Source organism: Lolium perenne, chromosome 2 (genome assembly GCF_019359855.2).
Source record: "Lolium perenne isolate Kyuss_39 chromosome 2, Kyuss_2.0, whole genome shotgun sequence".
In the NCBI taxonomy this organism is placed as follows: Eukaryota; Viridiplantae; Streptophyta; class Magnoliopsida; order Poales; family Poaceae; genus Lolium; species Lolium perenne.
The window spans coordinates 41,911,695-41,983,550 of NC_067245.2; the positions used below are offsets into that span (position 1 = coordinate 41,911,695).

Below are 71,856 nucleotides of genomic sequence, written 5' to 3' on the forward strand. Positions count from 1 at the left end.
GAAAGGTTTAAGGATGCTCGAAGTATCCATGATTTTGTCAGAGCTCAACTAGTAGCTGGCGCCAGATTTGCTCTTATCATGCTCCAGATCTGCCACTCGAAACTTGACCTTACCCAGGTTGTCGAGAAGGTTCACCAAAAGGTAAAACGTCGGAGAGTTGGTGTTGACAGGATTAACACGAAGGTTACGCCCATAGCCGAAGAAATGATTGAGGACCTGCTTCGGATGGATGCCGACTTTTTGCCGATGGCCATTATGCCGATTTTCTTGGTGCTGCTCACGAGGAAAACGAGTTACTCTTGATGACATCTTGAATCAAGACTAGTTATTTTCTTCTTGTAGATATTTCTTCTTTGTAATCCATGACTATATTGTAAAGCAATCATTATATTTCTCTGTTTGTCTAGCCCCCGAGTGTTTCGGTGACTCTTTATTATATTTGTATATTTGCGAGGTTTTAAACCAAGGCATATATATACTTAAGGTGAATATGAGCCCCCGAGCTTTTTACTGAGTACTATTTTGTATTTTTATTGACTCACGAGGTATTTGAATACCAAGGCAAGGTTTTTCTTTTGTCGATGAACTATATTGAAATTCGTCGGAGCAAAGATTTTGGTCATGTCGATAAAGAAGAAAAGTTATATTGTCACTATCTTTATTATATTGCAGCACCGCGAGCCCGCCTCATTAAAAACCTTCTCCGGCCCCACTCGGTGCCCCGAAAAAGGAAAAGAGTGCGTACGAAAACTCGCGGGCGTTTCGGTACATTGAAGTTTTACAAGGACTATATTTCGACTCTAGGCGTAGAACCGCCTAAGTTGCGCCACGTTCCGGGGTTTGGCTCCTCCACCCCTTTGTCTTCTTGTCCTTTATCCTATATGCTCCTCCTCCGATTACTTCCGTGACGATGTAAGGGCCAAGCCATGGTGACTCGAGTTTTTCATGACTTTTTTGCGTGAGCCGAAGAACTAGGTCGCCCACCTGAAAAGATCTTGGCCGCAAACGTCGACTGTGGTAATTCTTCAAGTCCTGTTGATATTTGGTTACCGAGATAATACTTCATCTCGAGCTTCATCAAGTGCGTCGACGTCGTCCTCTAGCGCTCTTCTCGATGTTTCTTCATCATATTCAGCGACACGTGGAGAGTTGTGCTCTATCTCGATTGGTAGTACCGCTTGCTCCATGAACCGAAAAACGGAGTTTCTGCGTTCTTGTGTTTGGTGTTGTTCGGATGCTCCACAACACGCTTGGTAGTTCTTACGGCCAGGGTATGTCGAGCTTTTTCCAGTGGTCCTAACAAGCGCTTCTTGATGCCATTGCAGATGATACCATTGGCTTTCTCGACTTGCCCATTGGTTTGAGGATGTGCAAGCGACGCAAAGTTCAGCTTGATACCCACCTCTTCGCAATAATCTTTGAATTCATGGGATGTGAAGTTCTGCCGTTATGCGTGACGATGCTATGGGGCACTCCAAATCTGAAGACGAGGCCTTTTACGAATTTTCTTGCGGATGCTCCATCTGGTGAATTTATCGGCTTCGCTTCTATCCATTTTGTAAACTTGTCTGACTACTAGCATGTACTCCTTTCCTCCTGGCCAGGATTTGTGTAACTTACCCACCATATCAAGTCCCCATTGAGCAAAGGGCCATGACAATGGTATTGGTGCTAGCTCTGCTTCTTTGGAGAGTGAGGTTTTGCGGCAAACCTTTGACACGCGTCGCAAGTTCTTACTATGTCCTTGGCGTCCTCGATTGCTTTGTCAACCGGTAGAATCCTGCTCGAAAAACTTTGGCTGCGATAGCTCGACTACTTGCGTGGTGGCCACATATTCCCTCGTGTACATCCTTCGAATTATTCTTCCTTCCTCTGGTGTGACGCACCTTTGCAAGACGCCTGAAATACTTCGCTTATACAATTCTCCCTTGACCACCGTGAAAGCTTTGGAGCGTCGAATTACTCGCCTTGCCTCAAGCTGGATCGTCGGGTATTTCTTTCCTCGGGATATATGATATGTACGGCTGCATCCACGGTATACGTATTACCATGACCAGGTCCTGATCTTCTTCTTCGTCCTCTTGCTTTTCCTTGATAGCCCCCGAGGGTTTCTTCTCCTTCTTTTTTGATTTTGTCGACTTAGTGGATCTCTCTGTTATTTCTTCCCAGAATACACCTGGCGGGACTGCAAGGCATTGCGACCCGATGTTTGCAAGAACATCGGCTTCGTCCTTGCTCAAGCTGCTAATATGGTGTACGTCGCATCCATCGAACAGGTTCTCGAGGTCGGTGTATACCTCCTTGTATGCCATCATGCTATCATTGATTGCATCACATTGGTTCATAACTTGCTTTGTGCCACCAGCTGTGAGTCGCCAAAGATTTTTAGTCGAGTTGCTCCATGTGCTTTCGCCATCTTCATTCCATGTATGAGAGCCTCGTATTCTGCTTCATTGTTAGATGCGTTAGGGAACGTCATCAGGAGGATGTACTTCAACTTGTCGCCTTCGGGTGATATGAGTACTACTCTGCGCCAGCTCCTTCCGATCTTTTCGACCCGTCGAAGTTCATGGTCCAAGTTCTCGATAAATGCGGAGGTCCTGTATTTTGCAACTCCATCCACTCTGCGATGAAGTCCGGCGGTATTTGCGATTTTATTGCTTTTCTTTTTCATACGTGATGTCCCGAGGGGAAAGTTCTATTCCCCAAAGGGAGACACGACCCGTGCTTCCGGGGTTGTTCGGTATATTTGACAAGGGAGCTTCATTGACCACTATGATCGGATGTGCCGAAAAATAGTGGCGCAATTTTTAAATCTTTGTCGTGAATACTCCATATGCTATCTTTTGGTACTGCGGATACCTTTGTTTAGTTGGTGATAGAACTTCGCTGACGAAGTATACTGGCCTCTGCTCTCCGTGGAGTTTTCCTTCTTCTTCCCTTTCGACAACTAGCACCGTTCTCACCACTTGGGGTGTGGCTGCGATATATAGCAGGAGGGGTTCCCTTTCTTTTGGTGCCACGAGAATTGGCGGTGTCGAAATTGTGCGCTTCAAATCCTCGAAAGCTCTGTCGGCTTCTTCGTTCCACTGAAATTTATCTCCTTGTTTTATCAAAGCGTAGAACGGCAGTGCCTTTTCTCCCGACCTAGCGACGAATCTACTCAAAGCTGCGACTCGCCCGTTAGCTGTTGTATCTCCTTCAACTTTGTTGGCTTCCTCATTGTTACGATAGCTTTGTATTTTGTCGGGATTTGCTTCAATCCCTCTTGCGATACTAGAAACCCCAAAAGTTCTCTGTTTGGGACGCCAAAGGAACACTTCGTCGGGTTCGGTTTGAGGCGAGAACTTATCAAGGTTGTCGAAGGTTTCCTTGAGATCCTCGATCAGCGTTGCCCCCTTTTTTGATGTTATGACGACATCATCAATGTATACTTGCACGTTCTTCCCAATGCATGTCGCCAAACACTACGCATCATCCTTTGATATGTTGCTCCCGCATTTTTTAGACCAAAGGGCATTGTTACGTAGCAAAACACGCCGTAAGGTGTAATAAACGCGGTCTTTACTTCATCATCTTCTTTCAATCTGATCTGGTTATAACCAGAATATGCATCCAGGAAGGAAAGACGTTCACATCCAGCCGTGGAGTCGATAATTTGATCGATCCTCGGGAGGAAAGTGATCCTTTGGACAATGTTTATTGACACACGTAAAGTCGACGCACATGCGAAGGACCTTAGTGTTTTTCTTCGGCACCAAGACAGGATTTGCTACCCATGTGGCTTCTGTGAATATCTCTTTGATAAAACCAGCTTCTTGTAGTCGATTAATTTACGACGGCATGGCTTTGCGGTTTGGTTCGAAAAAACGTCTCAAAGGTTGTTTGATTGGTCTCGCTAGTGGATCCAAGTTTAGGTGGTGCTCGGCAAGTTCCACAGGTACTCTGGCATGTCAGCTGGACACCATGCGAAGATTTTCCGGTGCTCACGGAGGAACTCGACGAGCGCGCTTTCCTATGCGATATCCATGTCGTTTGCGATAGATGTCGTCTTTTTTGGGTCTGTCGGGTGAATCTGCACCTCTTTTGAATTTTTCTCGATGCTGAAAGTTGATTCTTTGTTTGGCCTTCCAACGTACGCGATCACGTCGTAATCGGTCATGCTTTTTGACGCCAAGTACTCAGCTTGCATCCCGAAGGTTTCGACAACCGGTGGAAATCCTTGTCGCACTTATCGGCTAAGGCAAAGCTTCCTTTAATCGTGATTGGTCCCTTTGGTCCAGGCAACCTCCACAACAAGTATGTGTAGTGTGGCTTTGCCATAAATCTAGCATATGCTTTGGTCGTCCCAACGAGCGTGATATTGCGACGGAAAATCCACGACTTCAAACTCGAGCCTCTCGATTCTATAATTTTCTCGGGTCCCAAAGCGAACGTCGAGATTGATCTTTCCCAATGGATAACTTGGTTTCTCCGGTGTGATGCCGTGGAACCTTGTGTGCATTGGTTTCAAGTTTGCTAAGGATATGTTCATCTTCCTCAATGTATCTGCATACATAAGGTTTAAGCTGCTGCCGCCGTCTATGAACACTCGAGAGACATCAAATCCCGCGATAGCTATTTGGCGAGAATAAGTCTTGACTGCCCTGGTCGAGGAACTTGCTGCGGATGATCTGCTATGGTGAAGCCGATATCTTGTCTGACCAATTAAGGTACTCAAGCTTGTTGGTGGAGGCATTTTCTCTGCCATAAACACTGTCGTGAGATTACTTTACGAGCTCTATTGGACGGCCTTCCCTTGAATCATCAACAACTGCTCCATTGGAATTAGGATCAACATAAGGTGGTGGTGAAGGTGCTGCCGCTATTACGAGCTGATGCCGATTGTCGTCTGTAATCGCGGGAGGAGGCGGCAAGTGAATCTCGCACGGGTTCTCGAGGATTTCTCTGTCTTGCCCGCGCATTAGCGTTCTCGCATACCGCAACATTGCTTGAAAATTTCGACAATCCTTACGCAAGTGCCCCGACTGTCTTTTTCCGTTGCGTCGAGGAAAAATGCATGCATCTGGCACGGTCCGTTCATCATCTCTTCGGGGACACGAAAGGTCTTGGGAACCTAGGCCCGCTATTTTACTGTTGCGTGAATCATCCACTGTTATCACCTCGCTGCTCACTTGCTTCTCTGGTAATCATCTCTGTTGCTTCCTCTGTGTTTGTCCGAAAACCTGCCGAAATTTGTCTGGAGCGTCGTAGTTACGAGTACGTCCGAGGAAATCTTCGCCTCGGTTGATAGTTTCGACCGCGGTCCTCCTACGCGACCTGTGTCGTTTGTTGTGGACGGCGTCTTCTCCGTCTGCCCATTTATTTGCTATCTCCATTAACGCGGATCTTGTCTTTGGATTGGTCCTTCCCAAGTCTTCGACGAAATCTCCACGCTTTGACTCCTGCGACAAACGCATCTATTGCTCTCTCGTCGGATATATTTTCTGCTGAGTTTTTAATGATATTCCACCTCTGGATGTACTTCCTCATTGGCTCATCGGCACGTCGACACGCTCTCAACTCCTCTAACGACGCGGGTTTTTTGCACGTGGATCTAAAGTTCTTGACGAACACATCCTCGAAACTTTCCCGGTGTCGATGGATCTGGAGCGAGTTTCTTTATCCAAGATCGTGCGGCTCCACTCAAATGCACCTGGATACTTTGCATGGCTGTTGCCCTAGTTCCTCTGTGAGCTTCACCGTCTCCAGGATAGTCGACTAGCCAATCCTCTGGATCTTGAAGGCCGTCGAACTTCTTGAAATTATCGGGTAACTTGAATCCACGAGGGGACTCGAGTTTCCGGACTCTCCTCGTAAAGCATGGCAAGCCACACATATCTTCGTCGGTTAATTCCGGAGATTGCCGATGATCCCTTACGCTTTGCCGCGCTACGTCGACTCTTGCTGTGCTTTGTGTCTCTTGCTCCACTTGGCCCTTCGAGTCTTGCCGGCTGTTGCTGCTTTGCAGGTCGTGGACTATTTTGCCTTGCCACTCCTTCGGGAGGCGTTGATACAAACGCTGTCCCCATAGCTCCAACTCCTGCTACCGCCATATTGTACAATGTTTCCCTTGGATCACCTGGAGGTGGTTTAGACGCAAGGATAAAAGCATGTGTCGCCATATACCCAGCCTCTGGTGTCTTAGGGATGATGTTTCCTCTTGTATCTATCGACATTAAGGACATGTCGAGGTTCTGGACCAAGTGCTCTCTTTACGCTTCGGGTATGTGTTGCAGCCTTGATCTTGCTCTGTTCCGCGCCTCCCGGTGGCTATCACCCGTAGTTCTAGATTGTCGACTTAGATCTGCCCTTCTCCTGCCGGATGCGAAGCTGCCTCCTTTCTCTGTTCAACTCGGTCTGTTTTTCCAATTCCCTGGCAGCTCGTGCGAGCCTATATTGATATGCTTGCAATTCTTCTGGTGTGGCTGTGGTAGCCATTGGTTCTGTGCCGTTCATAGCTCTCGCGGCTCTGTCCCACGCTGCTTGTGAAAGTTGAACTCTATCTCGCGGCTGCGGCCCGACGTATTTGTTGCCCAGGCCTTGTCGCAGATTGGAGGGATCGACGTATGGATTTCCCAAGCGTCGAAAGCCTCGGATGTCTCCTCTTGATCTTCAATGGCGTAAATACTGATGATACTTTGTACTCAGATCTACGTTGGGTTTGGTGACATCATCGTTGAGATTGATGAAGACCTTGCCCACTTTGTGAGAGATTTGTCGATGAAATCGTAGCGTCGACATCGCTTGAGCCATCGCTTATATATGAGTCCGCGAGATGACTCAAACGACATGTCGTTGAAGATCTTGGCGAGTTTCTCTCTTGCTCTGGTGCTGACGTAGCGTGTCGCCGAGGTTTCTTCTTCTCCTGACTCGGTTGACGATGCATAGTTTGAAAAATCGGAATCGACCACCGACGATCCCGACGAAATCGGAATCTCGACACGATACGATCCTTCCTTCTCGACGCGAAAGTGAAACCTTCCGAACGTCATCTCCATGGGCTCCGCCAGATACGCATATGCATCCAAACGGGAGGGTGGGTGAGGAACAAAATCGACAAGACCAGCAGCGATCTGTTTACCTCGATCCATTGTGTTGCTTGCGGTTGACGATGTCGAAGATCTTGAGCGTGCCATCGAGATCAGCTCCTTACGCCTCTAGTTCCCACAGACGGCGCCAATTGACAAGGTATCAACTTGTCAATGCCTATGGATTGTAGGCTAGGGTTTAGTTGGAAGTAGAGGGTAAGTAGATCTCGAAGGTTTCAGCCGGAAAGTACTCGACGAATATGAAAACTAGGGTTTGCAGACAATGATTCGATCCTCTTTTCGTCCCTCGCCTCCCCCTTTATATAGGAGGTGGAGCCGAGAGATTCGTGCTATACAAGTTCTGAGTCGGGACGGTTTCTAACTCATCCCTTGATTACAAATAACACTTCCTATTACAACTCTTGACTTTCCTTGATATATCTTGGGCTCCCGAATCTTCTTATTCTTCGGGTAGTGGGCCTTCAGTAAACCCCGGGTACTATCTTCGGCAGGCCCATTTGGGATGCCTATGTCACCCAGCATTGAGATTATTCTAAACTAGCACATCTGAGATGCCTGTAATCTTGGAGTGGGCAAAATTAACACATCAATTAGGTTTAATTACTTAGACCAAGAATTGTATAGTGCAGCAGAACCAGAATTTTCGGTCATGGACCATTTATTTTTTAGATTTTCTGACAGATATAAAAGTACCGCCATATCGAACCCCATTTAGCAACAAAAGTTATCACACCTTGACGTACTTGTGGACATAATTATCTACCACTCCACAGTACATGCACCTAAAATACCATACATCAAGGATAGTATATTTGATGTAAGCACCCCAGCCATTTTATTAGAACTTGGATCTCTTTATACCTTAGCTGAATTCTCCCCATTAGATGCTCCTTTTCCCAAGTGGACCTCCAGAAAGAAAGGGTAGACAAAATGGGGAAGCAATTTGCTTAAGCAGATAGTGGGTGGTGAAAGCAATGTCATTATCTCCCTTAATTATTCTCCCACTGATTGTTAAAAAAGAAGGAGATGGTCCTGTTTGTTTGGCTTATCTGGGATTTGGCGAATGTGAAGGTCACAGTGCCCCATGCCACCATGACTACAATGTACAATTACTAGGCAACATGCACAAACTTTTCAGTCAGTTCAGTTACCTATGAAAGCTTCTTGGATTCCTTGTGCTTGATCTGACTGCATTAGTTGTACTGTAAATCATAGCAAGTACATTGCTCCTGCTTGTTAAGAAACATCAGGAGAATGGCAAGCAGTATGATGCATGTACTATGCAGTAGTAGTATGAGTGTTTGCATAATTAATCAGGACTGATGATGTTGGATGGTGGGCCAAACCTGAAAATTAAGCAGGTGACAACCCTAGTCCCAACATGTCTATAATACTGATTCCAACATTTTCTTTTTCTTTTATGTGAGTGTGCAGCAGAGAGGACAACAGAATTAGACAGTTTCGTTGAAGCTGCCTGTTCCTTCTTTTTGTTTGGAGGTGAGGTGAAGCAAGCAGCATCAATCATCCCAATGTGGAGGCACACTGCTCCAATCAAGGGGGTGCAGAGAATATAGTGGCAGGCAGAACACTTGTAGAAAGATTTGTGTGTGCAAGTCTGTAGCCTGTACAAACAAAGGAATTATTCCACGGAATTTTGTACAAATTAAAGTCTAAGAATCTTAAGCAAAATTTGTTAAACTTAGCTGAGAGCAAATAATTACTAACATAGAGAATCAATGAAACTGGTCATTACATATATATTTTCTAGGTTGATTCAAATTACCTAGGACCCATTATTTTTTCTCGAGGACATGCATCTATCACCTAATATTGATTACTTCGCTTTAAGATTATAGACTGTTCATGGCAAAAAGTAAACCTCATTTCTGGAAGGAATCTACCGGAGCTAAAAAAGACTTGATTTAGAGCATGCGGGGGGATAATTCTTCTCAATGGAAAATTTCAGTTAATGGATTTTTGTCTGCTTTTCCCACTAGAAGATAATGATTGATTAAAGACATCTGACCAATCAGAATCGACTCTTTTTGCAGGAAACCAACTGCGTTGGTTGCTTCCTGTGGGTGTCTCATCAGATGCTTATACTTTGTTACCCATCTTAATCCCAAAGTTTCAAATTTCTAATCAGAAAGTTCTAAAGAGGGATCCATGGAACTTGACATTTCCGACTCCACCGCAGAGAGTGCGAAACATTGACCATATCATTCACATAAACTTTCTTTTCTAGGCTGACACACTTTTCTCGTACAAAATTTCTATGATCCTGTCTAGACTCTAGAGCATGGCAATTAAGTCTCGCGAGAAGTTTGCAGGAATTGATTCATTTCTTGGAGGAACCGAAAATATTTTCCACGTTTGAAATGGGGCCTGACCGTTCGAGACAAATGGTTCACAAGTTTATGGCGACCGAAAGGTTGCATGACTGAAAGTGACATTACCTGCAAACTTATGGCTGAAGCAGTGAGGTTTTCTGCTTAATTTACACCGGTTTGCAATTTACTTGTATCCACAAAAGCATGTGGATAAATTTCCGGTAAATAATGAAAACAAAGGCTGATGCAAGCCTGATTACAGCGAGGCAGTGACAGGAAACAGGTAAGCAGATCTGAATTCTAGGAAGTATATAATCCAGAGAAACGCTCAAGTCAACATTGCTTAGGTAAGGGGATGAATCAGAGCAGAGGAGAAGGAGTAGTATCAAGCAAGCAGCATTGATGCCTCCATTACTCCCCAGTTTAATACCTTGGGAGGTTGGAGCTTACAAGGACAGCCTGTGCTGCTGTGCCTTTTTTTTTGTCTTTGGAGAGAAGGGGTGATTTTCAAATTCAGAGTGAGAACCTCAGAAAGAAAAGAGAAGAGTTGTATTTGTTTGAAATAACCAAAGGACCTTATCGCTTCTTGGTCTCTGCATCAATCCAAGGAAAAAAATATATCTAACTATTATATTGCTATATTGGGCCGGAAACCGATCAAACTGGTAACATTTGTGCATTTGATTTTTTTTGTTGAGGCTTCAGAATTTGAAATTTGAATCCTTCTAGTATTTTAAGATATGTTTATTCTAGGAAGAATAGATTCTTGAGCTCCAAGGAGCTTCCAATCAGGAGATAAGTTGAAACACATATATTGCGTTGCAGTTTTGTCAGTACAGTTGTTCTGTTGCCCTGATGACCAACACGAAACAAGTAGATGGCAACAGAAACAGGGGGAGAAAAGAAATGGCCATCCCATGTTGTGTGTGCTTCTCTCCCTCCCTCCCTCCCCAGGTCCCCATTTGCCTAGCACATCACACAAACGCACATACATGGTGTGGAGATGAGATGAAGGGCTACAAAAGAAAAGAAGAAAAAGAGAGAGGAAGAAGTTGAAAAGGAAAAGAGCTTCTCAAAAAGAAAGCAACCGAGCAGGCAGGCAGCAGGAGGGCTCCCCTTCCCTTTTCTTTCCCCCTTCCCAATTCAACAACACAGGCAGGATTCACTCACCAGCTGTTGGTGGTTTCTTTTCTTTTCTAGTGCCCCCCATCCATTTCCATTGCTCTGATCCAAGCCTTTCGCTCAAAGCTTCCAGCTTTTGCCGATTGTTTGGTCACTTCAAGAATCCGGAATATGTTCTTGCTGCTGCTCTTGGGGCTCTGATCCAGGCCCTTCTCTTTCTTTCTCCAGCATTTTGCTACGGCTGGGTTCTCTCCGAGGAAAGGATTTTTCCTGTTTTTGGGATCCAAATTTTGGGGCAAGTTCGTCGTCGCCGTCTCTTGAATTCGGCGAGGCAAGAATTTGCGAAGCCGGCCGGCCATGGGGGTCCCTTGAATTCGGCATGATTTCTCGGGGTTCTTGAAGGCAAGATGCCTCTTTGACCCGCCGTTTCCGGGATAATTCTGCGCAATTTCGACAAATTTGCTGAGCTCGAGCGCGCCCCTCTTCTTGATCCGCTCCATGGGTCTCTGCCATGGGAAACCCGCGCAAATCCCGGAGGCCGACGTGGAGGAGGAGCCTCGCGTAGCCTCCGGCGCCGGCGACGCCGCCGGCGGTGTCGCCGCTTCGCCGGCGCCGGCGGCGAAGCCGGGCACGCCGAAGCAGCCCAAGTTCCCGTTCTACCTGCCGAGCCCGCTCCCGGCGTCGAGCTACAAGGGCTCGCCGGCCAACTCGAGCGTGGCGTCCACGCCGGCGCGCGGCGGGTTCAAGCGGCCGTTCCCGCCGCCGTCGCCGGCCAAGCACATCCGCGCGCTCCTGGCGCGGCGGCACGGCTCGGTCAAGCCCAACGAGGCGTCCATCCCCGAGGGCGGCGAGCCGGAGCTGGGCCTCGACAAGAGCTTCGGCTTCTCCAAGCACTTCTTCGCCAAGTACGACCTCGGCGAGGAGGTCGGCCGCGGGCACTTCGGATACACCTGCGCCGCCAAGGCCAAGAAGGGCGAGCACAAGGGCCAGGACGTCGCCGTCAAGGTCATCCCCAAGGCAAAGGTCCGAATCCGATCGATACTCACTCTCTCCATTGCCATGCCCGGTTTCATTGCGTGCGTCTGCTTCATTGCAGAAATCTCTTCTGCTGCCTATGTTCAGTTGCATTCTCTGCATTTTTACCAGTTTTTCTTTATGCGTGATTGGATATCAGCATGTCCGAATAATGCCTTCTCTGCTCATGTTTGGATCCAGTCTTTTGCTACGTTAGATTCATCTCCAGTTCTCTATGTGTTGACCACTTGCATTTCGATTATGTTTTTTTTTTGGCTTATAATTTCGGATACATTGAGCTCGTTTTGCATATGCGCTAGTCATATCGACTTCGGTACGGCGTCGCTTGATTCAAGTCACAACTTGGCGGAAAGCAGCCCCCATTTCTTTTCTGCTCCCGGGGCGCTCGTGATTGTTGGTGGGAGGGAGAGTGACCTCGCCCTTGCCGGGACGGCAGAGCTCGCCGCCACCCTGCGGCATTCATGGCGATGGAGCCTGGTGGTGCTCATCTATCCAGAGTTCCAGACGTGGACACGCCCCTGTGCATTCATTGAGTCGCTCAATATCATGGTCATGGTGGTGGCGATGGTCACCGAACTGCCCGATGCCGATGTCTTCTTCTCTCCTCACCTTTCATGGCATGCTCATGGCAGAACAACATGATCCTCTTCTCTTGGCTAGATCTGTTTGCCAAAAGCAAAAGTGATACTTCAATTCTGTTGAAGACCTTGCTCATTATGTGCCTCCCTGCAATCGTAGGAGGCGCCATTTAATTTGGACCCTGTAGACCTCGGCCCTGCCCAGTCCCAGTGCTTTTATGAGCAAAGCTGGCAATCCTCCTGTTGTACACCCAAGGCCGGCCACAGCTACTTACATTCCATGTGCTTCTGCTCTGCCAAATCGTAGCATGGCAGTAATGCTGGTTTTTTTCTTCTTGATCCATTCTTTCTAGAGAAGATACGCTCAAGATGCATTGTTTTTCTTCCTTTTTGGATTAAACTGCAGTTTCAGACATAGTTCATTTCATCATGATTTGCGCCGACGCCAACAAGAGCCATTTTATCCCTGGTGCCTATAATTGATCACTTATTGCTTATCTAGCGCACTGCTGTACAACATTGGGATGCACAGTAGCTGGTTGTTGGATAGGCCACAAAGGTGTTATAATTTGTGTCTCGAGATCTACGTATGTTGCCATTACATGATAAGTGTAAGTTGGGCAAAGGAACTATTTTTGGTTGAGTTTGTGTCATTGTTTCTGTATACTAATATAATCTTATCGAACGTTGTTATGACTGTATTTCCATGTTCTTCGTGTGAGTTTTTACTTATTATGGCAGTCAAATATTTTTAACTGTTTAGTGGAAATTCAGATTTAAGTTCAAGCTGTTTTCCTGTCTTACCGTATAACATTTGTGGGCAGATGACAACAGCGATAGCCATCGAGGATGTCCGAAGAGAAGTGAGGATACTGAGCTCTCTGACAGGCCACAGCAACCTAGTGCAGTTTTATGACGCTTTTGAAGATGAGGATAATGTGTACATAGTCATGGAGTAAGTGTGTACTTATTTCTTACAGTACGTCTTGTAAAGTCCTGCCTCGTGTTGTTTCGATGCATGATATTCTTGTTCTTGGTTGGTCAATAGTATTTTCTCTTAAACTTTGATCAATTGTTTGCTATTTGAGAAATGCATATAAAATGTGTAGCTTACCATTATTGTTGCTTTCCAGATTGTGTAAAGGAGGTGAACTACTTGATAAGATATTGGCGAGGTACTTACAGGGCCATCATCATTGTTTGGAAGTTGTAATACTTCTAACGATTAATTCTGCTTGTGATTCTAATGATAACTGATTTTTTGGTTTGCAGAGGTGGGAAGTATTCTGAAGAAGATGCGAAGGTTGTTATGCTGCAAATTTTGAGTGTTGTATCGTTTTGCCATCTTCAAGGTGTTGTCCATCGGGATCTGAAACCCGAGGTATGTCTGTTGTCACATATAGCAGCTGATTTTGTATTTAGTTACTATTAGCAACTGGGAACTTATTAATGACAATACCTACTCAAAGTCGCAAACTTAAACAAGGCATTCACAGTACACCACATTTCTCTCGGAGTGCTGTTTCTGTATATTTATGGACATGCAAAACACTAAGTGTCCAGTCAGCAGATGTAATACAAATGGTTTGAATGATTAATTGTGTGTTTCTTTACCAGAATTTCCTCTTCACATCGAAGGAAGAAAACTCTCCCTTGAAGGTCATAGACTTTGGCTTGTCTGACTTCGTAAAGCCAGGTTAGGCAAACATAGTTTGAATCAGATCTTTGTTGAATATCTCGTTCTTGCTAGATTAATTGTGACTGTACTGAGACGCCACACCGTTGCTACATCCACAGATGAAAGACTTAATGACATTGTTGGAAGCGCGTATTATGTTGCTCCTGAGGTGCTTCATCGATCTTATGGCACTGAGGGAGATATGTGGAGCATTGGAGTAATTGCCTACATTTTGCTGTGTGGGAGCCGACCTTTCTGGGCGCGCACAGAATCAGGAATATTCCGAGCTGTCCTGAAGGCAGAGCCAAGTTTTGATGAGGCCCCATGGCCTACTCTCAGTTCTGAAGCTAAAGACTTTGTCAAAAGGCTGCTTAATAAGGATTACCGCAAGAGGATGACTGCTGCACAAGCTCTCAGTAAGAACCATATTTGTTTGGCAGTGTCGTACAGTATTCTCCTCCCGACGAAGACTATTCTTTTGTAGAATAATGTTTAACTGTTACTTGTGCAATGACACCTGCAGGTCATCCATGGATCCGTGATGCTCAGCAAGTGAAGATTCCATTAGATATGATAATCTACAAGCTTATCAGAGCCTATATCAGTTCATCTTCATTGCGGAAGTCTGCTTTGAGGGTACACACACTTAAACAGACTCAAGAAAACAAAACTTATATGATTCTGTGCATATATCATTGATTGCAAATTTGGTCATCATCATGTAATCCATAGTTATTTTGCTTCCCATGGAAATGATTAATGTGCTTTTGCATTTTTTCATTGCACTGAGATATCTCAATTTCCTTTCTCTGCTATGTAGTACACTAATTTACACAGTTAAGTAGGTTCATACAATTTTGTTGTGAGTTTAATTGTATTGCCAATCAGCCATTTCTAAGGGATGCCCATATACTTTGCAGGCCCTAGCTAAGACATTGACAGCAAACCAACTCTTCTACCTAAAAGAGCAGTTTGAATTGTTGGGTCCAAACAAGGGTGGCTATATCTCCTTGCAAAATTTGAAATCGGTTAGTAATCATACCTTGGTTATTTAGTCTCATTTACGGCATGCAATTACTGAAAAAGGTGAATGAAACTTGCAGGCCTTGGTGAAAAATTCTACGGACGCGATGAAGGACTCTAGGGTTATTGAATTTGTCAACACGGTACGCCTTCTTCATAGCATCTTCCATTGTATTTTGTATTGGACAATTGAGATAAACACTTACATTTCCAAATCATGGTACTAGGTATGCACCCTTCAGTACAGAAAATTAGATTTCGAAGAGTTCGCTGCTTCTGCCATCAGCGTGTATCAGATGGAAGCTCTGGAGACCTGGGAACAGCATGCGCGCCGTGCGTACGAGCTATTCGATAAGGAGGGTAACCGGCCTATCGTCATCGAAGAACTCGCATCGGTACCTATGAGTCGCGCTGTACTTTGAACAGGTTATTCACAATCACTTGGCATCCCTAATCCTGATCTGTTTCATCTGTCAGGAACTTGGCCTCGGCCCATCTGTCCCTCTCCATGTTGTTCTCCAAGACTGGATCAGGCACGCCGACGGGAAGCTCAGCTTCCTCGGATTCATAAAGCTCTTGCACGGAGTTTCCTCCCGATCGATCCCAAAAGCATAAGATAAAAAAAACTATTATTGCGTCAACCAAAGAGAGCTGACTGATGGCTAAGCCACCACCAATCTCTTGCTGATGTTTGTGTGTGTGTGACTGGTTGAGGTGGCTAGAGGAGGATGGCTCGGAACTGAAATGGAGAAAAAGTTAGCAAACAGTCTCGTGTAAGAGGTCAAAAAGAGAGAAAAAAAAGTTGCTTATTATGCCTAGTAGCTACTAGTACTGCTTGTACCCCCTCCCCCTGCCACGTGGATTGGTGATGATGTTGTACTAAGCTGTGTAGACGAATGTATGTACAGATGAGGATAGGAAAAAAAGGAATATGAATTGAAAGCGCTGTTGTTAAGGCTTAAGACTGCTGTTTGTCAATGTCTGTCTGAAAAGTAGTTGCAGTGCTTTCTCCGTTGCCTCAAATAAGGCAATTTTTGTATGTGTCGTCCACTCTTCTGCCTGTTTAAACCGTGTACTGTTCATTTCTTTGTTACTTCTTGTAATAATAGGTTTAATACATGCTTTAATACCCTGCAAAGTCCGCGATATTAACAGAAAGGTGGTTCCTCGAAGAAGAGGCAGTAAATTACTGCTCAGATTATGCTTGAGTGATATGAACAGAAAGGTCATAAAAAGAATAGGAAGAAAAACAGGAAGGGGTTGCCTCAAAAGACATGGAAGAGGTACTAGTGTCAAAGGTTGCAAGTTAACGATGCAGAAGAAATGGCTCAGGTTTCAGGGTTCTCAAGAACTTCCGATGTGAGTGCCGACTGAAAGTTTTCTTGAAAGACTAGAGGTGGTGCAGTACACTAAAAGTTCTGATCATGGCCAATGATGGAGACTTTGCTCAAAGAAATTACATGAGCTTTTATTTATTTTATTTTCTTACCGAGCTGTATCGCATCCCGTGCTCTATTTGAAAACTGAACTGTCTCAAAAGACACCAACGGTTATCTATATTGGATCAGAACGTTGCCTGGGAAAGGTGTATGATTGAAAGCTCATTCAAACCATGAAACAGCCAATTTGCAATTCAGGCGTTAGAGGGAGAAAAGGGAGCCAAAGATGAGCAAGGATATATGTTCTGTTAAGAGCATCTCCAGTCGCGTCTCCCGAAGCGTCCCCCAAAGGGATTTGGGGGACGCCGGACAGAAAATGCGTTCCAGCCGCGTCCCCCAAAGTCCATTTTTGTCCGGCGCGCCCCCATTCGGTGTCCGGCGCCCCGAGCCCGTCCCCGTCCCACAGGGGACGCACCGGGGACGCCGGACACAACGAAATGAGAGACGGGGAGTGGCGGGGCCGACCCGTCAGCGGCACAGGGAAAATTCGCTCACACTCCCGCCAAATCCCGCCGCTCCCGCCAAATCGCGCCTATACCGCCGCGCATTTCAGGCCTCCCAAAACATATCCCGCCGTCGATTCATTTCTCCTATCCAGCCGTCCACCCGCCGGCGCTACCCTCTCCACATGGCGCCGCCGACAGCCCCCAAAAAGATGGCGAAGAAAGCGGCCAAGAAGCCGCCGGGCAATGGGACGAAAGGGGCGACAGCGCCGTTCGCGAGGCCGCGGAAGGCGCGGGCTTTGAAGAAGAAGCCTGAAGGATGGACGGACGATGAATGGCAGCAAGATTGCCTGCGCCGGAAGCTATCGACGGCGGAGCGGAAAGGACGGAGGGCGGTGGAGCTGGAAAAGAAGGCTCTGGCGGCGCGCCAGCACCAGCACATACTGGCCGGGTGTATCGCCGCAACCAACGCGAGCCCATATAGTACGAACGTGCCGGTGTACGTTCCGGGAGTCTTCTCGCCGTCGTCATCCGCCTTCTACAACGACGGCCCCTCCGGCACTCCCGGGTGCGTGACGCCTAACTTGTCGCCGCACTACCAGGATGCGCTGCCGCACGGCGGCTTCAACCCCAACAACCTCTACTCCCCGGCGTACGAGAAGCGCGAGCCAGGACCCGGTTCGGACGGCGTCCCTTTCACCGGCCGCAGGGGTCCGCTCGAATACGATGGCGCCGGTGCTGAGGAGGACGGCGGGGTTTAGGAGGAGGACGACGAGGAAGAGGACGGGGTGGAGGACGACGATGAGGACGAAGAGGGCGGCGAGGAAGAGGACGACGAGGGTGCCGGTGACGATGATCTCGTGGAGGTAGACGCGGACGGCGTGAGGACGAAGAAGAAGAAGAAGGCGTCGGGCACACGGGACCCGAAGTGGACGCCTCTGGAAGATCTTTGTCTGTGCGAGTCGTGGGCGACGGTGAGCCATGACTCCATCATCGGCGCCAACCAAAAAGGCGGGAAGTATTGGGCGAGGATCAAGGCCGAGTTCGATGAGCGCAAGCTCATCAACAGCGACTACAACAAAGTGACAATGAAGAGGAGCCAGAAGGCAATGTCGACGTGATGGGCCATCATCCAGGCGTCGGTGAACTCCTTCCATGGGTACCATCAGGACTTAGAGACCAGAGGCGACAGCGGCGCCGACGTCGCCCAACTGGTACGACTCTTTCTTCCATAATCCGTAGCGCCTACATTGTGTTCGATGAAATGACTATGCTTCCTTTGGTTAGTTTGATAGGGCCATGGAGGTTCACGCGAGGAATTCAGATGGGCATAAGCCGTTCGCGCTGATGCATTGCTATAGCAAGCTCAAAGTGAATGAGAAATGGCGGTTGACGCGCCTGTCGCTGTCCAAGGGGAAGGACGCCATTGATCTGGACGCGCCGCTGGCAACTTCGACAGGGCGTCCTACTGGCAACAAGGCTGCCAAGGCCGCCTTGGCCGACGCTGCGTCGTCTGAGAAGACGCAGGCGTAGCTTAGTTCTGCTCGTCCCGAGCAGGTAAAACGATAACACAGATAATTTCTGGAGTGACATGCCATCATAATCTTGATCATACTATTTGTAAAGCATATGTAGTGAATGCAGCAATCAAAACAATGTATATGACATGAGTAAACAAGTGAATCATAAAGCAAAGACTTTTCATGAATAGCACTTCAAGACAAGCATTAATAAGTCTTGCATAAGAGTTAACTCATAAAGCAATAATTCATAGTAAAGGCATTGAAGCAACACAAAAGAAGATTAAGTTTCAGCGGTTGCTTTCAACTTGTAACATGTATATCTCATGGATATTGTCAACATAGAGTAATATAATAAGTGCAATAAGCAAGTATGTAGGAATCAATGCACAGTTCACACAAGTGTTTGCTTCTTGAGGTGGAGAGAAATAGGTGAACTGACTCAACATTGAAAGTAAAAGAATGGTCCTCCATAGAGGAAAAGCATCGATTGCTATATTTGTGCTAGAGCTTTGATTTTGAAAACATGAAACAATTTTGTCAACGGTAGTAATAAAACATATGTATCATGTAAATTATATCTTACAAGTTGCAAGCCTCATGCATAGTGACTAATAGTGCCCGCACCTTGTCCTAATTAGCTTGGACTACCGGATCATCACAATGCACATGTTTTTACCAAGTGTCACAAAGGGGTACCTCTATGCCGCATGTACAAAGGTCTAAGGAGAAAGCTCGCATTGGATTTCTCGCTATTGATTATTCTTCAACTTAGACATCCATACCGGGACAACATAGACAACAGATAATGGACTCCTCTTTTATGCATAAGCATGTAACAACAATTAATAATTTTCTCATTTGAGACTGAGGATATTTGTCCAAAACTGAAACTTCCACCATGGATCATGGCTTTAGTTAGCGGCCCAATGCTCTTCTCTAACAATATGCATGCTTAACCATAAGGTGGTAGATCTCTCTTACTTCAGACAAGACGGACATGCATAGCAACTCACATGAAATTCAACAATGAATAGTTGATGGCGTCCCCAGTGAACATGGTTATCGCACAACAAGCAACTTAATAAGAGATAAAGTGCATAATTACATATTCAATACCACAATAGTTTTTAAGCTATTTGTCCCATGAGCTATATATTGCAAAGGTGAATGATGGAATTTTAAAGGTAGCACTCAAGCAATTTACTTTGGAATGGCGGAAAATACCATGTAGTAGGTAGGTATGGTGGACACAAATGGCATAGTGGTTGGCTCAAATATTTTGGATGCATGAGAAGTATTCCCTCTCGATACAAGGTTTAGGCTAGCAAGGCTTATTTGAAACAAACACAAGGATGAACCGGTGCAGCAAAACTCACATAAAAGACATATTGAAAACATTATAAGACTCTACACCGTCTTTCTTGTTGTTCAAACTCAATACTAGAAATTATCTAGACCTTAGAGAAACCAAATATGCAAACCAAATTTTAGCATGCTCTATGTATTTCTTCATTAATGAGTGCAAAGCATATGATGCAAGAGCTTAAACATGAGCACAACAATTGCCAAGTATCACATTACCCAAGACATTTATAGCAATTACTACATGTATCATTTTCCAATTCCAACCATATAACAATTTAACGAAGGAGAAACTTCGCCATGAATACTATGAGTAGAAACCAAGGACATACTTGTCCATATGCTACAGCGGAGCGTGTCTCTCTCCCATAAAGTGAATGCTAGGATCCATTTTATTCAAACAAAACAAAAAACAAAAACAAACCGACGCTCCAAGCAAAGCACATAAGATGTGATGGAATAAAAATATAGTTTCAGGGGAGGACCCTGATAATGTTGTCGATGAAGAAGGGGATGCCTTGGGCATCCCCAAGCTTAGACGCTTGAGTCTTCTTGATATATGCAGGGGTGAACCACCGGGGCATCCCCAAGCTTAGAGCTTTCACTCTCCTTGATCATGTTGCATCATACTCCTCTCTTGATCCTTGAAAACTTCCTCCACACCAAACTCGAAACAACTCATTAGAGGGTTAGTGCACAATAAAAATTAACATATTCAGAGGTGACACAATCATTCTTAACACCTCTGGACATTGCATAATGCTACTGGACATTAGTGGATCAAAGAAATTCATCCAATATAGCAAAAGAGGCAATGCGAAATAAAAGGCAGAATCTGTCAAAACAGAACAGTTCGTATTGACGAATTTTAAAATGGCACCAGACTTGCTCAAATGAAAATGCTCAAATTTAATGAAAGTTGCGTACATATCTGAGGATCATGCACGTAAATTGGCTTAATTTTCTGAGCTACCTACAGGGAGGTAGACCCAGATTCGTGACAGCAAAGAAATCTGGAACTGTGCAGTAATCCAAATCTAGTACTTACTTTTCTATCAACGGCTTAACTTGGCACAACAAAACACAAAACTAAGATAAGGAGAGGTTGCTACAGTAGTAAACAACTTCCAAGATACAAAATAAAAACAAAGTACTGTAGGTAAAAACATGGGTTGTCTCCCATAAGCGCTTTTCTTTAACGCCTTTCAGCTAGGCGCAGAAAGTGTGTATCAAGTATTATCGAAAGATGGTGTATCGTTATCACAAGCTCCCCCATCCGTGGTGGTACTAAGGGCTTTATCAATTTTAGGCCTATAGTAATATTTCTTTGGTTTAGGCACTTTAGAGACATACATAAACTTTTGCTCCTTACCCACATAAGCTTTCTCCTTATATTTAAGAGAATAAAATGTTGAACCCAAGGTTCCCATAGCTTTTTCAAGTTCATCAATCCTATTAATTTGATCATCATGGACAACACAAGTTCCTAGGACACTAATTCTTTCATCAATTCCTCCTAAGGATTTATCAAGTTCATCAGTTTTATCAAGTAACATTTCCAATTTAGTTTCAACACTTGGAAAATTTTTCTCTATGGTTTCCAATTTTTTTATAACATCTTCAAGAGAGATTTCAGTTTTAACTTCATCAACAGGGGGTATTCCAAATAGACTTTCAATAATGCAGCTAGCTTCTAATGCAGGAGTACTTAAGAAGTTACCTCCTGCGAGACAATCAAGAACATACCTATTCCAGCTAGAGATACCAACATAAAAATTCCTGAGTAAAATAGTGGTGGAGTGTTTCTTAGTGCACCTATTATGGGCATTACTAATTCTATACCAAGCATCTCTTAAACATTCTCCCCCTTGTTGCTTAAACGAACGAACTTCAACTTCAGGGTTACTCATTTTAGCAATAGTAGATAAAGCAAACTAGATAAAGTAAATGCAAGTAACTAATTTTTTTGTGTTTTTGATATAGCAAACTAGATAGCAAATAAAGTAAAACTAGCAACTAATTTTTTTGTATTTTGATTTAGTGCAGCAAACAAAGTAGTAAATAAAACTAAGCAAGACAAAAACAAAGTAAAGAGATTGAGAAGTGGAGACTCCCCTTGCAGCGTGTCTTGATCTCCCCGGCAACGGCGCCAGAAATTTGCTTGATGCGTGTGGTTGTCACGTCCGTTGGGAACCCCAAGAGGAAGGTGTGATGCGCACAGCGGCAAGTTTCCCTCAGTAAGAAACCAAGGTTTAATCGGACCAGTAGGAGTCAAGAAGCACGTTGAAGGTTGATGGCGGTGAGATGTAGTGCGGCGCAACACCAGGGATTCCGGCGCCAACGTGGAACCTGCACAACACAACCAAAGTACTTTGCCCCAACGAAACAGTGAGGTTGTCAATCTCACCGGCTTGCTGTAACAAAGGATTAACCGTATTGTGTGGAAGATGATTGTTTGCAGAAAACAGTAGAACAAGTATTGCAGTAGATTGTATTTCAGTAAAGAGAATTGGACCGGGGTCCACAGTTCACTAGAGGTGTCTCTCCCATAAGACGAACAGCATGTTGGGTGAACAAATTACAGTTGGGCAATTGACAAATAAAGAGGGCATGACCATGCACATACATATCATGATGAGTATAGTGAAATTTAATTGGGCATTACGACAAAGTACATAGACCGCCATCCAACTGCATCTATGCCTAAAAAGTCCACCTTCAGGTTATCATCCGAACCCCCTCCAGTATTAAGTTGCAAAGCAACAGGACAATTGCATTAAGTATGGTGCGTAATGTAATCAACAACTACATCCTTAGACATAGCATCAATGTTTTATCCCTAGTGGCAACGACACAACACAACCTTAGAACTTTCATCCTTGTCCCGGTGTCAATGCAGGCATGAACCCACTATCGAGCATAAGTACTCCCTCTTGAAGTTACAAGCATCTACTTGGCCAGAGCATCTACTAGTAACGGAAAGCATGCAAGATCATAAACAACACGTAGATATAACTTTGATAATCAACATAACAAGTATTCTCTATTCATCGGATCCCAACAAACGCAACATATAGAATTACAGATAGATGATCTTGATCATGTTAGGCAGCTCACAAGATCCGACAATGATAGCACAATGGGGAGAAGACAACCATCTAGCTACTGCTATGGACCCATAGTCCAGGGGTAGACTACTCACACATCACACCGGAGGCGACCATGGCGGCGTAGAGTCCTCCGGGAGATGATTCCCCTCTCCGGCAGGGTGCCGGAGGCGATCTCCTGGATCCCCCGAGATGGGATCGGCGTTGGCGGCGTCTCTGGAAGGTTTTCCGTATCGTGGCTCTCGGTACTGGGGGTTTCGTCACGGAGGCTTTAAGTAGGCGGAAGGGTAGGTCAAGAGGCGGCGCGAGGGGCCCAGACCATAGGGCCGCGCGGCCAGGGCAGGGGCCGCGCCGCCCTATGCTCTGGCTGCCTCGTGGCCCCTCTTCGTTTCGTCTTCGGACTTCTGGAAGCTTCATGGAAAAATAGGCCCCTGGGCTTTGATTTCGTCCAATTCCGAGAATATTTCCTTACTAGGATTTCTGAAACCAAAAACAGCAGAAACAAAGAATCGGCACTTCGGCATCTTGTTAATAGGTTAGTTCCAGAAAATGCACGAATATGACATAAAGTGTGAATAAAACATGTAGATAACATCAATAATATGGCATGGAACATAAGAAATTATCGATACGTCGGAGACGTATCAGGCGTCGATCACGAAATGCCTCGCCGACGTCTCCTCGACCTTTCTCTCCCGCGCCGAATAGAACGACGAAAGGTGGGCGGAGCTGCTCAAGAGGCAAGAGGAGAAGCTGGAGCTCAATAAACGCAGGGACGACATGTCCCTGCTGAGAACGTCGACAGAGGGAATGTCTCCCCGGACGCGAACGGCGCACAACTTCTTCAAAGGCCAAATTCTCGACGACATCGAAGCCAAAATGGCGGCGGCGGACGCGGCAGCCCGGGCAGCGGCATCGGCGGCAGCGGCAGCGCAGCAAGAGCAGGCTGACGCGTCTTCTACTGCTACACCTGCGTCGGCCTCTGCGTCGGCGACGGAGCAGACGCACCATGCACAGCAACAGGTAGATCGCGACGAGGTCATCGTGCTCGACGGGCCTGCGTCGACTCAGGATACGACGCCGTCGCCCAACCCCTTCCCCTTCTTCTAATTTGCATGCACCACCGGTCTGTAATATGATCGCGCGCCCAGTATTTTGATCGATCGCCGCTACTCTGATCGCGACGAATCGGCGGGAACGATCTCTTTTGAATGCATCTATTTGAATTTCTGATTGGGGGCGGCGTTTGGGGGACGCGGCTGGGAGCGACGTCCCCCAAAGGCGGCACGAACAAAACTCGTCCCCCAAACGCTCGATCCGGCGCGGTTTGGGGGACGCGACTGAAGATGCTCTAAGGTACAAAATTTATAAACTTGGTTATTCATATGTATAAACTTGGTTACTTTACAATATGTGTGGATGGTGAAGGTGAGAAGAGAATGCAGGCTAGAAGAACCGGCAGATCGTTTATGTTTAGGTTCATGAAACGTCAGTTGTACTATCAAGGAAAAATGCGTTAACTAGTTGTTAGGTTCATGGAAAGATACTCGACTCATACGTCCCTGTAGCCACCGCCTCTTGAGAAAAGCCCTAGCCGCTCCGACTCAGCCTCCTCCATAGATCGGTTCCCCCTCCTCCGGCCGGCTTCGCCGGCGTCGGGAGGAGTGGGGAACCCGATCTATGAGTGGAGTTTTCAATAAAAGTAGTCTTTTCAGTAGTCTATGTTAGGTTTTTGGTTGCCGTTTTCTTGTTGGTTTCCCCGCCATGGAGATGGCATCATCTGCAATAAGTGATCTTCGGCCTTTCGTTCGACGACGAGATCTCCTTCCCGACGTTAATGGTGGTGCTGAAAGATTACAATTATCTAGGTATGGGTGTTCAGATCTTACTTCGCCAGATCGATCTTGGATCTTTTCTCATGGTTGTCGCGAGGAGGATTATCCTCGCAGTTCTTGTCCCGGTTGCTACGTCCTCGACAATGGTGATTCGTATTCTCGGCTCTCCATCAACGTCGACAATGCAGATCGGTTTTTATTCCCTGACATACTAGTGTTGGTACTCTTGCCGATGTTGATTGACTACTTTAATGGTTGCGCGCGTGCACGCAGCTTTGGCATTGCGGCTCAAATTCAAATTATGGGAGAACCTTCGTTGGTATTTACAGGTCTATGGTTTGTTATCTATTTTTGGCTGCATTCAGAAAAGTACAAGATTATGTCTTGGAAGAAGAAAGAGTTTGAAGACCTCGAAGATTTGCTAGTATCTTTTAGACTTTATTTTGTAATCGCTGGAGACAGCTCGTGTATCTCTACCATGTACTATTTATTATTATGAATATATGTGGTATTGATTGTCAAAAAAAAGGAAAAATGCGTTAAAAAACATTTTAAAAAATGGAGATGCGGGGTATCGATCCCCGTACCTCTCGCATGCTAAGCGAGCGCTCTACCATCTGAGCTACATCCCCATTGCGAAATTGTTTCTTTATTGAAGATATATAACATCAGTTTTCTGTTACGCGCTGAAGAAAACTAGGAGACCGACCTGTCAACTTCTGAACTTCGGTGCACAAATTGAGATGCTAACTTTTTGCAGTACATTACATGCATCGTATTCTGTAACCATTAAAGGTTGACTTGATTATGTACTTATATATTTGCCTATTGTAAGATTGTAACCACTGAAGGTTGACTAAAATTTTGTAAGCATTCTTGTCAATTTTTTTGTAAGCATTAATTACCTAAAAAGCGTTGTTGTGGGTATACTTTATGGGTATATCAACGGCATGGCCTAGATCCGGCAAGCCCGGGTGGCCCATAGTTGGTGGTGAGGCATGTGGCCCATCGGGCGGCCCAGTTGCTGTAGATCATGAAGGATGAAGTCCAGCCCAGGAGCGAGGAGCCGGATCCTAACCGACCTACGAAGGAGGCCGGATCCGTGAAGGCCCATGAAGTATCCGGATCCAGCGTGACCTAGAAGGAAGGCGGATCCTTGACGTACACGGCAAGGCTTTGTACCGTAGTTAGGCAACTTGTATTCCGGCTAGGACTCTCCGTGTAAACCCTAGATCCGTGCGCCTTTATAAGCCGGATCCCGGGAGCCCTAGAGGGAGGACCACAACTCATTGTAACAACGCGAAAGCGCCCAGATAATTCCAGACAAGCAGCAGTAGGCCCTGTCATCGTGCAGGTGTTCCGAAGCTGGGTAACTCGCGTACCACCGTCCCGAGAGCACTCCGCCCTATGGCCCCTACTTCTTCTCCCCCTCGTGAGGATCCCTCCTCCGGGGTACCGTCGATTAGGCAACGACAAGCGTACTATCTAAAATTGTGAAATCTAGGACGAACACGAACAACAAAGATATCCGAAAAACAAAACTTGAGTTACATAAAGGTGCTTCGAGGTCTTCCTATCTACTCCCTCCATTCTTTTTTAATTGACTCGGATTTAGTACAATTTTGTACTAAATTTGAGTCAATTAAAAAGGACCGGAGGGAGTATCTCATTCTTTGCATCTTGATTTCTCACCACACTCTAAGGAACAAACTACAAAGGATCAAAGCCAAAACGAACTAGAATAACCTCGAAGGTTATGAATATATGCATGAGTTGCCACTGCAGTTGATGAAAATATTGTATCATGGAACATACACACTTTCTCAAATGGTTGTCTCCACCTATAGGTCGAGAATAAGATCGACGTTGCAGAAGAGAAAAACAAGAGCACCAATGACAAAAACAAACATATATAACACCACCATCACTACCACGACCACTACCAAGTTATGTTGAACCACCGGAGATAAAAACATCTGGATCATGGACCATCAATTAATCAGCTAGGATCAAAACACCACATGTTCTTTGGTATCTCTCACTAAGACGAGGACATAGCCATGTAACGTTTGTTACACATGATATCATTTCCACCGTTAGGAGACTAGGATAGTGCCACCAAAGGCACAAAAAATGGAACGCAATTGAAGTTCCACTCGAAAGGATGATCAAGAGTCACGCCATCTCCTTTTTAGTGCCAAAAATGACACTAGAGATGAGGAAACCGATGGAGGTCCCTAGCTCGCCTTGCCAGGGCAGGGGAGAGCTACATGGGTTGAACCTAATGCACATGCAACGAGGTTAAATAATTTTTTTACTACATGTCATCCAAATGCTTCAGGTTTAGATGACAACAATGTATCAGGGAGGCTATAATTTCAGCTCGCAAGGCTACAAACCTAGAAAATTTTATGCTATTCTCGAGTGGTGAATCAGGGAAACTTCCAGTAATTTTTTCTCTTTGTATCCGCCCCTAGCAAGGGTTATTTTTTCTCTTTGTATCCTCCCATTCAGGAGTGACATTTTTCTTTTGAGAAGAATCCCAAATTGACTAACTAGGGTTTCATTAATGAGCCAAGGAGTTGACTAACAAGATCCATTAATGCAGTCACGTAACTTTTCGTTGAAGAAAACAAAATGCACCCAACAAAGGAGATCTCGACCCATTGGGCCGTAAACAACACGGTCCACATTATCAGAGTACCTGGGCAGAGTAGAATTAAACAATAGGCAATTTGCGAACCACGTTGGCTGGCTCTCTCCTCGGTCTCTCCTCCCCCCTCCCATGGCGATCCCCTACCGGATCACCGGCGGCCACAGCAGGCGAAGCCCGCTGCCGCTGACCACCGCGAGGGCGCTCCTCGCCGCCGTCGTCACCGGGGCGGTCCTCTCCATCATCTGCGTCCTCTCGCTCACCGACTCGCTCTCCTACATGGGGTTCCACCCCAGGAGCCTCCTCGACAAGAGGGACAGCAGCCGCAAGTACCTCTACTGGGGCGCCCGCGTCGACTGCCCCGGCAAGCACTGCGCCTCCTGCGCCGGCCTGGGACACCAGGAGTCCAGCCTCCGCTGCGCCCTCGAGGAAGCCCTCTTCCTCGACAGGTAAGTAAAATCAACCAATTCTTGCATCCAAGGGAACGGGAATGTGTAATCAATCCGATGGTGAAATACTTGTAGATTAAGATTCCGAATTGTGCACGTGATAACCCATGTTCAGTACACAAATTGATACAGGATGCTGTGTGTAATGTGGGATATGCTAATCTGCATTGACACTCCATCTTGGTTGCTCTGCAGAATATTTGTCATGCCGTCAAGGATGTGCCTTAGTTCAGTGCACAATACAAAAGGGACACTTGATTCCAGCAATGCTACTTCAGACCAAAGGTTTGGCTTCTTACAGTAGCTGCACATCCTTTGGTCTGCCTGACTTCAGTCTGCCTATTGCATTTTTGTCTGATTGAGTCAGCATTTGAATACGTGAGCTCAATTTTCGGCAGATGGGGAACCAGTTCTTCCGCAATGGAATCGTTATATGATATAGACCTCATATCGAAAAATGTACCTGTCATTTTGGACAACCCCAAGTCATGGTATGGGATAGTATCGAGAAGCACGAAGCTAGGAGAGGGGGATGTGGCGCATGTGCAAGGGGTTAGCAGAGATGAACTCAGAGACAATCCGCTTTACTCAGATGCTCTCCTTATAAACCGTACCGCAAGCCCTCTTGCTTGGTAAGAATGCAACTCCATCAGGGTTTCTTATGTTCTGTCATTCACATTTTTTGGACGGCCTTAAAGCGTTAGTGATCGCAAAAAACAAATTTATATGCTATTGCTATACCTTCAGAATAGACCTTAATCATCATTACAGTTCAGGTTTATGGAGTGTAAGGACCGGACCAGGCGTAGCTCTGTGATGTTGCCGTACACTTTTCTGCCAACTATGCCAGCAAGAAAACTGAGGGATGCAGCAAATGAGGTACATTTTCATAAGATTGTTTTTAGCCAACTGTCAAATGCTTATCAAACTGATTACTCTAACCTGCAGAGAACAACTCTTTTGTCTCTCTAACTTGTTTGGGCCGTATTTATCTTATTCTTGATTTTCGTTATGTCTTGATTCGCTAAATCGTGTGGGTTCAGCAAGTGAACCTAACTCACTTGTTTGAGGGACTGGATGTATAATTCCACCATCTGAGCAAAGGCAATTTTGGGTTCCTATCTACTGCTGGGTCTTCCCTTATCATTTTCCTTCAAAATAAATCATGTGGATTTTGTTGATCTGTCATGAGCTGTGGAATGCGGAAATTCATGTGGGTTTTGTTGATGCCTGACGGAAAATAATATGACCTGAAACTCAAATCCTTAAAACCTTACCAGAGTAACCATGCTAGTCGAATGCCAGTTTCTTAGTTAAAAGCTCTGAGGTTCCATATCCTCCAAATAAACAAAAATTTGCACTTCCCTTAGATATACTGATACAGTTATATCATTTTAACACATGTCATAAGCAGGGCAGTGTTCGTCTTCCTATTGAATGTTAACTCATTAGCGACTATACTGTGTAGTATGCTATCATGGGATTTTGTTCAGGTACCCTTCCGAGTCCTCCAGAGGTGCTATATTTGTTCTTGGAATATGATGTGTGCTATCACTCGAACAATCCTTGCTTTATGTGTCAACTGAATTTTTTTTTTCGAGAAAACGCAAAGGAATCATATCATTGAAAAGATAGAAGTTGTTACATGCCTCCTAAGAGGTTTACATAGCGATAATATGGGGTTTGAAATTAGTGAACATCCCAGGTTACAGGCAGTACATCCCTGAGCCCCTTTGCTCCTGTTGTGGCCCAAGACCTTGCCTCTTCCTTGATCTTGGCCCAAGAACTGAATTGTGCTTATGTTAGCTATATCCTGCTTGTGTTAAAAGAACTTTGGAACCTATTGAAGTTGTAAGGCATGCTATGGACAGCTCTTGCCCTTGAATTTGGTAGAAAAAAGTTCTTTTGGTCTTTGTTAGTTCTTTATAGTTGGTCAGACTGACATAAGATCATAGTATCTCCTTTATGAAAAACTTATTGTCTGTTCATGTTTACTGATATGGCAGTCTTATCTTGTCACTGAACTGATGTGCTCTCTTCAGATGAAAGAGATACTAGGTGATTATGATGCTATTCATGTAAGACGGGGTGACCTACTGAAGAATAGGAAGGATAGATTTGGTGTTGAGAGGAGCCTCCATCCTCATCTGGACAGAGATACCCGTCCTGAGTTCATCAAGAAAAGGATCGCAAGGTGGATTCCTAAAGGTCGTACTGTTTTCATTGCTTCAAATGAAAGGACACCTGGCTTCTTCGCACCTCTATCAGACAGGTAAAGCTAACACCTTGTGAAAGCTGTTCTTCTTGCATCACAGTTCAGGATCTTGGCTATGATCACGTTAGAATTGTTTTCTGCAAACAGTTTAGCACAACCGAGTGATGTTTGTTTGACTGTTCAATTAACCAAGCAACCAAGGCTAAGGATATTATTCTTTTGTTTCCAGCTGCTTCAGAAACTGAGCATTCTTAAGTGATTCAACTAGGAGCTGTAGTGCTTAAGTAATCTACCTCCCTATCTGGAATTATCGTGATTTTATCTATGGCATGCTTTTCTCTCTCACAGATAAATATGTTCCTGACCACTAGCTATATTTGGTTACACAATGTGCATGTAGTTCCCAGTGACAACCGTCAAAGATTAATCTGTGTTTCCGGTATTATGTGTGGCAGGTACAAGTTAGCATACGCATCTAACTTCAGTAGCATACTGAAGCCAATAATCGAGAACAACTACCAGCTATTCATGGTGGAAAGGTTAATCATGCAAGGAGCAAGGATATTTGTGAAGACAATGAAAGAATTTGATAATGATCTTGCCCTCTGCGATGATCCCAAAAAGAACACCAAAGTCTGGGAAGAACCAGTTTACACATAGCTGACCTCTATGAATCTGTCGCTGACATCAAAGGCTGGAAATCGATGACCTACACGCTTACCATAATTGTCTCACATAGTGTAGATATTCTCTGTTTGATCCGAAGTTCCTTTGGACGTGTTGTTTGATCTGACTTCCGGTTGACCTAGAGCGCACTGAGAGCAAGCAGCTGGACAAGAGGAAACTGGCATATATGCAGTTGTGCACACTCTAGCTTGTACTGAGCTGCTTATACACCTGCTAACGTGCACATATTATGTTGTTTTGTTCAGGCAAGATATGTGCTCCATTCTGTCGGCCTTTTTTCCTCTCTATGCTTAGGACCAGAGGAGAGATTATGGCACATCATATGCAACATGCATTTGGTTACGTATAGTGATGTAATAGCAGTTGGATCTGTGAGCTACTACATAGTACTAAACTTTGTCGTGTTTATTATATCACCTGTACTTTTTACACGGTCATATTATCTGTTCATTTTTTTTCATCACTTGAAAGATCAATGACCCAATGTCAAGTATCTTTTGCACACAGGATAAATAAGGGTAGACATTTTACTTGAGATTAGTGTGTATTAATAAAGAAAAACATATAGAGGGGTCCATTTTATGGATCGATTCTTGACATGCCTCAGATATAAACACTGATACAAATTTAGAATGATGTCGACGGTGATTAATTTTCCTTATTCTAGGGTATTTTTAATTGTTTGTTTGGCACGAAAACTTTGCTGACCATTTCTTAAGATCCCTATCAATAGTATATAAAATTTACGTGCTATTATAACATATTATAGCGAATTAGCCCACGAACTCTGAAATCCAATAATCAGAAGAAAAAAAAACTCGGCTTTGGAGAGCAAACACAGTCCATTCTGGGGTTTGCTCTTGTATTTGGCCAGATCCCTCCTTAATTCTTGAAGTCTCTGGACATGCCTCCGGGAATGAAAAGTACCTTCTGTCTGACCGTTCAAATCTTGAATTGCTCCCTTGCTTCCACACAGGTCACAGCATGAGATTATGCCATGTTCCTTTTCTGTCCCGGAAGCTGTTTACACATATATTATGAGTATTTTTAAACTCCCGTTCGGCCTTCGTGAGTTGTGACGATATATTACAAAACTGATTAGACAGTATTGGTGGGAGTTGATAAAGGAAAGAGGAAGATGACATGGTTAGCTTGGGACCAACTCATTCTACCAAAATCTCACGGTGGGATGGGTTTTAGAGATATGAGAGCTTTTAATCAAGCCTTACTTTCAAAACAAGCACGTCGCTTAATTGATACTCCAGGCAATTTGTGCACAAAATTACCGCGACCAAATATAATCCAAATGATTACTTGGTGGACACATTGTTTAATGGGAATGACTCTACTGTTTTTCTTAGATAAAAGGCAAAGACTTGCCCAACTTTAAATTAATAAAGCCCTTACGGAATCCATAGGTTCATTACATGCTGCGGCATAACAGCTTAGCCAACAGGAAATAAGCAACTAAAGATAGCACGAACACATGGAGATGAGGCCAACCCCTCGTCAGCCACGTGCACGAGTCGGAGCTTTTCCACCAGGAGCGCCATGCCTACCTCGTCATGCGTCTTTGCCGCTGACGACAAGTGCTGCAAAAGAATCATCCATTTATAGATAATGTCAGTGGGGTGACGGATCGCCTTAGCCTGGAAAATGTGTCGGTTGCGCATGTTCCAAAGAGACCAGCATAAGGCAACAAATAAATCCCAAAGTAAACGACGAGGTCCGCCAGAAAAAGTCGATAAGATATGAAAGAATTGGGGAAAGGAGGAGGGGCTCCATCTGCAACCCAGCATCTAGCGAACCACACTCCATACAAACTTCGCCAAATAGCAGTTGAAGAAAAGGTGACTAGCAGATTCTATCGCACCGCAGAGCGCGCAGCGCCCATCCGACGGCCCCCGGCGGTGAGCAAGCACCTCTCTGGTAGGAAGACGGTTCAGCGTTAGTTGCCAAGTGAAGATGCGTATCTTTAGAGGCAGCTTGGCAGCCCACATATCCCTGAAGTGGACCACCGAAGCCCCCTGAGACAACGCGAGATACATCGAGCTGACCAAATACTCCCCGGAGCGCTCGAGGGTCCAGGAAATCTTGTCTGCTTCGGTGTAGAGCTGGGTGTTCACAATCAAGTCCATATAAGCTGGTCCCATTCAGCGCGACCGCTCGCGCCTAGGGTTCATCTGAGGCGAATGCTCTCCTGTCCCAAGCAAGCCTGGGCCACAGACACCCTGGTGTTCTCACATATGCTGAAGATGAGAGGGAAGCGGTCCCTCAACACTCCCTCATCATGCCACTTGTCATACCAAAACTGTGTTCGGCGACCATATTTGACCTTGCATTTAGCTCCAATTTTGAATAGGTCTTTGATTTGATGGAGTCTTTTCCAGAAAGGTGACCCCCTTGTCCCGCACAAGAGAAGATATCCGCCGTGTCTGTATACTTGGCACAGATAAGGCGAGCCCAAATGGAGTCATCGTCCTGGTACAATTTCCAAATCCATTTCAACATAAGGGCGATATTCGTATATTTGGTGTTAAGAATCCCCAACCCTCCCACCTCCCGTGGGAGACAGACTGCTGGCCAATTAATCATGTGGTACTTTCGTTTGGGGCTCGTCCCCTCCCAAAAGAACCGGGCTCGAATTGAGTCGAATTTGGCATGAATACCATCCTGGAGAAGAAACATCCACATGGAAAACATAGGGATGCTAGCAAGACACGAATTCGACAAGATGAGCCGTCCACCCGAGGATAGCAATCTTCCGAGCCACGTTTCAATTTTGACCCCCAGTTTTCTGACCAAGAACATCCACTGATCCATTGCCAATTTTCTGTCTCCAATTGGTAGGCCAAGGGTGGTGAAAGGGAATGCTCCCAATCTGCAGTTTAGCATATCTGCCACCCGGTGTTGAGTTTCCTCCGGCTGTCCCATGACAATCACTTCGCTTTTGTAGTAGTTGATCTTAAGACCGGGCATGTCCTCGAAGCACATCAGCAAGAACTTGAGGTTTGCGATATGTTGTTCATTGTATTGGATCAGAATAAAAGTGTCATCCGCGTATTGAAGGTGCGTAATTCCTCCCGAAGTAAGGTGCAGCACCACCCCCTGAATGTGGCCCGCATCCGCTGCCGAGGATAAAATAACAGACATCACCTCAGCCATGAAGTTAAAAAGCAAAGGGGAGAGCGGGTCCCCTTGCCACACTCCCCGTTTATTGCGGAAAAGGGGGCCCACCTCTCCATTTATAGAAATCGCCGTTTGGGCCCCCGAGACCAGTTGCGATAGGCGGTGGACTGCCCCTGCATCAAAATCCTTAGCTCCGAGAGCCTCCACCAATAAATCCCAGTTCACACGGTCGTAAGCTTTCTCAAAATCGAGCTTAAGCAAGACGCCCCCTTGCTTCTTGGCTTTTAGCTCGTGCACTATCTCTTGAAGAGATAGGACGCCGTCGAGGATACATCTCCCTTTGATAAAGGATGATTGGTTTGGACTAATAATCCAGTGAGCGATCGGGTCCAGCTTCATAGCAAAGGCCTTTGAGATGATCTTGAAGATCACATTTATGAGGGCGATGGGTCGGAACTGAGTGATTCGGTCCGCATTGTTCTCCTTGGGGATGAGAGACAGGACCCCAAAGTTCAATCTGGATATATGGATACTGCCCAAGATAAAGTCGTGAAGTATATGTAAAACCCTGTGTTTTACAAGTGGCCAACATTTGTGGAAAAATGCCACCGGGAAGCCATCCTGCCCTGGAGCCTTATCTGTCTTCATGGCCTTAATCACCCCTTCCAACTCCTCCTCTGAGAAAGTTAGAGCTAGATTCGCGTTTTCTTCGTCTGATACACGGGCATGTGCCTCCCAAGCATCCATTGCAAGCCCACGGCTCCTAGCCACCTCTGTCCCCAACAGCTGGCGATAGAACGCATAGATGCGCTCCTGTATTTCCAGCTTGCCCAAAATAGTGCCTCCATCCGTCTCAAGATAGGAGATAAGGCATTTGCGGTGCCTCCCGTTAGCCACCACATGGAAATAAGCGGTATTCGCGTCCCCTTGGAGTGCCCAGCGCACCCGGCCCCTTTGCCGCCAGTACTCCTCTTCCACCTCTTCCGAAGCTGCTCCTCGGGATAGTATTGGAACGCCCACTCGTCCTCTTGGAGGCCCTCCTCATCGGCACACTCATCTAGCAATTTTATTTGATCCAACAGGGCTTGCTTCTGGTCCCTTTGGATTTTCTCAATATTACGGCTCCACCCCCTCAGGTATTGTCTGAGGCCACTACTCATGGCAGCCCACCAATCCGTAATATCTCGGCCTCCCACTTGAGCGGCCAGCCGCTGCCAAATAGACCCTAGGAAGGTCTCAAAACCCTCCACCTCAAACCAGCCCATTTCAAAGAAGAAACGGTTGCTTCTTACTGGTAACTCCTCCCCAGAATTAGGGGTGTATGGTCCGAGCCCAAGCTCGTTTCTGCCGTCACCGTGCACAGGGGGAAAGTTGGCTCTAAGTCCGGCGAGATAAAGACCCTGTCGAGTACAGATCGTACCGGGTTCAACTGCCTATTGGACCAAATATACCTCGCCCCAGTGCGTGGTATTTCTGTAAGGGCCCATTCCCCAATGGCCTCGTTGAACATGTCAACCCGAGCCCAGTTGATGTTATCGTTGTTCTTGTACGTACCGCTCCTGATGAGATTGAAATCACCTCCCACTAGCATGGGTGATTCCGTATTATTAATCTTGTTGGAGATCTCTGCTAGGAATGTATGTGAGTGGGAGTGGTCTGCCGGCCCGTAGATCCCCATGATCTCGAGCCGGAGGTTTACCGCTCGGTAGAAGACCGTGGCACTGATGAAGAATTGACCCCTGTCGATTATTCCCACTTCACAAAAACTGTCGTTGAACCCCATGAGCATGCCCTGAGTGCCCCGTGGCAGGGAGCCAAACACACACAAACTTCTCTCCCACCTCCAAGCTGCGTAATTCCAGGTCCGTGAAATCTTGTTTGATCGTCTCTTCGAGGCAGACAACATCAATCCTATGCTTCCGGAGGAACTCTTTTAAAAGGGTTCGGCGTCCCCTACGGCCGAACCCTCGAATATTCCAAAAGAGGCACCGCATTAAGACACGACTCCCTTGGCCCGTGCTTGGCGGGTTACTAGCCGATGTCCCACTGGGATTTGCTTCTTCGGTGCCTTCTTACGCTTGGCCACCGCTTGGGGCGTTTCCTTAGCTACCCCAGACCCTTCTGGGCTCTCTACCAGCGTATCGTCCACCTCCATGCTTTCCCCGGCTGTCTCGTCCTTGTTATTCGTGTTTGTCCTCGCTTTTTCTTTGGCTTGATGTGCATCAATCTTGGCTCTAGCAAGGACCAGTTCAGCTTGTGCCAACTCTTTTGCACGAATGGCCAAAATAATCTCGGTAGGTGAACCAGCAGCAGAAGAAAACACAATGCTAGAGTCATTGGCAATTGCAAGAAGATGATCAACAGGAACCTCTTGAAGAACCGAAAAGGCTGAGATAGTTTTAGACGAACCTGGGTCCTTGCTTGTTGTGGCACGCATCGCCTGCTCCAGCACTGAGCCCTCCGTTTGCCCCTGTCCACGCACGCTCTTTCGGGCCGATTCCACCGGCGAGGCTCGGCTCCGAGGCGCCCGCGCCACCGTTGCCGCCAACTCCCGGATGACCCTTCTTTCAGCTGGGAGTCCACCAGACTCGTTTTTGTTGGCACGTATTCGTCCGAAAAGTCCAATTGGGTGGCCACCGCCAAGCATGACGCGCTTCGCACCAGCGATGGGCGATCAACATTGCTCTTGCTCCTTCTTTCCTTAGCCCACATAGCTTCAGGGTTTGATTCCCAAGTGTCCGAGTTTTGATCCATCTCCGAGTCCAATATTGATGGGGACAGCAGACTAGGAGCCAGCATCTCCTTGCCACCGGAGGTGTTTGGAGAAGCATTGAGTATGCATTGGATTTTTTTAAATAGAGGCAATTTTTTGCCCCATTTGATTAATTAAGGAGTTTGAAAAGGTCTTAACTAAAAAATATTACAACTGGACTGCTCTCCCGACATTTCACTTAATCGTTTCACACCTGAAATAACCCAAAATTTTGCCTCTCTCTCTCTTAATCGTATAAAAAACCACTAAGGGCAGTGCTTGCTTGTTGCGGAAGACGCCCGTGATAACCCAAAACTTTTTGTTATTCTAAGGTATTTTTAATTGTATATTTGGCACGCCACAGATATATGCTACCGGCAAATGAATACTAGTGGCATACTGGTGGAGTGGTGGTGTATCACCATACAGACACGCCGCTATTTTTCCAAAAAAAACTAGTTTTTACTATTTTTTGTTAACATCAGCTGTAAAATGATATAAAACATTGACACAAGTCATAATTCGCAAACCTAACATAGTTCATACAAGATAGCAAACCGGTAGCATAGTTAATGCAAACCTAACATATTTCATACAAGATAGCAAACCGATAGCATAATTCATCTAAATCTAACATAGCTTTCTATCTTGTTATTATACTCTTGTGCCATTGGTCACTGTTATGAAAAGTCGATGTTTGAGTAATGAATCATCAGCGTCGGGGAATCCTCAGCACATGCGAGCGATTCACATATCAGGCGGTTTATCCAATTTTCTCTAATCGGGCCCCCATGTGTTTGGGGCCCCGTATGACTACTCACCTCGAACATGGAGATCGAAGGGCCAACTTGTGATGGTGTATGTGGGCTTTCCGCCTTCAGCTATTCACCCGCAAGTGGAAAAACTTGGTGTTCAGGTAATCCTCTATAATGCTTTTAATCCGAGCCATTTCCTTCTTTCTTTCTCTTACAATAACCAGAAATGTAATTATTTTATTTTAAGGCATGATCCCAGCTTGTGCTCCTTCAAGAAAATGTTTGTAAAATCTTGATAATTTCGAGTTGAAGGATCACAAGGAGAGAGGGAAAAAGGACAATCTTCGCTCCGGAGAAAAGGCCACGGATCTAGGATATATGATGCTTGCCCATCTTTTGAATTGTTTTGAAGATAGTATGGATTGGAATTATTTTAAAAAAATGATTTGGAGAGTTGACAATGCTAAAAACATTAGAATATGGTAAGATTTGTGGATGCCAGAGGACCTACTTTCATACATGCATGTTTCTAGAAAGAGGTGTTGCAAAATCAACAAGGTTTCACCTTTGCTAGATACAATGGTTCTTGGGACATAGCTTGCTGATGCATGTACAATGCATGCATGACACTTTCTAGTTTATGTTATATTCCAGCATATTTTTTTTATCATATCTATCATTAAAACCTTGAAAATTACATTGATTTCGGGGATTTTTTTTTAGAAGATCCCGTTTATTTTGGTTTCGACTCTGCAAAGCAGAAAAACCTTCTATTAGTGTTTTTGAATTTCAGGGAGCTACACAACTAAAAAAGGAGCTACATTAATGGGTCTTGTTAGATAATTTCCACACAAATCCAACAAGCTAAAGTAGGACCTCACAGGCCCAAGGAACGGAAAATTTCATCGTGATTTTCATGACCTAAACCATCTATATATGCCATCGGGGGTTACTTTTTCTGACCGACGGAGGCGGAGATCGAAAACCAACTAACATAGAGCCAATAGGGTGCCGTGTGGAGGAAGATTGGAGGGGGGGCCGCTGATGGAATTGCCTCCGGCCATCTCTCCTCCTTAACCAATGCTTCCTCATCGCCCTCCACCGTGATAGGGGAGTAGTCCACCCCTGGCCTTGGGATTTGTGGTGGATACTTGATCCAATCTCTTTATATATGATCATTGTTCTAGTCTATATGGGTTTCCTTACATGATTGTGGTGATATCTATGTAATTCCTATGGTGGAAATTATGGTATGAGATGATACATGTTATGCATTTACCATGTGTTGAGATTTTATAGCTTGTCACTAAAAGTGCATAGAGTCCTCATGTGTGGTTTTGGTAATTAATGACCTTCCCTATGGACTAATGTTTGCATTGAGTCATAATTGTAGGAGTTGTCTATAGGCAATGCTTGGACCATATGTTGGTTTCAAGGTTGCAATAAGAAGAAATAAAGTGAAAGTTTAAGATGACCCAACTCGAAGAGATCATATGCTTGAAGCTTTCCTTCCATATGGTGATCATGGATATGTGAAGATGCGCCAAAAAAGAAGCTCTCCCATAGTGGAGTATGGGGAGCAATTAGCAAGACTTCATCAAGAAAGCACAATCAAGGAAGGCATTCCATCTTGGTGCGGTCAAGATCGTCATCACCGAGCTCAAGTGGAATGCACAAGGTTAAGGTTTAGTCTTGATAGGGTTTCTTTCTTACCGGTCACGTGGTTTAGTTAGGAGACCGGGTTATAGGTTAGTTGTCGCACTATCAAGGGGCTCTCGATTGAGTAACTCGGTCGTATCATTTGAAGAGAGGTCAAACCTTTGCATCCTTACACCATCTTTCTTAGTTGTTATTTGGATCTGATCCATATGGTGTTTTAGAGCTTGTGCTTATTCTCATGACAAGCTCTAATTCATCGAAAACGGATTCCACATGAAATACTTGTTGCGTTTTCGATATTGGAGGTTTTCCCGCTTCTTTGTATTGAGAGGTTTCACCTCCAAATTCATAGAAAGATCTATCCCACATGTTATTAAGAGTTTATCTCTTTGTGGGCTAGCTCTTTTCATCCTATTTCCAACTAAATTGGTTTCACATAAATCCGAGTTTTCTAACTCAAGTTGTTGCAATTTCTTTATTGAAGGTGTTACCGGTTTAGCTCTTATAGATAGGTTAAAACTTTCCACTTTTGATCTTATACTCCGTGGTTAGACTATGATGTTTCCCTGCATGATCTTGTAGAGCTTTTCATTGTGATTCCAACAAGTCCAATATCATCAAATTCAGAGTCCCGATGTGAAAATGGTGACGTTTTTGGTGTGCGATGCGCTGCCTGCGAAAGTGGTCCGGCTGGGCCGGACCAGTCCGGCCCCCGGTCCGGCGAAATGGTCCCGGCTCTCAGATTAGTTGCCGGAATGGGGCTGGGGCCGGCTGGACAAGTCCGGCTGACCAGAATGGTCCGGCCAGGCCCGGAAGGTCCGGCCGGGTGCGAAAATGGAGCCCCTTTCTCCAAACGGCTAGTGCTCCTCCCATATAAAAAAGGGTCTTCTTCCCCATTGAGCGGTTGCTTCTTCTACTCTCTCTCTACTCAATTGTTGACCTTGAGAAGCTTCCTCTCCCTCGAATCCCTCCATGATTCTTGCTCATATTTGTGGAAAAGATAGAGGAGATTTACATCTACATCTTGACCAAACAAATTCCTCTCTTTGTGAGGGAAATCCACTAGATCTAGATCTTGGAGAAATTTGGTGTTCCTCCTCCTATTTATTCTTCCTCTCTTATTCCCCCAATAGATTTTGTAGCTTTGTTGGAATTTGAGAGAGAAGGACTTGCATCTTTGTGGTATTCTTGCCATTGCATTTGATGCATCGGTTTGACTTCTCCGCAGTGATACGTGGAGGTGAAATTTCGTGAGACATACACTTCGGGAGCTTGTTCCTCTTGGGTCTTTGGACCCTAGACGGCTTAGTGGTCTTTGTGGTGTTCTTGGGGCCTCCAATTAGGTTGTGGAAATTACCTCAAGCTTTATGCTTTGTGGCTTAGTGGTGCTCTTGGGGCCTCCAGTTAAGTTGTGGAGATTCCTCAAGGGGAAGGCCATTGTGGCAATTTATTGGGATCCTCTAATTAAGTTGTGGAGATAGCCCCAAGCTTTGTGCGGGTTCGGTAACCACCCTAAGTTCCATAGTGGATCAAGGACATCCCTTTTGGTGGGAATTCTCAAGGAGAATACGGTGGCCCTCGTGCATTTGGAGTGACTTGTCCTCCACACCGCTCCAACGAAGAGTAGCAGTCGCAAGAGTGTGAACTTCGGGATACATCGTTGTCTCCGCGTCACTTCGGTTATTCCTATACCAGAGCTCTTTACTTATGTACTTTACTTTGTGATAGCCTTTGTGCTTGAAGTTATATATCTTGCTATCACATAGTTGCTTGAATTGCTTAGCATAAGTCGTTGGTGCACATAGGTGAACCCTAGTTATATAGGTTTTGTGCTTGACAAATTAAACGCTAGTTTTATTCCTCATTTGTTAAGCCATATTCGTAAAAGTTTTAAACCGCCTATTCACCCCCCTCTAGGCGGCATCACTGTGCTTTCAATTGGTATCAGAGCCCGGTCTCTCACTATAGGCTTTACTGCCTTGAGAGTAAGGATGTCGGCTAGAGATCTAGTGCATGATCACACTTTTATATTCGATGGCACAAATTATGATGTTTGGAAAATTCTCATGCTTAGTCATTTTCGGGCCATTGACCCTCATATGGAGCGAATTGTAGATATAGGTTTTTCTCCTCCGATGAATTCCCAAAATCTATCTTTAGAGGATGAGAAAAATTTATATCTCAATGATCAAGCTTCTAACGTGCTTGTTCTTGCTTTGAGAAATGTAGATATTCTTGCAATCTTGCCTTTCCGGAGCGCTCATGATTTATGGACAAAGCTTCAAGAAAAATATGATGTGTCCAACATTATTGAGGATGATTGTATTCCCTCCACTTCCGGCCATGATGAACTTTCATCCACTTCACGTTGTGTATCAAGACACAAGGAAATGCCAAGGTGAGTGGTGATGACCATTGCAGTGTTGAGGGTGATCCTATTCTTGATGATCCTTCATCTCTATCTCATTGCAATGCTTCATCTTTGGACTTAAACACATCTAGCACTATAAATGATTCACATGCTTGTGTTGATAGTCCTTGCGTACCATGTGTTAAATGCTCATCTAAATGCCATGGTGATATGCTTGCTATTTCTTGTCGCCATAATATAAATGCTTCTATTTACTCTAGTTAATGTGTGTCTAACAATGTATAGGAAACCAAGAATCCATTGGCAATGACAAGATCTTGAATGGAGCTTCAAGTAGCTCTTCTTCTCCATCATCTCAAGTTTCTCATATATGCCTTATGGCTAAAGCTTCTACGGTATCTCATACCTCGGAAGCTAATCTTTCTCATAATTATGAAGATGAAGTACATGAAGAAAAAGAGGAATTGATTGCCTCTTTACATGACAAGGGTGAGGTTGTTCATCGTGCTCTTTGCAAAAATAAAATCGCTTGCTCTAAATTTGTTGAAATCTTAGTTTTTTGCTATTGAGAGCCAAAAACTTATTGAGATGCATGAGAACACCATATTAAAAATGGGTGCTCTTGAACGTGAGTATGCCGATGAAATAGGTTCTCTAAAGGATAAACTTGAAGAAGAACAAACCACCAAAGAATCTCTTGAGGAGACCTTTTCTCTAGAATTGTCTAGAATAAAGGAAAACCATGATAGAGATCTTGAAGTGGAAAATAATCTAAAGCTAAAAAATGATAAGCTTGTGTTTGTTAATGCTAAACTCCTTGAGGATTTTGAGCAACACAAAAATGGTTCTAGGGTCATTGAGAGTGCGCTCACCAAACTCACCGAGTCAAATGAGCAACTTAAAGCTTCATATCTAAAAGAGCATGTCAACTTGCCTTCTCATATTTCTATTAATGATGATGCTTGTGCTACTAACTCTAAATCTTGTGAAGCATCCATTTTTACGGAGAATGTTGAGCTAAGGGCTCAACTTAAAATGCTAACTAGCAAGTATGGGATTTTGGAAGAAAGTCATGGAAAGCTCTCTAGCTCCCATGATGAACTTCTAGTGTCCCATGAGAAGCTAAAGTTGGCTCATGAGGATATCATGTCAAAGGTAACATCTTGTGAGCCTCATGTGGATACTAGCACTAATTCTCAAAATGCTTTATTGCCATGTGCTAGTCCTATTAATTCATCTACTAATAGTATTGCAAAATCTTGTGATGAATTATCCTCCTTGCCTTGTTGCTCTAACAATGAAGTTTCTACTTCCTCTAGTATTTGTGTTGTTACTAACCATGTAGAGGAAATCAAAGAGCTCAAGGCTCAAGTCACTTCCTTGAAGAAAGACTTGAAAAAGGGTCAAGAAGGGAAATGCAAACTTGACAAGATGTTGAGTGTGCAACAATCCCCCAATGACAAGAGCGGACTTGGATTTATCTCCGACGACAAGAAGAAGTCCAAAAGCTCCAAGAACAAGAAGGGCCAAGTTCAAGTCAAAGATCTGGCCAAGATTACTTGCTTCAAGTGCAAAATTGAAGGGCATCATGTTAGATCTTGCCCATTGAAGAAGAAGCCTATTAGTGAGAAGCAAGAATGGAAGTGGCCTCAAGTTCAAGTCCATGCCCAACCTCGGGTTAAAGGAAGGCCACTTCCCAAAAAGAATCAAGGTAATGCTCCCATTGTGGAGAAATCTAGTGAGAAGAAGGAGAATATAAGAACTTTCTACATATGTCGTGAGAAGGGCCACATCTCCTCCTTTTACACTATTGGTACCTCATCCAACCCTATCATCATTTATGATCATTATTCTCTTCGCAAGGATGAGGGTGGCAATGTGTTTGCCAAATATGTTGGTGCTCAAAGTGGTGTCAAGAAAAGAACCATTTGGGTTGCCAAACCTATTGTGACTAACCTCTTAGGACCCAACTTGGTTGGGGACAAACAAGCTAAAACTTCATCAATAGGTGATGTTGGAGGGCATTGGAGACTTGGCTACATCATGAAGAATTAAGGGATCTTCATCATTTATATTATCTCAAGTCAAGTCTTTTGGTTATCTTGCTTCTATCATATATCTAATGTTCCTCCTTTCGGTAACATGTGCTCAACTCATTTATATTGAAAGTTACCCACCCCTTTGCATGTGTTAATTTTGTTCCTAGCATGTTTTTGTATATTTTGTGCTTCCTACTTGCTTATCTTGAGAAATCAATTATATGTACGTTGGGTTGCACACCATTTATATGTGTTTGTCTTTGAGCCTATTTCATCTTGTTTGTATCTTATATGGCTCTTGTGAGTGATTAATGAACTATCCCATTATGGGGGAGTGATATACCTTTAGGAATCTCACAACCCTAAAAATGTGTGTACATGAGGAACACCACTTAGAATTGTATTGCAAGTTTATCTAGTCTCGGTGTGGCATGCCATCCTCATGAGAAATTCAAATTCTATGTCCATTAATTATCTCTAGTTGGTTGTTTGTTGCCTTTGTGGAAATAAATTATCTATCACATTATGGGGGAGTATTATGCTTTGTGCATATTACAAGCCACGAAAATGTGTATATTTGAGGTTGTGTCACATAGTATCGATATTGTAAATTATCTCATTACTATGTGGCATGTTTTGCTCAAGCAAGTCCAACTTTGCTTAAATGGTTTCCTTGCTAATATATTTGTGGATCTTGTTTGTGAGAGTTTTTCTTGGCATGGTTTTCCACAATTGGTGTCTCATATCCTTTTTGGGAAATCATGTGCTTCAAGTTATGCTATTGAAAGATCGAGATGTCGCCTAGAGGGGGTGAATAGGCGATTAAAAACTCTTGCGGATTTGTCTTGTAAGAATGCGGAATTAAACTAACGTTTAGTTTACAAGCACAAACCCTAAATATGCTAAGCTCAACTAAGTGTAACAATAACAACTAGAGCTAAGCAAGATAGGCACAAGATATATGTAGCACAAGTGATAGCAAGATATATGTACTTCAAGCACGATGGCTATCACAAGGAAAGACAGCTCGGGTATAGAAATAACCGAGGCACGCAGAGATGAGGATGTATTCCCGTGTTCCCTTCCTTTGCAAGAAGGTACGTCACATTTGGAGGAGTGGAGGTCCCACGAAGGATTCCCCGCGCCACGAAGGCTCACCCTATTCTCCGAACCACACCCACGAAGGATAATGGCCCTTTCCTTAAGGTTAGCTTTTCCTCCGCTCCGGAGATGGCAATCTCCACAACCACTTCACAAGCTCCACGAAGGAGAAGCCCGGCCCCATTCACAATCTTCCACGAAGAGATCAACGGGGCACCAACCAAGCCAACTAGGAGGTCTCCCTCCAAGAGTAACAAGCTCACGGTCTCACTCGAACTAATCGTGGTGGAGAGCTCAACACTGTGCAATGATGCAAAGCAAGAACACTAGAGGTGTTCAAGTCCTTCACACTCAAATCCCACCCAAACAACAAATGCTAGGATGAGATTGGAGAGGAAGAACAATGGGGAAAGTCAACAAAAGAATCCAAGATCTAGATCCTAAGAGTTCCCCTCACTTAGAGGAGAAATGGATTGGTGGAAGTGTAGATCTAGATCTCCTCTCTTAGATCCCTCAAGAATGAGCAAGAATCATGGGGGGAGACAAGAGAGAGATCAAGTTCTTCAAATGCAACAATGGAGGAGAGAGAATGGGAAGAACTAACTCAGCCCAAGGTGGAAGAAGGGCTATTTATAGCCCAAGAGCAAATATAACCGTTGGGGAAAAGTTGGGCTGAGTCAACTGATGTCTACGCACGCTTCTATTCCTGTAGACAGTGTTGGGCCTCCAAGAGCAGAGGTTTGTAGAACAGCAGCAAGTTTCCCTTAAGTGAATCACCCAAGGTTTATCGAACTCAGGGAGGTAGAGGTCAACGATATCCCTCTCAAGCAACCCCGCAATTACGATACAAGAAGTCTCTTGTGTCCCTGATAACCCACAAGTATAGGGGATCGCGGCAGTCTTCGAGGGAAGTAAAACCCAAATTTATTGATTCGACACAAGGGGAGGTAAAGAATACTTATAAGCCTTAACAACTGAGTTGTCAATTCAGCTGCACCTGGAAAAGCACTAGTAACAGGGGTGATGTGAAAGTAGCAGTAATATGAGAGCAATAGTAACAGTAACACAGCAGCGGTAATAGTAACACAGAGGCAATGGCACCAGAAAATAGTTGATACTACTTCCAATGACATATAGAACGAGTATATAATGATGAGAGATGGACCGGGGTTCCCAACGATCTACACTAGTGGTAACTCTCCAATAAGTGACAAGTGTTGGGTGAACAAATTACAGTTGGGCAATTGATAGGATTGATAAAGCATTAAGAAAGAACATCAATTCATTAATCATGTAGGCATGTTTTCCATGTATAGTCGTACGTGCTCGCAATGAGAAACTTGCACAACATCTTTTGTCCTACCAGCCGGTGGCAGCCGGGCCTCTAGGGAATCTACTGGATATTAAGGTACTCCTTTTAATAAAGTACCGGAGCAAAGCAATAACACTCCGTGAAAACATGTGATCCTCACATCACTGCCATCCCCTCCGGTTGTCCTGATTTCTGTCACTTCGGGGCCTTTGGTTCCGGACAGCGATATGTGCATACAACTTGTAGATACAATCTAAGCAATAATATAGAGCTTAAATCTAAGATCATGCCACTCGGTGACAAGGGATTAACTTGTCAATGCCTATGGATTGTAGGCTAGGGTTTAGTTAGAAGTAGAGGGTAAGTAGATCTCGAAGGTTTCAGCCGAAAAGTACTCGACGATTGTGAAAACTAGGGTTTGCAGACAATGATTCGGTTGATTCTTTTGTCCCTCGACTCCCCCTTATATATGAGGTGAAGCCGAGGGATTCGTGCTATACAAGTTTACAGAGTCCGGGACGGTTTCTAACTCGTCCCGCCAGATTACAAACAACACTTCCTATTACAACTCTATCTTTCCTTAGTAAATCTTGGGCTCCCGAATCTTCTTATTCTTCGGGTATTGGGCCTCCAGTAAACCCCGGGTACCATCTTCGGCAGGCCCATTTGGGATGCCTATGTCAGTAGCCCCCGAGATTTTGCTTGAATCGTAGAGTCAGGGAAAATCTCCATTGTTTATTTTTACTCGAAAGCTTTAACCTTTTATATTTCTTCACATAAAATTCTATATTGTACAGGGATACTGGTAATTGGGGCTAGTTCATCTGACGGATCAGGTACTAGTTAACTGCTCTAGTGGCAATCCGCAAAAACCTACTTCAAAATCACGTCCCCGGACATGATCTCGGGATACTGGTGTAAACGTCGACAGGTGCCGCTTAAGGTCTTACCATTCTGTCGAGTCCCAGTCAAATTTATCGGGTACCTAACGCGTCCGTTAGGATTTTTCTTCGTATCTGTTGATACGGATAAAAGTAGCAGAGCGCAGTCTTTGGCGATGCCACGCCCAGCAGAACGGATCTGGGGTCTTATCTTCGCAAATTTGCGGCATTCAGAAATTGATCGCAACTTCGGCGTTCTGAGAATATATTGTCGAGTGCTTTTCCGGCTGTTGGAATGGCACATTTTATCGAGTCATATATGACTTATATTGTTCTCCCGATGGGAGTATATGTAGAGTTAATTATAACTCGAAATATACTCTCTTGTTTTTCTATTTTTGTTAATTTCATCGGGCACGCGAACAGCGTTCCCGATGGGAGTAGCCCCCGAGGCTACAACCAAGAACTTGTGCTTGGTTGTAGGCTCAACATTTTAGTCCACCTTGTCGCTATATTTTCATTACTTCCCAATATGATCTCTTTCTTCTTCTCTCTTTTTTTATCTCTCGGGTGCGCGAACAGCGTTCTCGATGGGAGTAGCCCCCGAGGCTACAGCCAAGGACTTGTGCTTGGTTGTAGGCTCCCGCAATTTCTATATTTATCATACTCGAAAATTTACTTTTTTCTGAAGTAGCCCCCGAGCATTTGGGCAAAAACTTGTATTTGACCAAAGGTTCCCGAGGTATTGAATAATTCTTTCTGTCGCCGTTTTTCTTGTCGACATACTTCCCTTAATCAAATTTACTTCATCCTCCTCGAATAGTCGTGATTTTTCTGCCCTGTGGGTCCATTGCTTCGACTACGTTGACACGTCGTGCAAGTAGTGGACACACGTCCTCCGCTTTTCCTGGCGCACGTACGGTAACGCCTATTTCAGTAAAAATACTCTTTTGCCCTTGTGTCTAGAAGATCCATCCTCACCACACGATTTCTTCATCCAACGGCACACTGCTTCACCCGAATCTTATATAAACCCTTCTTCAACCTTCGTTCATCCCCTCGCTTGCGCCGCTCACCTGTTCCTCTTCGCAAAACTTCCCCTGCGCCCAACTCTCTCCAATCTTCCGTACGCACATACATTGCTCTGCCCACTGCCGTTGATGCCACCGCGCACGCGTCTGACTCGCCACAGCACGCCGGAATCCAAGATGGCCGCCGAGGATCTTGAGTGGGAGAGATCCAAAATCTCCAATCAAGACATCAACACGCTGAAGAGGCTCGGCCTCATGACGAAGGAGGACGCCATCCGCTTTCCTAGCGAAGAAAGCTACCCCAAGCCTCCAATGGAGTATCGGGTTAGTTTTGTTGATCACCTGATCCGCGGCCTTTCAACCCCAATCCACGATTTCCTCCGCGGCCTTCTTTTTGTTTATGGGATTCAACTGCACCAGTTGACTCCCAATTCCATCCTTCACATTTCTATTTTTATCACACTTTGCGAATGCTTCCTCGGAATCACTCCCAATTGGGCTCTGTGGAAGCGCATTTTCTGCCTCCGCCGTAATGGCTCCCACAACGTCACTTATAACATAGGTGGCGTTGTTATCTGTGTTCGGACTGATGTCGATTATTTCGACGTCAAGTTTCCTGATTCTGTCCAAGGATGGCGCAAAAAGTGGCTCTACATCCACGAAGAAAGCGCCAATTCTGTGGAGCACAACATAGTTCCTTTCGACGGAAGTGCCAGGATTCAGCGTCGCCGTTCCTGGGATGCCGAAGCTTCTGAAGAAGAGAAAAAAGCGACAGAGGCGCTCATGGCTCGTATCCGTCATCTTCAAAACACTCGAGGCAAAGAGCTATCTGGTGTTCAAATTACTGCCTACTTCCTTAGGATTAGAGTGCAGCCTCTTCAGGCTCGCAAAAATCCCCTTTGGACGTATTCTGGTGAAAATGACGCCAACAGAATCTCCAGTGATCTTTCTGTAAAGGACTTGGAAAAATTGGTTCGAAGAATTTCTCGATTAGGCAAGAAGGATCCTATTCCCTCCTCCTGTCGAGTGGAACCATACAGTGCTTCCAATCCTCTTCCCGAGGTATTTTGTCTTCTCGAAGTTTTATCTTGTTTTGAACTGTTCCTCGTATCTTATTTGCAGTGGTATCTCACTTATTCTCTTTTGTCACTATTTCTTTGTAGAATCATCCTACTATGGCTTCCCTTCCTCCTCTTCCTGAGGATGGAGAGGTCGAAGAAAGAGCCGTTGTCGATGATGTCAACCAGGAGACCCCTCTTTTGTGAATGAACCCGCAGATTCTCGAAAATCTGCGGGATCTGAGAAGGATGCTGCCTCACGAAGATACAACATCAGCACAATCTCCTCCTCCTGCTGTTTCTCCGAAGAGCAAAAGGAAAAGGAGCAATGCCGAAGATTCCGGGACCTCGAAACCCGAAGAAGCTGCTCTGCACCTCGAAAAGCAGCTTATGATCCATACATCGAGAGTATCATCAGCTCGTAGGTTCCTTGCTCTTTTCCTTTTTTATTTGAAGAATTTTATTTTGCCTTGCTTTTTATGCTGCCACTATTTTGTCACAGTGATGATGAAGAAACTCCAACTTTAGATGTGGCTGCTCGAACGAGCACGTCACATACTTTAGTAATTTCAGAAAAACCAGTTGAAGGGGAGGAATCGTCGCCTCCTCAACAAAATGTTGATACATCTACTCCTTCGAGCCCCCGTGCCCCTTCACCAAAAAGGGCACGGGTTGAAAAGATTGTTGATTCTGCCCCTCAGTTGGGCAGTTCGTCGCCCCCGCTCCTAGATGATGTAAGTTTGTCGACATCTATATTTTCTTTATTTTATTTCTTCACATCTCTCTTTTTTTTTTTTTATGCCGATGTTTCTCTTACTGTGTTCACGTTGAACAGCCTATGATCAAGGATCTTCTCCGCATCGGTTCCCAATTTATTGGGTACCGTGAATATGCTAATAGAGCCGAAGGTAACGACTGTCATACTTGTCGTTTTTCCTTAATTTGTCACTCCTGTTGCTTGCCGCGATTTTTTGATCTTTCTTCTCTCTTTTTTCCATATCTCGACAGAGAAATTTGCAGAGGCTAACGAACGCGCCGACGCACTGGCTCAAAAACTTGAGCAAAGTGAGGCGGCTCGCAAGAAAGCCGAACTCGCTGCTAGCAAAGCCAAGGTCGAAGCTGATGAAGCTAAGGCGAAAGGCTGGCTGGTGTCGAGGAACTGCAGAAGAAACTTGAGGATGCGACAACTGCCTTGGATGAGCTCAAAGCTGCACAAGCTTCTCGTGACGAAGGAATCCTCAAGCGTTTGAAGTCGCAAAGTCGACGTACTCTGAGTAATATTATCAATCCCTTTTATTTCTTCGCACTTCTGTTTCTTGATTGTTTGGTGATGTCTTGTCTCGTGTGGCAGCCCAAACAAACCAGGATTTTGATCTGGATAATCCTGTCAACGATCCTCTCCTTGACGCACTTTCTCTTCTGGAGTTTCACGGGCGCGAGATTCGTGAAGGCGTGGCAAATGCTAATGCAGGATTGTCAGCGTTGTTCCCTTATTTCTTCCCGAAGAAAGAAGAACCCGCAACTTTCCTTAACCTCGCCAAGATGTTTAATGCTTCGGAAGACCTGGGATTGAAGATGCGTCAGGAGAATATGAAGGTTCTTTGTCGGAAATCTTGTTGCCCTGGTTGCTGACAGCCAACAGACGCTTGATTGGATGAAGGTTGGCGACACCAGTCAGATAGAGCAGTCAAGATGGAGGTCGCTGATCAAGGCGGCCAAGCCCAACACGAAGAAGATCTTGGCGTATCTGGGGATCAAGCCAGCTTCAACTCCTAGCTCCTCGAGGCCGGAGGTCTAGTTGCATGCCTCTGTTTTTCTTTCTGTTTCTTTTGCTTCTGTCGCCAAAGTAGTCATTTGGCGACACGTACTTTCTTAACTCCTTTGTAATGCCCTTGTAATTATTCCAAGAGATTAATGAAGACTTCTATCTTTGCTTGTTATTTGATGTTGTCTTGTTTATTTTTCGTTGATATTTGATAACTATACTCCATCTTCTGCTCCTTCCAATGTTTCGCCTTCTTCTTCCCGCGCGAGGAAAGCTTTTGGTGATACCGCTCCTGTCGACGATACCTTGTCGCAAGAACTGGATGAACTTCGGCAACAACTTCAGTATGCGAAGAAGCAAACACTTGTGATGATGGAGCAATCTCGTAAGTCATCTGAAGCCGAAAAAATTGCTCTTCAACAAGCTCGCGAGGCCGTAGCTGCTAAGGAAATTGCTGCTTCCGAGGCTGAAAAGGCGACTATTCGAGAAAATTTCATGCTCGAATTAATGAATGAAGCCAGTGCAGATATGTCGGGTATGCCTGTTTCATCCGCTGATATCCTTTATCTGCATACTATTGTTTCTTTGAAGGTTTCCGCTTTTTTGTTTTGATAGGTGCCTTTACTGATGCTGCTGCCGAGGAAGAGAGGGTGAATGCTAGGACAACCCTCCTTGTTAATCTCTCCTTGGACCATGGTTCTTTGTTTTGGGCTACCCCGGAAAGGACCCGCCAAATTGTCAGATTTCAAGATCGTGCCTCTCAAACTCGCGATTTCCTCGACTTCTGTACCAAGACCTTGTCCATGGTTTACAACTCCATGTTTCCTCGGAACGTCCAACCAAAAACTCTTCCTGAATTGATGGAAAGGTTCAAGGATGCTCGCAGTATCCATGATTTTGTCAAAGCTCAACTAGTAGCTGGCGCCAGATTTGCTCTTATCATGCTCCAAATCTGCCACTCGAAGCTTGACCTTACCCAGGTTGTCGAGAAGGTTCACCAAAAAGTAAAACGTCGGAGAGTTGGTGTTGACAGGATTAACACGAAGGTTACGCCTATAGCCGAAGAAATGATTGAAGACCTACTTCGGATGGATGCCGACTTTTTTGCCGATGGCCATTATGCCGATTTTCTTGGTGCTGCTCCTGAGGAAAACAGGGTTACTCTTGATGACATATTGAATCAAGACTAGTTAGTTTCTTCTTGTAGATATTTTTCCTTTGTAATCCATGACTATATTGTAAAGCAATCATTATATTTCTCTGTTTGTTTAGCCCCCGAGTGTTTCGGTGACTCTTTACTATATTTGTATACTTGCGAGGTTTTGAACCAAGGCATTTATATATTTAAGGCGAATATGAGCCCCCAAGCTTTTTATTGAGTACTATTTTGTATTTTTGTTGACTCACGAGGTATTTGAATACCAAGGCAAGTTTTTCCTTTTGTCGATGAACTATATTGAAATTCGTCGGAGCGAAGACTTTGGTCATGTCGATAAAGAAGAAAAGTTATATTGTCACTATCTTTATTATATTGCAGCACCGCGAGCCCGCCTCATTAAAAACCTTCTCCGGCCCCACTCGGTGCCCCGAAAAAGGAAAAGAGTGCGTCTGAAAACTCGCGGGCGTTTCAATACATTGAAGCTTTACAAAGACTATATTTTGACTCTAGGCGTAAAAACGCCTAAGTTGCGCCACGTTCCAGGGGTTTGGCTCCTCCACCCCTGTCTTTTTGTCCTTTATTCTGTATGCTCCTCCTCCAATTACTTCCGTGACAATGTAAGGGCCAAGCCATGGTGACTCGAGTTTTTCATGACTTTTTTGCGTGAGCCGAAGAACTAGGTCTCCCACCTGAAAAGATCTTGGCCGCAATCGTCGGCTGTGGTAATTCTTCAAGTCCTGTTGATATTTGGTTACCCGAGATAATACTTCATCTCGAGCTTCATCAAGTGCGTCGACGTCGTCTTCTAGCACTCTTCTCGACGTTTCTTCATCATATTCAGCGACACGTGGAGAGTTGTGCTCTATCTCGATTGGTAGTACTGCCTCTGCTCCATGAACCAGGAAAAACGGAGTTTCCTGCGTTGCTGTGTTTGGTGTTGTTCGGATGCTCCACAACACGCTTGGTAGTTCTTCTGGCCAGGTATGTCGAGCTTTTTCCAGTGGTCCTAACAAGCGCTTCTTGATACCATTGCAGATGATGCCATTGGCTTTCTCGACTTGCCCATTGGTTTGAGGATGTGCAAGCGACGCAAAGTTCAGCTTAATACCCACCTCTTCGCAATAATCTTTGAATTCATGGGATGTGAAGTTGCTGCCGTTGTACTGTGACGATCTTGTGGGGCACTCCAAATCTGAAGACGAGGCCTTTTCACGAATTTTCTGCGGATGCTCCATGCGAGTGAATTTATCGGCTTCGCTTCTATCCACTTTGTAAACTTATCGACAGCTACTAGCATGTACTCCTTTCCTCCTGGCCAGGATTTGTGTAACTTACCCACCATATCAAGTCCCCATTGAGCAAAGGGCCACGACAATGGTATTGGTGCTAGCTCTGCTGCTGGAGAGTGAGGTTTTGCGGCGAACCTTTGACATGCGTCGCAAGTTCTTACTATGTCCTTGGCGTCCTCGATTGCTGTCAACCAGTAGAATCCTGCCCGAAAAACCTTGGCTGTGATAGCTCGACTACTTGCGTGGTGGCCACATATTCCTTCGTGTACATCCTTCAGGATTATTCTTCCTTCTTCGGGTGTAACGCACCTTTGCAAAACGCCTGAAATACTTCGCTTATACAATTCTCCCTTGACCACCGTAAAAGCTTTGGAGCGTCGAATTACTCGCCTTGCTTCAACTGGATCATCGGGTATTTCTTTCCTCATGATGTATGATATGTACGGCTGCATCCACGGTATCTGTATCACCATGACCAAGTCCTGATCCTCTTCTTCGTCCTCTTGCTTTTCCTTGGCAGCCCCCGAGGGTTTCTTCTTCTTCTTTTTTGACTTTGTTGGCTTAGTGGATCTCTCTGTTATCTCTTCCCAGAATACACCTGGCGGGATTTGGAAGGCCTTTGTGACCCGATGTTTGCAAGAACGTCGGCTTAAATCGTTGCTCAACCTGCTAATATGATTTACTTCGCATCCATCGAATAACTTCTCAAGCTCGTTGTACACCTCCTTGTATGCCATCATGCTATCATTGATTGCATCACATTGGTTCATAACTTGCTGAGCCACCAACTGTGAGTCGCCAAAGATTTTTAATCGAGTTGCTCCACAGGCTTTTGCCATCTTCATCCCGTGTATGAGGGCCTCATATTCTGCTTCATTGTTAGATGCGTTAAGGAACGTCATCCGGAGGATGTACTTCAATTTGTCGCCTTCAGGTGATATGAGTACTACTCCTGCGCCAGCTCCTTCTAGTCTCTTGGACCCATCAAAGTTCATGGTCCAAGTTCTCGATAAATCTGGAGGTCTGTATTTTGCAACTCCATCCATTCTGCGATGAAGTACGGCGGTATTTGCGACTTTATTGCTTTTCTTTTTCATACGTGATGTCCCGAGGGGAAAGTTCTATTCCCCAAAGGGAGACACGACCATGCTCTGGGTTATTCGGTATATTTGACAAGGGAGCTTCATTGACCACTATGATCGGGTGTGCCGAAAAATAGTGGCGCAATTTTCGTCTTTGTCGTGAACACTCCATATGCTAGCTTTTGGTACCGAGGGTACCTTTGTTTTGAAGGTGACAAGACTTCGCTCACGAAGTATCTGGCCGCTGCACTCCATGGATTTTCCCTTCTTCCTCTCTTTCGACAACTAATACTTGTGCTAACCACTTGGGGCGTGGCTGCAATATACAGTAGGAGAGGTTCCTTTTCCTTTGGAGCCACCGGGATTGGTGGTGTCGAGATTTTTCGCTTCAGATCCTCGAAAGCTCTGTCGGCCTCTTCGTTCCACTGGAATTTATCTCCTTGTTTTATCAGCGCATAAAATGGTAACGCTTTTTCTCCTAACCTGGCGACGAACCTGCTCAAAGCTGCGACTCGCCCTTGATTAGCTGCTGTATTTCTTTCTAGGGTGTTGGGTGTCTCAGTGTTACTAGGGCTTGTCGTTTGTCGGGATTTGCGTCTATCGCTCTTGCCGAAAGTAGAAACCCCGAAGTTCTCCTCTTTGGGACGCCAAAAGAACACTTCGTCGGGTTCAGTTTGAGGCAGAATTTGTCGAGGTTGTCAAAAGTTTCTTTGAGATCCTCGATCAACGTTGTCCCCTTTTTTGATGGTATGACGACATCATCGATGTATACTTGCACGTTTTTCCCGATCTGTGTTGCTAAACACTTACGCATCATCCTCGATATGTTGCTCCCGCATTTTTTAGACCAAAGGGCATTGTTTTGTAGCAAAACACGCCGTAAGGTGTAATAAACGCTGTCTTGGCTTCATCATCTTCTTTTAATCTGATCTGGTTATAACCGAGTATGCATCCAAGAAGGAAAGACGTTCGCAACCTGCCGTGGAGTCGATAATTTGATCGATCCTTGGGAGGGGAAAGTGATCCTTAGGACAATGTTTATTGAGACACGTAAAGTCGACGCACATGCGAAGGACTGTCGTGTTTTTCTTAGGCACCATCAACGGGTTAGCTACCCATGTGGCTTACGTAGATATTTCTCTGATAAAACCAGCTTCTTCGAGTCGATTTATTTCTGAAAGCATGGCTTTGCGGTTTGGTTCCGAAAAACGCCGCAAAGGTTGTACGATTGGTTTCTTTGTTGGATCCAAATTTAGGTGGTGCTCGGCAAGTTCCACGGGTACTCCTGGCATGTCAGCTGGACACCATGCAAAGATTTTCCAGTTCTCACGGAGGAACTTGACGAGCGCGCTTTCCTATGCGATATCCATAGCGGTTGCGATAGTTGTCGTCTATTTTGGAGCTGTCGGGTGAATCTGCACCTCCTTAGAAGTTTTCTCTGGGTTGAAAGTTGATTCTTTATTTGGCCTTCCGGCGTACGCGATGCGTCGTAATCAGTCATGCTTTTTGACGCCAAGTACTCGGCTTGCATCCCGAAAGTTTCTGCCAACCTGTGAAAATCCTTGTCGCACTTATCGGCTAAGGCAAAGCTTCCCTTGACTGTGATTGGTCCTCTTGGTCCGGGCAACCTCCACAACAGGTATGTATAGTGTGGTACTGCCATAAATCTAGCATATGCTGGTCGTCCCAACAGAGCGTGGTATTGTGATGGAAAATCCACGACTTCAAATTCGAGCTTCTCGATTCTATAATTTTCTCGGGTCCCAAATTGAACATCGAGATTGATTTTTCCCAATGGATAACTTGGTTTCTCTGGTGTGATGCCGTGGAATCTTGTGTCTGTTGGTTTCAAGTTTGCTAAGGATATGTTCATCTTCCTCAATGTATCTGCATACATGAGGTTCAAGCTGCTGCCGCCGTCTATGAACACTCGAGAGACATCAAATCCTGCGATAATCGCCGCGAGAATAAGTGCTGACTGCCCTGGTCGAGGAACTTGCTGCGGATGATCTGCTATTGTGAAGCCGATGTCTTGTCTGACCAATTAACTTACTAAACTGTTGGTGGAGGCATTTTCTCTGCCATAAACACCTGTCGTGAGATTACTTTTTGAGCTCTATTGGACGGCCTTCCCTTCTGAATCATCAACACTGCTCCGTTGGAGTTAGGATCAACATAGGGTGGTGGTGCAGGTGCTGCCGCTATTCTTAGCTGGTGTCGATTGTCCTCTGTAATCGCGGGAGGTGGCGGTAGATGAACCTCGCTCCTAGGCTCCCGAGGGTTTCTCTGTGCTGCTCGAGCGTGAGCATTTTACGCGTATCTGAACATTGCACGAAAATTTCGACGGTCTTCTGCAGGTGCCCTGACTGTCTTTTCCCGTTCTTTGTCGAGGAAGAAGTGCATGCGGCACGGTCCGTTCAGCATTTCCTCGGGGGACACGAAAGGTCTTGGAAACCTCGGCCCACTATTTTGCACATTGCGTGAATCATCCCTATTATCACCTCGCTGTTCACTGCTTCTCTGGTAATCATCTCTGTTGCCTCCTGTATTTGTCCGAAAACCTGCCGAAATTTGTCCTGGGGCGTCGTAGTTCTGGTACGTCCGAGGAAATCTTCGCCTCGGTTGATAGTTTCGACCACGGTCCTCCTCTGGCGTACTGTGTCGTTTGTGGTGGAGAGCGTCTTCTCCATCTGCCCATTTATTTGCTATCTCCATTAACGCGGATATTGTCCTTGGATTGGTCCTTCCCAAATCCTCGACAAAGTCTCCACGCCTGACTCCTGCGACAAACGCATCTATTGCTCTCTCGTCAGATATGTTTTCTGCCGAGTTTTTGATGATATTCCACCTCTGGATGTACTTTCTCATTGGCTCATCTGGCTTTTGTCGACACGCTCTCAACTCCTCTAACGATGCGGGTTTTTTGCACGTGGATCTGAAGTTCTTGACGAACACGTCCTCGAAACTTTCCAGCTGTCGATGGATCCTGGAGCGAGTTTCTTTATCCATGATCGTGCGGCACCACTCAGGTGCACCTGGATGCTTTGCATGGCTGTTGCCCTAGTTCCTCTGTCGGCTTCACCGTCTCCAGATAGTCGACTAGCCAATCCTCTGGATCTTGAAGGCCGTCGAATTTCTTGAAATTATCGGGTAACTTGAATCCTGAGGGGACTCGCGTTTTTCGGACTCTCCTCGTGAAGCATGGTAAGCCGCACATATCTTCGTCGTTAAGTTACGGGGATTGCCGATGATCCCTTCTGCTTTGCCACGCTACGTCGACTCTTGCTTGTGCTTCTTTGTGTCTCTTGCTCCACTTGGCCCTTCGAGTCTTGCCTTTGTTCTTCTGCGGGTCGTGGACTATTTTGCCTTGCCACTCCTTCGGGAGGCGTTGATATAAACGCTGTCCCCATAGCTCCAACTCCTGCTACCGCCATATTGTACAGTGTTTCCCTTGGGTCACCCGGAGGTGGTTTAGATGCAAGGATAAAAGCATGTGTCGCCATATACCCAGCCTGCGGTGTCTTAGGGATGATGTTTCCTCTTGTATCTATCGACATAAAGGACATGTCGAGGTTTTGAACCAAGTGTTCTCTTTCTGCCTCGGGTATGTGTTGCAGCCTTGATCTTGCTCTGTTCCGCGCCTCCCGATGGCTATCACCCGTAGTTCTAGATTGTCGACTTAAATCTGCCCTTCTCTGCTGGATGCGAAGCTGCCTCCTTTCTCTGTTCAACTCATTGTCTGTTTTCCAATTCTCTGGCAGCTCGTGCGAGCCTATATTGATATGCTTGCAATTCTTCCGGTGTGGCTGTGGTAGCCATTGGTTACGTGCCGTTCATAGCTCTCGCAGCTCTATCCCACGCTGCTTGTGAAAGTTGAACTCTATCTCGCGGCTCGGCCCGACGTATTTGTTGCCCAAGCCTTGTCGCAGATTGGAGGGATCGACGTATGGATTTCCCAAAGCGTCGAAAGCCTCGATGTCTCCTCTTGACCTTCAATGGCGTAAATCTGATGATACCTTGTACTCAGATCTATGTTGGGTTTGGTGACATCATCGTTGAGATTGATGAAGACCTTGCCTTTGTGAGAGATTTGTCGATGAAGTCATGACTGTCGACATCGCTTGAGCCATCGCTTATATACGAGTCCGCAGATGACTCAAACGATATGTCGTTGAAGATCTTGGCGAGTTTCTCTCTTGCTCTGATACTGACGTAGCGTGTCGCTGAGGTTTCTTCTTCTCCTGACTCGTTTGACGATGCATAGCTTGAAAAATCGGAGTCGGCCACTGATGATCCCGACGAAATCGGAATCTCGACACGATACGATCCTTCCTTCTCGACGCGAAAGTGGAACCTTCCGAACGTCATCTCCATGGGCTCCGCCAGATACGCATATGCATCCAAACGGGAGGGTGGGTGAGGAACAAAATCGACAAGACCAGTAGCGATCTGTTTACCTCGATCCATTGTGTTGCTTGCGGTTGACGATGTCGAAGATCTTGAGCGTGCCATCGAGATCAGCTCCTTACGCCTCTAATTCCCACAGACGGCGCCAATTGACAAGGGATTAACTTGTCAATGCCTATGGATTGTAGGCTAGGGTTTAGTTAGAAGTAGAGGGTAAGTAGATCTCGAAGGTTTCAGCCGAAAAGTACTCGACGATTGTGAAAACTAGGGTTTGCAGACAATGATTCGGTTGATTCTTTTGTCCCTCGACTCCCCCTTATATATGAGGTGAAGCCGAGGGATTCGTGCTATACAAGTTTACAGAGTCCGGGACGGTTTCTAACTCGTCCCGCCAGATTACAAACAACACTTCCTATTACAACTCTATCTTTCCTTAGTAAATCTTGGGCTCCCGAATCTTCTTATTCTTCGGGTATTGGGCCTCCAGTAAACCCCGGGTACCATCTTCGGCAGGCCCATTTGGGATGCCTATGTCACTCGGGCCCTAGTGACAAGCATTAAACACAACAAGATTGCAGCAACAATAACTTCACAAACTTTATAGATAGACTAATCATAATGTATCATCCATCGGATCCCAACAAACACAACACCGATTACATCAGATGGATCTCAATCATGTAAGGCAGCTCATGAGATCATTGTATTGAAGTACATGGGATAGAGAGTACCAACTAGCTACTGCTAGAACCCGTAGTCCATGGGGGAACTACTCACGGAGCATGATGGAGGCGGTGGTGTCGATGGAGATGGCTTCCGGGGGCACTTCCCCGTCCCGGCAGGGTGCCGGAACAGAGACTTCTGTCCCCGAATTGGAGTTTCGCGATGGCGGCGGCGCCCCTAGAGTCTTTCTGGAGTTTCGTCAATTGGTATCGAGTTTTTAGGTCGAAAGGGCTTATATAGGCGAAGAGGCGGCGCAGGAGGGGCGACAGGGTGGCCCCACACCAGGCCGGCGCGGACAGGGTGTAGCCTGCGCGGCCCACATGTGTGGTGGCCCCCTGGCTCTCCTCCGACTCCCCTTCGGTGTTCTGGAGCCTTCCGGGAAAAATAAGATCTTTGGCGTTGATTTCGTCCAATTCCGAGAATATTGCCCGAACAGCCTTTCTGGAACCAAAAACAGCAGAAAACAGGAACTGACACTTTGGCATCTTGTTAATCGGTTAGTTCCGGAAAATGCATGAAATCATCATAAAGTGCAAGCAAAACATGTAAGTATTGTCATAAAACAAGCATGGAACATCAGAAATTATGGATACGTTGGAGACGTATCAGCATCCCCAAGCTTAGTTCCTACTCGTCCTCGAGTAGGTAAACGATAAAAAGAATAATTTCTGTAGTAACTTGCTACTTACATAACCTTGATCATACTATTACAAAGCATATGAAATGAATGAAGTGACTCAAGGCAATGATTTATAGTTGCTAACAAATAGATAACATATAGCAAAACTTATCATGGATAGTACTTTCAAGACAAGTATCAAAAAGTCTTGTACAAGAGTTAACTCATAAAGCAATAAATTCAAGGTAAAGGCATCGAAACAACACAAAGGAAGATATAAGTTTCAGCAGTTGCTTTCAACTTTAAACATGCATATCTCATGGATAATTGTCAACATAAAGTAATATGATGAATGCAAATATGCAAGTATGTAAGAATCAATGCACAGTTGACACAAGTGTTTGCCTCTAAGATGGAAAGAAGTAGGTAAACTGACTCAACATAAAGTAAAAGAATGGCCCTTCGCAGAGGGAAGCATTGATTGCTATATTTGTGCTAGAGCTTTTGTTTTGAAAACATAAAGAGAGCATAAAAGTAAAGTTTTGAGAGGTGTTTGTTGTTGTCAACGAATGGTAGTGGGCACTCTAACCCCCTTGCCAGACAAACCTTCAAAGAGCGGCTCCCATTTTATTTTATTTTTGGTTGGCACTCCTTCCAACCTTTCTTTCACAAACCATGGCTAACCGAATCCTCGGGTGCCTGCCAACAATCTCATACCATGAAGGAGTGCCCTTTTATTTTAGTTTTATTATGATGACACTCCTCCCCACCTTTGCTTTCTCAAGCCATGGCTAACCGAATCCTCGGGTGCCTACCAATCATTCACATACCATGGAGGAGTGTCTATTTTGGTTAATTAATTTGGGACTGGGAATCCCATTGCCAGCTCTTTTTGCAAAATTATTGGATAAGCGGATGAAGCCACTAGTCCATTGGTGAAAGTTGCCCAACAAGATTGAAAGATAAACACCACATACTTCCTCATGAGCTATAAAACATTGACACAAATAAGAGGTGATAAATTTTGAATTGTTTAAAGGTAGCACTCAAGCAATTTACTTTGGAATGGTGGAGAAATACCATGTAGTTGGTAGGTATGGTGGACACAAATGGCATAGTGGTTGGCTCAAGGATTTTGGATGCATGAGAAGCATTCCCTCTCAGTACAAGGCTTTGGCTAGCAAGGTTATTTGAAGCAAACACAAGTATGAACCGGTATAGCAAAACTTACATAAGAACATATTGCAAGCATTATAATACTCTACACTGTCTTCCTTGTTGCTCAAACACTTTTACCAGAAAATATCTAGACCTTAAGAGAGACCAATCATGCAAACCAATTTTAACAAGCTCTACAGTAGTTCTCCACTAATAGGTTTAAACTACATGAAAAAACTTAATCATGATCTACTTGAGAGCTCAAAACAATTTCCAAGTGTCAAATTATCCAAGACATTATGAGGCATTTTCTGTTTCCAACCAAATACAATAAGTATTGTAGCTTCCAACTTTTGCCATTGAACATTAAAAGTAAAACGAAGAACAAGTGTTCATATGAAAAAGCGGAGCGTGTCTCTCTCCCAAACAAGGATTTCTAGGATCCGATCTTATTCAAACAAAAACAAAAATAAAAGCACACAGACGCTCCAAGTAAAGCACATATGATGTGACCGAATAAAAATATAGTTTCAATAGAAGAAACCTGATAAGTTGATGAAGAAGGGGATGCCTTGGGCATCCCCAAGCTTAGACGCTTGAGTCTTCTTGAAATATGCAGGGATGAACCACGGGGGCATCCCCAAGCTTTGACTTTTCACTCTTCTTGATCATATATCATCCTCCTCTCTTGACCCTTGAAAACTTCCTTCACACCAAACTTCTCATAAACTTCATTAGAGGGGTTAGTACTCAAAAAATTTGAATCCACCTTGGTCCTGTAGTGACACATTGCAAGAACTCCATAAAACATTAGCTACAGCTCTCCACGTCTAGAAAACCTCGCTTAAAGTCCACAAGAGACAATGCAAAAAACAGAGACAGAATATATCTGAGGAACACGCACGTAAATTGGCAGAATTTTCTGAGTTACCTACAGAGAACACAGCCCAGATTCGTGACAGATATAAATCTGTTTCTGCGCAGAAATCCAAATCTAGTATCAACCTTCGATTAGAGGCTTCACTTGGCACAACATTGCAATAAAATAAAGATAAGGAGAGGTTGCTATAGTAGTAACAACTTCCAAGACACAACAAAACAGTAGCAAAATAAACACATGGGTTATCTCCCAAGAAGTTTTTTCTTTATAGCCATTAAGATGGGCTCAGCAATTTTAATGATGCACTCGCAAGAAATAAGAGTTGAAGCAAAAGAGAGCATCAAAAAGCAAATCCATAACACATTTAAGTCTAACCCACTTCCTATGCATAGGAATCTTGTACACAAATAAATTCATGAAGAACAAAGTGACAAGCATAAGAAGATCAAACAAGAGTAACTTCAAAATTTTCAGCATATAGAGAGGTGTTTTAGTACCATGAAAATTTCTACTACCATATTTTCCTCTCTCATAATAATTTCCAGTAGCTACATGAACAAACTCAACAATATAACTATCACATGCAGCACGTTTTTCATGACCCATAAACTCATAATTTTTATCAAGTTCAAGAATAGTGGGATTAAAACTTTCAAACACACTTTTATCAATAATATAACAAGATGATTGATCAATCTCAAGAGATATGGGACTCATAGATAAAGTCAAGAACTCTCCAATCCCATTTTCATTAGTAGTACAATTAATATTATCAAGTAACATAGGACCATCATCTAGAGCTTTATCATAAACATTTGCCACGCAAAATTCTTTAGTACCATGCATTTCGACATCAGGCACAAACAAAGCATTATCATAAGATTTATCAAAGTAGCATGGATTATCATAAATAACAGTAGCATAATTATTCTCACAAGTATTACTCATAGGTACTATTTCAAGAGAATCCACAGGAACATAACATTCAACCTCTTTCGGTAAGCATGGAGGACAATCAAATAGTGTAAGAGATAAAGAGTTACTCTCATTAGAAGGTTGGCATGGGTAGCTAATCCATTCTTCCTCCTTTTGTTCATTACTCTCCTCTTCCTTTTCATCCAATGAGCTTTCAGGTTCATCGATTTCCTCCTCTTTTTCATCCAATGAGCTTTCAGGTTCATCAATTTCTTCTTCCATAGGTTCCTGCAAATTGTGAGTGCATTCTTGTGCATTAATGAGTCTCTCTTTATAATCAATGATATAAGGATTATCAATGTAACTTTCATTGCAAAAATTAAGGATAGAAGAGACATAATCTTTAAGGTCCTTACAAACAACACAAGTTTCATAATTCTTAACCATGAAGGATTCTATCTCAGAGGCTCCCATAAATATGACAAATTGTTCTACCTCTTCGAACCCAAGATGAATATAGTTATTCCAATTATAGTTCTTAATTAAAACTACTTTACTAAAGCCACATTGAAATTTAAGATGTTTAGTATCCTCTTTAGAGCAACAATTTATATCATGGCGTTTAAGCAAAATTTTAGCAATTGTATTCAATTTTTCTATCACAACACTCATCACTTTACCAGTTCTTGATTCTCTATAATTATTATAATATTCTATAAGCTCCAAGTAGGTTGTAGGTTCTCCCATAACAGCAGTTTTTAATTTTTAGGTTTTTCAAATTTTTATGGATTTTTGGGTATATGAGAAAAGTAAAACAAGACAAAAACAAACTAAGCAAAAGTAAACTAAGAAAAATAGTACTAGACAGAAATAAACTAAGCACAAATAAACTAGACAAAAGTAAACTAAGCAAAACAAAATAAAACAAAATAAAAACAGAGAGAGAGGTAGAGTGTACTCCCCAGGTGAACTTATGAGTAGAGCTATGCCTCCCCGGCAACGGCGCCAGAAAACAGTCTTGATAACCCACAAGTATAGGGGATCGCGGCAGTCTTCGAGGGAAGTAAAACCCAAATTTATTGATTCGACACAAGGGGAGGTAAAGAATACTTATAAGCCTTAACAACTGAGTTGTCAATTCAGCTGCACCTGGAAAAGCACTAGTAACAGGGGTGATGTGAAAGTAGCAGTAATATGAGAGCAATAGTAACAGTAACACAGCAGCGGTAATAGTAACACAGAGGCAATGGCACCAGAAAATAGTTGATACTACTTCCAATGACATATAGAACGAGTATATAATGATGAGAGATGGACCGGGGTTCCCAGCGATCTACACTAGTGGTAACTCTCCAATAAGTGACAAGTGTTGGGTGAACAAATTACAGTTGGGCAATTGATAGGATTGATAAAGCATTAAGAAAGAACATCAATTCATTAATCATGTAGGCATGTTTTCCATGTATAATTAAATGCGTGCTCGCAATGAGAAACTTGCACAACATATTTTGTCCTACCAGCCGGTGGCAGCCGGGCCTCTAGGGAATCTACTGGATATTAAGGTACTCCTTTTAATAAAGTACCGGAGCAAAGCATTAACACTTGGTGAAAACATGTGATCCTCACATCACTGCCATCCCCTCCGGTTGTCCCGATTTCTATCACTTCGGGGCCTTTGGTTCTGGACAGCGACATGTGCATACAACTTGTAGATACAATCTAAGCAATAATATAGAGCTTAAATCTAAGATCATGCCACTCGGGCCCTAGTGACAAGCATTAAACACAACAAGATTGCAGCAACAATAACTTCACAAACTTTATAGATAGACTAATCATAATGTATCATCCATCGGATCCCAACAAACACAACACCGATTACATCAGATGGATCTCAATCATGTAAGGCAGCTCATGAGATCATTGTATTGAAGTACATGGGATAGAGAGTACCAACTAGCTACTGCTAGAACCCGTAGTCCATGGGGGAACTACTCACGGAGCATGATGGAGGCGGTGGCGTCGATGGAGATGGCTTCCGGGGGCACTTCCCCGTCCCGGCAGGGTGCCGGAACAGAGACTTCTGTCCCCCGAATTGGAGTTTCGCGATGGCGGTGGCGCCCCTGGAGTCTTTCTGGAGTTTCGTCAATTGGTATCGAGTTTTTAGGTCGAAAGGGCTTATATAGGCGAAGAGGCGGCGCAGGAGGGGCGACAGGGTGGCCCCACACCAGGCCAGTGCGGCCAGGGTGTAGCCCGCGCGGCCCACATGTGTGGTGGCCCCCTGGCTCTCCTCCGACTTCCCTTCGGTGTTCTGGAGCCTTCCGGGAAAAATAAGATCTTTGGCGTTGATTTCGTCCAATTCCGAGAATATTGCCCGAACAGCCTTTCTGGAACCAAAAACAGCAGAAAACAGGAACTGGCACTGTGGCATCTTGTTAATAGGTTAGTTCCGGAAAACGCATGAAATCATCATAAAGTGCAAGCAAAACATGTAAGTATTGTCATAAAACAAGCATGGAACATCTGAAATTATGGATACGTTGGAGACGTATCAGTCCCCAACACACCTAATACACTGGGTGCACTAGTTCGGCGAAGAGATAGTGAAATACAAGTAATATGGATGATTGTAAGTAGTAATTGCAATCTGAAATAAAAATGGCAGCAAGCGAACATGTAGAAGAACTTGTTGGAAATGGTGTTTCAATGCTTAGAAACAAGGCCTAGGGATCATACTTTCACTAGTGGACACTCTCAACATTGATCACACAACTGAATAAATAAATGCTACTTTCTACACTCTCTTGTTGGATAACAAACATCATTCATTGTGTAGGGATACAAAAGCACACCTCAAGCCGGAGTAAACAAGCTCCACAACATCCGGAGTTCATATTTAAGTAACCTCTAGAGTGCATAATAGACCGTTGCAATTTAGACCGAGTACTAACATAGCATACACACCGTCAACAATAGCTATGAAAGGGGGAATAGATCGCATCAATACTATCATAGTAATAGTTAACTTCATAATCTACAAGAGATTACAATCATAACCTACGCCAAGTACTTCATGATGCACACACTGTCAACATTACATCATGGAGGAGGAATAGACTACTTTAATAACATCACTAGAGTAGCACATAGATTAATAGTGATACAAAGCTCATGATCACATGAAGATCACACCATGGGAGAGAGAGATGAACCACATAGCTACCGGTAGAACCCTTAGCCTCAGGGGAGAACTACTCCCTCCTCATCATGGGAGACAGCAACAGCGATGAAGATGGCGGTGGTGTCGATGGAGATGACCCCGGGGGCAATTCCCCGTCCCGGCGGCGTGCCGGAACAGAGACTTCTGTCCCCCAAAACGGAGTTTCGCGATGGCGGCGGCGCCCCTGGAGTCTTTCTGGAGTTTCGTCAATCGATATCGGGTTTTTAGGTCACGAGGGATAATATAGGCGAAGAGGCGACGCAAGGGGGTGCCTAGGGGTCCCACCCCATAGCTGGGCGCGCCCCCCCTCTAGGCCGCGCCGCCCTATGGTCTGGGGGCCCTGGGCCTCCTCTCCGTCTCCCCTTCGGTGTTCTGGTCCGTCTCGGTGAAATAAGATGTTTGGCCTTTGTTTCGTCGAATTCCGAGAATATTGCCCGAATAGCCTTTCTGGAACCAAAAACAGCAGCAAACAGGAACTGGCACTTCGGCATCTTGTTAATAGGTTAGTTCCGGAAAATGCATAAAATCATTATAAAGTGTGAGCAAAACATGTAGGTATTGTCATAAAACTAGCACGGAACATAAGAAATTATAGATACGTTGGAGACGTATCAAGCATCCCCAAGCTTAGTTCCTACTCGCCCTCGAGTAGGTAAACGATAACAAGGATAATTTCTGAACTGACATGCTACTTACATAATCTTGATCATACTATTGTAAAGCATATGAAATGAATGAAGTGATTCGAAGCAATGGTAAAGACAATGACTAAACAACTGAATCATATAGCAAAGACTTTTCATGAATAGTACTTTCAAGACAAGCATCAATAAGACTTGCATAGGAGTTAACTCATAAAGCAATAAATTCTTAATAGAAGGTTTTGAAGCAACACAAAGGAAGATATAAGTTTCAGCAGTTGCTTTCAACTTCAACATGTATATCTCATGGATGTATATCTCATGGATGATTGTCAACACAAAGTAATATGATGAATGCAAATAAGCAAGTATGTAGGAATCAATGCACACGGTTGGCACAAGTGTTTGCTTCTAAGATAGAAAGAAGTAGGCAAACTTGTGGTGACCCAGCGTACCACTGCATGGTGTAGTACACAAGTCGTTGACATAACACAAGTGAAACACCGTTCCACTCATATTACATCTCTCAGAGTGGTACAACAGAAACATATGCGAGTCCAAGGTATGTCTATAGAAGTACACACGAACTGTTTACATAAGATCCACACAGCCTCCTACTTTACAGTGAGGTAAAACTTCAAATAAAGCTCCAAAAGAACGACTCGTAGTCTATCTTATTGCTAACTCAAGTTTAAGAGCTACTTGGCTTGCTATAGAATTCTAGCTACTTAGGTGCTAGGATTAGGGAAAGGTTCCCTTCTATTACTAGTCTAGGTTTCCATTATAGCTGATGCAGAAGTTGACTCCAATGACTTCTTTGATTGGATTCTTCATCTTGTTGCAGTTGACTTCTTTGTCTTCGAGTTCCACGGTAGTTTCTCCTTCGGTGCCTTGATCTAAGAAGGGGGTTCAAACGAGATAGAATGAGTATGAGCGTACTCAGCAAGTTCATATTAGGAAATAGGTGTATCATGCACTAGCTACAGCCATAGACCAGAAAGTCATAGGCCAATGCAAGTTTTCATAAACATTTCTTCAAAAGGTTTATTTTATTCTGAAAACTATGCCCGTCAGTCTTCACAGGTTGACTAGAACTTCGTGGAGTTCCTTTCCTGCCGCGTTCGCAGTTCCCTTCCCGGAACAGGGAGTGACAGTCACAATTCTTGATACCCACTGCAGAGGTGCGTTACTTTACCCCACAAGAGATCTTAACCATGTTGCCGGCCGAGAGTATGTCCCCGTCCACACTTCCTTTGGTGTGAGGCCCAGTATAAGATCCAAGCCAATCACTGCCTTCTCCGCGACCCTGCAAACCCACCCTTTTGTCCAACCGTACACCTCCAGTAGACTTCCCCCGATAATACGGCTTTACTCATGGTGTACTCCGGACAATCCATCATAGATCGTAGAGCCATCATCACTAATGGATGGGGATTTAAAAGGCTATCCCAACCTACGGCAGTGCCTCCAACACCCCGCCGGCTCTACCAATCCGTTGGCATGCAGAAGGGAAAAGATACAGCTGACTTCCCCAGAGCCATTATAGATCTCATGGATAACGCGATTTGTACGGCGCTAGAATCACTGGACGACATTGGTAATTAATCCTAGGGTGATATAACCCATGCAATGGAACCTCCACCATATCAACACATACCATGGTTCCATTGCCCACCACATAGTCATATTCATAATTGTAAAATAATACTTTGCTTTTCAATGCATGAGTGATAAGTATAGTACTTTGCATATAGTTTGATACAAATAATCAAATGACATGAGCAAGCGATGAACTTGCCTTTCTTGACTGCAAGATTATGCAGGCAAAAGCTTCGATACGTGATAACTCCAAATTCTGAAATACCATCATCGTCCGGTAAGGACAATGTTTAAAGAACTGGCAAAGATGCTATAATGCATAGTATGAGATGCAATCGTCCCGAGCGTAACCTAACCTCGATGATTTAGGATGTATGAGTTGTAAAGATTTCTTTAGGGTTGGTTGCACTTTTAGAATGGTTCTCAAACAAGGTTCTTATTAGGGTTTGGTTATATTAGCATCATAACCAAGTGATATAAGACATCATAACAAGTACACACATAAAGAATAGTGGTGGAACAATATGTAAAGAACAGTGGTCAATTTTAAGTTCTACAGGACATGGTTGATGATTATTTATATTATACTTCAAAAGAATAACTTTTGAAGAACATGTTAATTAAGAACTAGCAAGTATTTGCAGGTTTATTACTAAGGTTGATGATGATATCTTATCAAAGGATGGTTATCCAGATGGTTCTATAAATTAGCTACTAGGGTTTACTATGGTTTCTCATTTGCTTCACTAAATAATCACTAATAGTTTCTTAGCTAAGTGACTTATCATTTCCTAAGTAGGGTTTATATCTAGGTGGCACTAGTGGATCATATAGGTTTTAATTAAAAATAGGGACATGGAATGATAATCTCATGTGACTTGGTGTTTATGCTAGTGGATCATAAGCATGCATTCAATTGTTGCTTATTAGGGTTCTATATGTTAAGTGAATCTCACATGATCACATGTGACACAAAATTAGGGTTTTAGAGTTGCTTCTAAAGTGTAATGATCACATGGATTAAATCCCTAGGGTTTTAGGTTTACAACTACTATGGATGAACACATGAAATAATGAGATCAATGTCTTACTTAAATTAAAACTAGGGTTCTAAATTATGGTACAACTCCTAAAATGATGAGTGGTAATAGAGTTGTGGTTACTAATTACTTTGAATCACAATTAGTAATGGTTTTAACATTTTATTAATTTTTACAAGATTTAATAATTAGAGTAATTCTTATTTAAGTTTAATTAAGAATCAGGGTTTAATAATTCTTATTAGGTTTGAAGTATTTAACTTGTTGACTTAAAATGTTTAAGTAAACAATTGTTGGGTTACCAAAATAATATTGGCTTATAATATTTTCTTGAGTTATACTATTTAAAGAAAATAGAAAATAGTAATTTGCAAATTAGGGTTTATGAATTACCACTAATAATTAAGTTAATGCAAATATAATAAAATTAATCTTAACATTTTACTTAGTTACTGAATAGTTAAAATTTAATTTTCAAACTTCATTAATTATTGAATTCAAATTGTATTGTAAATAAATGAAATGGCATAATTAATCAGGTTAAAAATAAATGGATTTTTATTTTGTCACACATTTTTGTTTTATATTTTATTTGAATAGAGTTTATTTTTGTGAACATTTTGATATCTTATTCATAATTTTCTGAGTTGATATGAATTTTCTAGAATTTTGCAAAGTTGCAGCAATTTACTGGTTTTTAAATTAAACCTAAATACTAACCGTACCGGTTCATGTCTAGCCACAGAGACAGACAGGTGGGTTCTATACCAGGTCACCTGCCTCGTTGGTAGTGGACCGAGTCAACACTAGCAACGGGTCCCTCCTCCACGTCACCTCGCCGGCGAGCAACGGCGAGGACGGTACAGGGCACTATAGGCGATGATTCGAGGCGCGTTAGAACCGCGAGTTGATACTGAATAGATGAGCATCAACGCCACCAGAGGTAGGTCACCGGAGCAACCCCGACGAGCATCTCTGCGGCGGCGGGCTTCGGCCAAAATGCTATAATAGGCGACAGACGAGGAGGCGATGCAAAATAGGGGTCCATGGATGCGCAATCTCACCCTGGACACGATGGTGAGGTCGGCGATGTCGATTATCGAGGGAGACGGTGATGAATTCGCCATTACCGGTGATATGCTGCAGAAGGGATCAGCGAAATTCATCAGCTTGGGGAAGATCCAGGACGATTCCTTCCTCCCAGATGATCTACGGCGCCAGGCGCTTCTCCTCGACCACGCGCCTGAGGCTGGGGTGGCCTGTACCGCCGTGTTCTTCCTCGGCTCCGGCGTACTGGCGTGGATGGAATTGAGAGTAGAGAGGGATAGAGAAGATCTGGAGGAGTGGATGAGATCAATAAGTGCTCGGCGGTGCTTTCACCCCTATTTATAGGCCGAGGGGAGCACGGAGGCTGCGACACGACGACGATGATGGCCGAGAGGTGGCGGTCTCTGGAAGGTGGTCTGGCGAAGATCTTTTCGCTCCTGCGGATAGACTCGGACGCGAGAGACTTAGAGAGGAGTTCTGGAAGCTTCTACGCGTCCGGGACATCCTTATCGTCGACGAGGATCGTGGCCTACTGGCGCAAGCTCGCTGTCGACGCCGGGGAAGACGATGGTCGTTTTTTCCTCTCGCACGATTCTTAAAGCACTTGAAACGGTATGGTGGTGGGTTGATTTCTTAAGTGGGCTGGGCTGGTACTGGGCTTGGTCGACGTGGTGGTAATGGGCTGCTGCGGTGCTGAGGTCCAGGTAAGTTTCCCTCCACTTCTTATTTCAAATTTTCATTTCCTTTTTCTATTTTTATTTACTGTTTTGATATTTGAATTCAAATTTTAATTCTGCTTTGTTTTGCAGGTTCTAAAACATTTGACTATCAATATAACTTGATAACAATGCTCACTGTATTGTTTTGTTGTTAAACAATCATTTTATAATTGATTAAATTTGTGTTCTCATGAGACACAATTCAAAATTGAAACTAGTTATAGATTTAGGGTTCATCTCAATTGCTTTGTTAATTAAGGAATTAAACATGTTTTAATTGATTTGAAATTTAGAACATGTGAATGGTGAACATATTCTATTTTACAAGTGCTTAGCCTAGTGATTATTCATATATAATTTGGGTATAACTAGGGTTTAACAAATGGGAAGGAAAATGGAATTGGGTTTATGATTTTATGTGAAGGATTATTTCTTAGGGTTTAAGAAGATGGTTATATAACCTCTATAATTATCAATCAAGCTTTGAGTTAAATTATTTAGGATGAATCCTATAATCCTCATAGTTAATTCAATTGCTCTTGTGGTGATTCTATTTTATAAAAATACTATTTCATTTGGTTCCCAAAGCAAGTACTTGGAAAGCCAAATAGAATTGAATGTTTGTTTCACTCTACTCACCAAATGGCATTTAGTTTATAAGTGTATATGGATTGATTTATACTTGTGATCCATGATAACAAGTTAGGACCTAATATTCTATGTGGTGTGAATTCTACTTGAAAGGTTTAGGGTTTTGCATAAGCTTCACTAAATTGAAGTATAAATAGGCATGAGGTATGGCATGGTTCTAATTATAATCCAAGTTAATCCATGGGTTGGAATTCAAATGTAATTTAGGGTTTAAGTAGTGATCACCAATGTGATACACAACTAGGATTAGAATATGAGCATAAGCTTTGGTTATGTTTCACTAA

At 44.3% G+C, this 71,856-nt stretch overlaps 2 protein-coding genes and 1 non-coding gene across 4 annotated transcripts; 2 read left to right on the top strand and 1 right to left on the bottom strand.

Moving 5' to 3' along the window:
* The first annotated feature begins 10,368 nt into the window (after positions 1-10,368).
* Positions 10,369-15,835, top strand: LOC127331919 (calcium/calmodulin-dependent serine/threonine-protein kinase 1). The gene is made up of 11 exons (XM_051358154.2): positions 10,369-11,566; positions 12,981-13,111; positions 13,290-13,331; positions 13,429-13,537; positions 13,774-13,852; positions 13,954-14,250; positions 14,358-14,470; positions 14,755-14,862; positions 14,938-15,000; positions 15,085-15,252; positions 15,335-15,835. The coding sequence occupies exons 1-11, from the start codon at positions 11,042-11,044 to the stop codon at positions 15,470-15,472; spliced, it is 1,773 nt and encodes a 590-aa protein (XP_051214114.1). The 5' UTR covers positions 10,369-11,041; the 3' UTR covers positions 15,473-15,835.
* Positions 15,836-25,125: 9,290 nt separating this feature from the next.
* TRNAA-AGC (transfer RNA alanine (anticodon AGC)) lies at positions 25,126-25,198 on the bottom strand. Its single transcript has one exon. It is a non-coding gene; the product is annotated as a tRNA-Ala (tRNA).
* Positions 25,199-27,286: 2,088 nt separating this feature from the next.
* On the top strand, positions 27,287-31,007 carry LOC127331920 (uncharacterized). Of its 2 annotated transcripts, XM_051358155.2 has the most exons (6): positions 27,287-27,668; positions 27,864-27,953; positions 28,067-28,300; positions 28,445-28,547; positions 29,711-29,940; positions 30,339-31,007. In XM_051358155.2, exons 1-6 carry the CDS (start codon positions 27,352-27,354, stop codon positions 30,541-30,543), a joined length of 1,179 nt encoding a protein of 392 aa, XP_051214115.1. In that variant the 5' UTR covers positions 27,287-27,351; the 3' UTR covers positions 30,544-31,007. The 2 variants fall into 2 exon arrangements, with proteins under 2 accessions (XP_051214115.1, XP_051214116.1); XM_051358156.2 differs by lacking the exons at positions 27,287-27,668; positions 27,864-27,953 and having other exon boundaries at positions 28,160-28,300; positions 28,440-28,547.
* The last annotated feature ends 40,849 nt before the right edge of the window (positions 31,008-71,856 follow it).

What these genes read in the sequence shown, in the direction of transcription:
- LOC127331920 (XM_051358155.2), top strand. Translation starts at nt 27,352, where the DNA reads ATGGCGATCCCCTACCGGATCACCGGCGGCCACAGCAGGCGAAGCCCG. An exon ending in ACCGCAAGCCCTCTTGCTTG is followed by an intron (nt 28,301 to 28,444) that starts GTAAGAATGCAA and finishes ATTACAGTTCAG; the next exon opens with GTTTATGGAGTGTAAGGACC. An exon ending in TGAGGGATGCAGCAAATGAG is followed by an intron (nt 28,548 to 29,710) that starts GTACATTTTCAT and finishes TGCTCTCTTCAG; the next exon opens with ATGAAAGAGATACTAGGTGA.
- LOC127331919 (XM_051358154.2), top strand. Translation starts at nt 11,042, where the DNA reads ATGGGTCTCTGCCATGGGAAACCCGCGCAAATCCCGGAGGCCGACGTG. An exon ending in AATGTGTACATAGTCATGGA is followed by an intron (nt 13,112 to 13,289) that starts GTAAGTGTGTAC and finishes GTTGCTTTCCAG; the next exon opens with ATTGTGTAAAGGAGGTGAAC. An exon ending in TTATTGAATTTGTCAACACG is followed by an intron (nt 15,001 to 15,084) that starts GTACGCCTTCTT and finishes TCATGGTACTAG; the next exon opens with GTATGCACCCTTCAGTACAG.